The sequence below is a fragment of the Callithrix jacchus genome, chromosome 6, assembly GCF_049354715.1.
Source record: "Callithrix jacchus isolate 240 chromosome 6, calJac240_pri, whole genome shotgun sequence".
NCBI lineage: Eukaryota > Metazoa > Chordata > Mammalia > Primates > Cebidae > Callithrix > Callithrix jacchus.
The window spans coordinates 145,419,516-145,480,463 of record NC_133507.1 but is presented as its reverse complement, the minus strand read 5'-3'; the positions used below and the strand labels follow the sequence as shown (position 1 = coordinate 145,480,463).

General features: G+C 42.0%; 1 protein-coding gene and 1 pseudogene across 9 annotated transcripts; one reads left to right on the top strand and one right to left on the bottom strand.

Moving 5' to 3' along the window:
* The first annotated feature begins 14,824 nt into the window (after positions 1-14,824).
* On the top strand, positions 14,825-41,010 carry LOC128932429 (uncharacterized). Of its 9 annotated transcripts, none has more exons than XR_013519405.1 (8): positions 14,825-15,320; positions 17,728-17,832; positions 18,783-18,878; positions 33,908-33,979; positions 34,277-34,305; positions 34,933-35,065; positions 35,176-35,338; positions 40,158-41,010. XR_013519405.1 is itself a non-coding variant. In XM_078329185.1 (4 exons), the coding sequence occupies exons 1-3, from the start codon at positions 15,018-15,020 to the stop codon at positions 18,864-18,866; spliced, it is 492 nt and encodes a 163-aa protein (XP_078185311.1). In that variant the 5' UTR covers positions 14,825-15,017; the 3' UTR covers positions 18,867-18,878; positions 27,035-27,157. The 9 variants fall into 9 exon arrangements, 6 of the variants coding, with proteins under 6 accessions (XP_078185311.1, XP_078185309.1, XP_078185307.1 ...); XR_013519404.1 differs by having other exon boundaries at positions 18,763-18,878; XR_013519403.1 differs by having other exon boundaries at positions 18,759-18,878.
* LOC100385593 (max-like protein X pseudogene) lies at positions 35,191-35,905 on the bottom strand (annotated as a pseudogene).
* Positions 41,011-60,948: the final 19,938 nt, after the last annotated feature.

Genomic DNA, 60,948 nt, shown 5'->3' with positions numbered 1-60,948 from the left:
GAATTGACCAGGGGCAGTCAGGGGAGAGTCCAGCTGCTGAGCAGCCTGACTCCAGGGGAAGACCACCTTCCCACTCCATCCCCGCTTCCTGCTCCCCATCCACCTCACTGAGAGCCACCTCCACCACTCAATAAAGCCTTGCATTCATCCTTCAGGCCCATAGGTGATCCGATTTTTTCAGTACACTGGGCAAAAACTTGGGATACAGAAAGCTGTCACACTGCCCCTCTGCCCTTGTGATAAGGCCGAGTGTCTAATTGAGCTGATTAAAACAAGGTGTCTGCAGACAGCAAAGCTGAAAGAGCACACGGTAACCTACACCCACTTGGGTTTTGGGGACTGCAGGCACCCACTCCTAGACGCTGCTATGGGGCTGGAGCCCAAAAGTGGCCTCTGTACCTGCCTACCTGCATGCTCCCTCTAGGGGTTTGAGCAGCAGGGTAGCTGAAGGAGGCACCCACACCCCTGTCAAACGTCCTCTGAGGATAAGGGAACTCTCCGGTTTCAGCATGCTCCATAGATCTCATTGCATGTGACTTTTGTGGCTATTTCTGTATAAGTCTGGCTTCAGAGTCTTGGACAGGTATATAATCAGGGACACATCATGTTGTGTTGACAAACATCAGATGTAGTTTTCATCGTTTGCCCACTGCTTATTGTTTAAGTGTTTCCAGTGTAGAAGAATTTGAGAGGAATTTCCAAACCCAGGCCCAATGCCTAGCGATTTCTTTGGGAAGAAGCATAGTACAGCTAAGATAGAAATCAGATCTATCCCTGTGTTGCTATAAACCCTGCAACCGTCTCTGTTGCCCATGGAATAATGTGCACACTTTTTGCTGTGGAACCAGATAATTTTAAATTCCAAGATATATGTGCAGGACATGGAGGTTTGTTACACAGGTAAACATGTGCCATGGTGGTTTGCTGCACCTGTCAACCTATCACCTAGGTATTAAGCCCCACATGCATTAGGTATGTATCCTGATGCTCTCCCTCCCACCCTACCCACCCCTGCCACCACACACAGGTCCCAGTGGTGTTTTTTCTCTTTCTGTGTCCATGTGTTCTCCTTAGGTAGCAGTTTTTTTCATGCTTTCTCCTTCCTTCCTGATACAAGTACCAAACATCCAGCTGTATCCCCAACATGTGATGTGTTTTCTTCGTTCTGCATTTTTGCATGTTTGAGCTTCTACATCACCTCCTCAGAGAGCTGTTCCTTGATCATCCCAGTTAGTAGCAATCTGTCTCCCCACTGTCATTGTCTTGCTCATAACCCTGTTTTATTTTCTTTATAACACTTACTTTATTGGAAATTATTTCTTTGGTTTGTTTGTTTGCTTACCTGTTTGTGCATGTACTCATGCATTTACTGCATCTTTCTTCTTCCTCTTCTCCCTCACTATAATGTGCATTTTTTGAGGGCAGGAATTCTACACCTGTGGCAGCTAGAGCTCTGCTTAGCAGAGAATCCGGCATGTAGTAGATTCCCAAAAGGTCCTGATATGGTTTGGCTGTGTCCCCACCCAAATCTCAACTTGAATTGCATCTCCCAGAATTTGGAATGACTCTGGTATGGTGTCATTCCCAGTCCTGGCTGTCTAGGGTAAATGAAGGCACCCCTCCAGGTCTGTGGAGGGAAGCAAGTGCCCAGAAGTACCCCATTGCCAAGAGCCTGCCCCACACCCCACAGGACAGAATAGGAGTCACCCTCAAGGAAATGAGAGTGCTTTGGGGAAGGGAGATGGATTCTGGGAATGAAAATGCAGAATGAAAAGAATCTAGGGAAATTCCCCAGACTGCCTCAAAACACTAAATAGAAGGAAAAAATCAGAAACCTGTATGTAGTAGTCCATTTTCATTCTGCTGATAAAGACATACCTGAGACTAGGTGATTTACAAAGAAAAAGAGGTTTAATAAACTCACAGTTCCACGTGGCTGGGGAGTACTCACAATCATGGTGGAAGGTGAAAGGCATGTCTCACATGGTGGCAGACAAGAGAGAAAGAGAGCCAAGTAAAAGGGGAAACCTCTTAAAAAACCGTCAGCTCTCATGAGACTTACTGACTACCACCAGAAGAGTATGGGAAAAACCACCGCCATGATTCAATCAGTTCTCACTGGGCCCCTCCCACAATGCATGGGAATTATGGGAGTTACAATTCAAGATGGATTGGGGTGGAGTCATCCCAATCAGCCAATTCATATCACTTTAGTTGCAAATGTTTCTGAAAGAAAAATGTAATGCATGACCTTTTATCTGTGCATTAAATTTAGAAAAAATAAGCACAGGGATTAACGACTGTTATCATTTACAGATATAGACTAGTCTGTCACTGAAAGGGCTTTTGGTATGCATCTCATAATTCCATGCCTCTGTTTTGAGGGAGAAAGGAGCCCAGGGAGAGACTTTGCCACTGGAAAGCAAATTGTAAAATTGGAACTGGAACCCACATCTCCAGATTCCCAGTTCAGTATTGGAATTAGATTAGGATTTCTTATCTCACATCCTGTGTAAGGTTGTGCACTTGGATCTGGGTTAGAATCCCAGCTCAGGCAAGGTCTCTGTGAGAACTTGGGTTTTGCCCAACTCCACAGTTTTCTCATCAGTGAAACTGGAAATATAAGTTACCCTATTTCCTTTTAAGTTTGTTGTGGGGATGAGGGAATTAAATAAATTAAGTAAAGCATGTCAGAGCATTGTTCAATGCCTGACAATTACAGAGTGCTCGACACGTCAGCCAAATCCAGTTATGAGGATTCGACTTAGTGGAACAGAGCTGATGCAGTGATAGCAGGTGTTCTTCTAAAGCATACATGCAGCAGTCAGAGAAGAAAACTGGTTCAGGAGAGTGGTGAGTTGGTTGATGACAAATGCGTTGAGAAACTTTGCCAAAGAAACAGATGAGTAGAGGCCAAATTCCTGGCTCATGATATTTTTAAAAATTGATTTTTGCGTATTCTTAGATTGGCCAAGAATATGTTTAAAATGGAGGAATGGAAGTTTGAACACAAAGAGGAGGGCAGGACAGAGATGTGGCTGTGTCTTTTGGGAAATTCAAAGTCCTGGGTGTCCTTAGAGGTACTGAGGGTCCCACACAGGGCTCCTCTGTGAATATGTGACCTATAGCAAGAGATTAGAGCTTCGGGCCAAGTGGGGCTAACCCTACGAAATAGTGAGAAACAAGTCATTCATCTTTGGGGTCCTTCAATGGCCTCCTCTGAGCATTCCTGCCTGGACCCCACCTTCCCAAGCCTCTCCCTGGGGCCTCTACATGTTTGGTGCTCCAAAAGAGATACCTCTGGCACCAACCCGTTTCTGACCAGTTGGCAAGTCCATGCGAACATCCCAATTAACTAACAAGAATGTGCCTCTTTAGGCCCTGCCCCTAGCCCAGATAGAACATGCCAAGGATAGGAGGAAGAAAGCCACATTCACATGGTCACAATATTTGCTTTGAACTAAGTAAGGTTGATTTTCCTTCCTTTTTGCTGGCCTCTATTTAGACATCCTCTCCATTCTCCCTCTTCTCTTTTGTTGTTCTGTTTCTACCTTTGGGATTCTGGTTTTCCACCGCTGCTCGCTGGCCTCCAATGCCAGACTCCCTGCTTGCCTTCTTCTCTCAGTTCCATGTTGCTCAAGCATTTTTTCCCTGAAATTTGACCTCTAAGACTTGGCCTCAGATTCCACTCTTTTGAACTGCCTGTAATACACACCTGTAATCCCAATACTTTAGGGGGATGAGGCAGGTGGATCACTTGAGATCAAGAGTTCAAGACCAGCCTGGCCAACATGGTGAAACCCTGTCTCTGCTAAAAATACAAAAAATTAGCTGGGTGTGGTGGTGAGCGCCTGTAATTCCAGGTACTTAGGAGGCTGAGGCAAGAGAATAACTTGAACCCAGGAGGTGGAGATTGCAGTGAGCTTACATTGTGCTACTGCACTCCAACCTGGGTCACAGAGAAAGACCCTGTCTCAAAAAATAAATAAATAAATAAATAAATAAACAAAACCAGAAACAAAAAAACGACAAAAAACAAAGCCTTTATATCACTATTTTCCAAGATATGAAACATCCAAGTCATTGCAAGAGATATTTAAGAAAATAAGGGTCCTATGAAAATACTTGAGAAACATTTAGAAAATTTGCATACTCTCTTCTTTCTCATGGAGAATCACGGCACATCTTCAGCCCACTGCAAGTTCTGGAAATTCCTATTGTAAAGAGACCTTTGAACTTGGTATTTCATAATTGTACTTGATGCCAGAAACATTTTTCCAGCAAGTACCTATTAACAGCTCACAGAACTACTAATTCTTGGATATCACTGCCTTCATTCACATGATGATGGTATCCAGTGTGGGGGAGTGTAGGCATCCTGGTAGGTGCTTGTCTACAGAGTTTTCTTTTCTTTTTTTTTTTTTTTTGTTACCCAGGCTGGAGTGCAATGGCGCAATCTCGGCTCACCGCAACCTCCGCCTCCTGGGTTCAGGCAATTCTCCTGCCTCAGCCTCCTGAGTAGCTGGGATTACAGGCACGTGCCACCGTGCCCAGCTAATTTTTTTTTTTTTGTATTTTTAGTAGAGATGGGGTTTCACCATGTTGACCGGGACGGTCTCCATCTCTTGACCTCGTGATCCACCCGCCTCGCCCTCCCAAAGTGCTGGGATTACAGGCGTGAGCCACCACACCCAGCCTTGTCTATAGAGTTTTCTAACTTAGTCCTCACGACAGACCTGAGAAGTTGATTGTTTTACCCCTACTTTATTGTATTGTAGATTGTATTAGGAAGTTGGGACTGAATGAGGTGAAGCTTTGCAAAGCCCACACTGCTAGTAGCTGGGAGAGACTGGATTCAAGCCTGAGACTGCCAACCCTTGAACCTGCTCACATCTTTTTGGGTCTCACTGGCAGCCAGGGGTGAAGAATAGGCCATCTTGTATTGAATCTGCTGGTGACAGCTGTCAGAGTGGCAGAACAGGGCAACTTCTCCGAGCAACTTTCTTGGGAAATCTATTACATGTTGCTGCAAGGGTGCCTGGCAAGTCCAGCCTACAGAATCCACTTCTAGGACTGGATTATCCTCTCTTTTACTGACCCACCTGCAGTCCACCTCTAAGATCTGCTGGATGTATTTTCAAAATATTTTTTAAAATTTGACTATTTCTGGCTGGGCCCAGTGGCTCAAGCCTATAATCCCAGCACTTTGGGAAGCTAAGGTAGGTGGATCTCCTGGGGTCAGGAGTTCGAGACCAGCCTGACCAATATGGTGAAACCCCATCCCTACTAAAAATATAAAAATTAACCAGACATGGTGATGGGTGGGTGCCTGTAGTCCCAGCTACTTGGGATGTTGAGACAGAATTGCTTGAAGGCTGGGATGTGGAGGTTGCAGTGAGCCGAGATCATACCATTGCACTCCTGCCTGGGCGACAGAATGAGACTCCATATATTTAAAAAAATCTGGCTATTTCCATCACCTCTGCCTTCACTAGTCTGAGCCACCAACACTTATTGACAAAATATTGCCTTTATAGTAATAAAGGTCCCTTAGCTGGTCATTTCCACTTTTGACTCACTATGACCTATCCTGTAGTTACAAAGGTGATCTTTTTCAAACAATAATCACATCATGCCTCTTTCTTTCTCAAAAACCTCTAAAAGCTTCCCAGCACATCTTAACTCACATTCTAATTCTTTATCATCCCCTATGTTAATCTAGCTCCTGCCACCCTCTCTAGCCTCAAGTTGTTCTCCCCTGTGTCTGTTTTGCTCTGGCTGCATTGGTTTTCATCACTAACTTGTGAGTGAGCCCAGCCAAGATCAGCAGAGCCACCCAGCCAAGCTCTCTAAACATGCGGGAAGTAGAAGCTCAGTGTTGTGCCTCACAGAGGCTTCCCGATGGTTTGTTACAGACACCATTTGGCAACAAAGAGCTAATGGTTGGCCAGGCATGGTGGCTCATGCCTACAATCCTAGCACTTCAGGAGACTGAGGTGGGTAGATTGCTTCAGTCCAGTAGTTTGAGACCAGCCTGGGCAACATAGCAAGAGACCATTTCTAAAAATTAAAATAAAAAGAGCCAATGGCTGGCTTTCTTACTTGACTTCATTTTATGCTTGAATGCCTCCCACTCAAAATGACTGTTCCTGTTTTATCATTTTCTATTTCTTTAGTTTTAAACTTTTAAATAAAATGCACAGTGTTTTATTTTATGGCCTCTATCTTTCTTTACTTTCTTTGCTTTGCTCTAGCTGACTTTAGCCATTATAATTACCTAAAGCTGTGTTATGTAATTATTGTTTTCTTTTTTGTCAATATCTTTCAATAAGCCCTCCTAGGGCAGGGATTTTGTCTTATTTTTCACTCTCTCCTTAGGGTCTGTAACAGTGCTTATGCAGAGTAGGTGCTCAGGAAATATTTGTTGAATAAAAGGCTGACATAAAATTCTTTTTATCTTCAGGAGGCCTTCCCTGATTCTTGCTGATATGGCTTGGCTGTGTCCCTGTCCAAATCTCACCTTGAATTATAGCTCCCCTAATCTCTACATGCCATAGGAGGGACCAGGTGGGAGGTAACTGAGTCACAGAGCCCAGTCTTTCCTGTGCTGCTCTCACAATAGTGAATAAGTCTCACGAGATCTGATAGTTTTATAAAGGGCAGTTCTCCTGCACACCCTCCTGGCAAGCCTGCTGCCATGATGTGATTGAGGATGTGATTTTGCTCCTCATTTGCCTGCTGCCATTATTATGAAGCCTCCCCAGCCATGTGGAACTGTGAATCCATTAAACCTCTTTCCTTTAAAAGTTACCCAATCTTTGGTATGTCTTTTAGCAGCATGAGAACAGACTAACACACCTGCTTATCTGCACTTAATGTTTCTATGACCAGGTTTGGTGCTTCCCTACCATTCTAGTGCTTTCCTATTTCACATTGAATATTGACTGCTTATGTATCTGTATTCTCCTCTACACTATGATTTTCTTGCTATCAGGAGCTCTGTATTCATCATCATTGTATCTCTAGAGTGCGGCATAAAGGCCTGGTGTGTGGCACTGGTCACTAAATATTTTCTGAAGGTATGAGTACATAATCAGGATCTGGTCAGCCCATTCTGGGATGAAAAACTATTACTATGTGCTAAAGGAGGAAGCAAATATATATAGAGTGGCCCAAAAAGGAGAATAAGATGTCCTTATGGGCATTGGTTTTATTTGTACAGGAGCTATTTTATGAACATTTTAAATTTTAGTTGGCTGAACTGTCTACCCACAGATGATTTAAAATTGTCCCTGGAGAATGGGTGACGCAGAAAAATGAGAATGACTGGTACTGATGTGTGAATTATACCCTTCAAAGATACTCAGCAGCCTGTATGTCAGTTACATCAGACTCCTCCTCTTAGTTACTGTGTTTATGGCATGAACTTGAATTCAGGAGGCTAAATATAGTGTCGAGAGCCCCAGGCAATTATAGAAGACATAGCCAAAAGTTTGTCTCATATTTTCTACAAGCTTTCATTGTGCTGGGTTTTTTTGATCCGCTTTTATCTGGGTGAACCAGGAATAAGGAACATTTTATTAAAGATATCTTTACCTGAGATTAAAAAACACCTCCACTTGTGACTTCCAGTGCAGAACATATTTAAAGCTTTCTCTTTACTTTCTTTCTTCTTTTCTTTCCTCTTCTACTCCTTCTTCTTCTTTAAATGGGAGACTGAAGCCTCATTAAAAGAGTGGAAACATCTGAGACTAATCAGATCACCAGGCAGTGAGCTTCTCATCTGAGATCAGTGCTGAAGTCAGTCCCTATTCCAAAGGGCAAAGTAATAAAAGCAAGACTGTGCTGCCTTTGAGGAGTTTAAAGCTTTTGTCCAGTTTTGGGAAAAGGCCCAAACTCAGGTTGTTAAGATGTAATCTGTGCCATTGTTGTATAAAATACTCCTTGTTGGCTGGGTGAGGTGGCTCACGCCTGTAACCCCAGCACTTCGGGAGGCTGAGGCGGGCAGATTACTTGATATCTGGAGTTCTAGAGCAGCCTGACCAACATGGAGAAACCCCATCTCTACTAAAAATACAAAATTAGCCAGGGGTGGTGGTGCATGCCTGTAATCTCAGCTAATATGGAAGCTGAGGCGGGAGAATCACTTGCTTGATGAGGAGAGATTGCACCATTACACTCCAGCCTGGGCAAACCAAAACTCCGTCTCAAACAAACAAACAAACAAAAAATTCCTTGTCACTTAATTTTGTACTCAATTATGCCACTTAATGATTGTGTTGCAATTTATCTGTGTACATTTACTTCTACTCGTCAATCATGTCCATCAAAAAAAAAAATCACTCCTTGAGGGCAGCTTCTTTGTCTTATGATCTTTCCAGTTTTTACTCAATGCCCTATATATAGTAGATGCTCATAAGATAGAATTACTGTTTGATTTAAACACACACACACATCACACATAGTTTCAAGTATTTGCTCTAAGTCTTCCTCCAAGCCTTTTTCCAAATGTCCCTCAAGGTCCTTTAAGAAGACTTGTAAGATGCAAGAGTGGTAACATTTCACATATTCACATTTATTTTGACTGTTTGGCTTGTGCAAAAGAAAGCTAGATGTTAGAAAATGCCTATGGATTTTCATAAACTTAATCAGATGGTAAATCCAATTGTAGCAACTGTTCCAGGTATGGTACTTTTACTAATACAAATTTAGCAGCCCCTGGAACTGGGTATGAAGTGATTGACCCAGCGAATACTATTTCCTCTACACCAATTTGCAAAGACTGCCAGAAGGAGTTTGTTTTTTCCTCACAGGGCAAAGAGTATACTTTCTTAGTGTATGCACAGGGCCATGTCAACTCTCTTACTGTCTGCCATATTGTATCTGCAGGTATTTTGATTATTTTGACATTCCAAAGAACAGCACACTAGTCCACAGCATTGCTGACATTGTGCAGATTGTATTTAGATGAACAGGTAATATCACATACTTCAGATGCCACAGGAAGACATGTGAGCCAGAGGAAGGCAGAGAATTCCAATTCTTAATAACCATTACTGTATCAATTAGGATGCTGCCATAAAAACAGATATCAGTTATTTTAACAGACAGAATTTAATATAAAGAATTGGCTGAACAGGATAGATTAATTTTTTTTTTCAAAGATGAGATCTTGCTATGTTGACCAGGCTGGTGTTGAACTCCTAGCCTCAAGCAGTTCTCTAATCTCACCTCCCAAATTGCTGAGACTACAGGCGTGAGCCACCATGCCTGGCCCAAGATAGAGAACTTAAATAGTTAAACGGGAATCCTGATGTCAAAACCCACAGAGGTTTTGACAGCATAAGGCAATTGCCACTTTTAGGACAGAAAGGCAAGATGTCAGGATTATTGGAAACTAGAAACTTGGAGCAGGAATCTTCCAGGGGTGGCCTGGGCCTCTGAGGACTTTCAGGACTAAGAGGAGGGCCCTAAGGAGTTGCCATTCAGACCTCTGAGAAGAGAAGAATGGGAGAAAGCACAGTGAGAAGTACATTGGACGGATGGTGGGGCCAGAAAAGGAAAGTTCATTCAAGGTGGCAGGAGATCGGTTCATACACACTGTGTTGCAAAGTTTAGTTGAATTGATTTGTTTCAGGAACAGGATAAGAACGCAAATATACAAGAGGAGAAGACATTCAAGAAAATTGAGGATTCATTGCATGCAGTTAACTCTCACTTTTCTTATTTTACTTTAAAACCACTGTTGACAGAGATGAAAAACCTACTGAAAACAAAGAGCTAGTCCACGGAAATACATTTGCTGATTCTTGGAGTTGAGAGGCAGCAACACTTGGAACCAAGATAACAATGAGAAGTCCAGAGAAACTTCTGAGCCAGACTGAACTTAGTTCAAATCTCAGCTTCATCACAAGCTGTGATATTACTTATTTAGCCTCTCTGTACCTCAGTATTTTTGTAAGTGGGATCATTATTACTACCAGCACATGTTAGGTTCCACAGAGCTAAAATTGAAGTGCTATCATGCCTCCAACACGTACCCCATGCTTCATTTGGGGATTCTCTGCACCCAAATTATAATCCTGTATATTATAATAACAAGAACCATCTGCCTATTTTTGATCCACAATAATTATTTATAACACTGCCTTTTTTCCCCCCAGTAGATGCCTGGAGTTTGAATCTGTTTAGCATAATCTCCTAGAATCATCTCACTTTCTTTGGGAAAAGTGAGTCTCCAAATTTGGGAGACTCCAGTTTAAGTATCAGAAAGAGTTAAAGGACCATCAGACAAACGTTTGACTGAAATTTTCCCCAGGATAAAAGCAGGCAGAGTCTCACTAAGAGTGACAATAATAACAGGACAGGGAAGTCCCCCTAAGGACAAGGGGTAAATACAAGGAGATTTGAAATAAGATGAAAATATGGAATTCAGAAGACGTACAAGAAAAATCATTTATTGGCTCACTGTAAGCATTTCCCAAAACACTGGGATTCCAATTCTAAGTGAGCAAGGTTTTATCCTTCTAGAGAAGGAAAGGGCCATTCGTTTGCTTTCCATAGCTTTTTGGAAAATATCTCTGTGTAGCTCGTATCCAACAGTCATCAGGCATCTTCTCATTCTAATTTGCTTTCCTTAGCAGACTTTCATGCTAGAGGGAAATGCCCTCTGCTGGTGTGAGAGTTCATAGGCCAAATCCTTCTCGCATTCTAATTTGGTACCTTGTAATTGGTTTCTTGTTACTGAACAGTCCTGTGTGATATTGGGTGATAATGTTACACGGAGGCCTGAACTGGGGCGGGACTAGCGTTAAACTAGTTAGGGCCAGCATTCCACATCAATAGCATATACGTGGCTATATTCGGGGGTTCCAAAAGTCTTTCTAATCCCAAATGATCTTTGCTGCCCAACTGCTATAATGCCTGAAATGCTACCATAAATTTATCCCATTAGCCTACAGTTCCTGGAGTTACCAAAATGTAAGTTCAGTTTAACCTAATAAACTCTTACTGGGTGAACTTTTAGTGTAGAACATAGTGATGGGTACTCTGAGTGAGAAAACAAAAGTAAAAGTTGGGATGATGATTCAGTAAGTTTATCCATCACCCTCAACAGCCGAAAAACGAAGTGTAAGATGCAGTGAAAAGTTAATATATAAAAAAATGCCCAAAGGAGTGATAAGGACTCTTACACAATAAAAATTCAAAGAACTGAATGATTAGTAGGTGCTGGAGTAGCCAGACATATGACCTGCATCAGGACTTCAGAGCTAAGTACTCCCTTCGTGGTGGTCATAAATGATTTAGGTTTCACTGGTGAATTAGCTATCCAGACTCCTTGAAAAGAGAAAAATTTAGAATGAATTCAATGGCACTTCTCAGGGGCTTACTAGAGAATAGCTTACATGGGAGACCCCAGGACAAATACCTGGGGACTGAACTGTGTGGCAGCCAAAAAGTTTCCAAGGACAAATTTGTTTGACTATTTGCATAGGGATGTCAGAGCTTTGTTGGATGGTACCCTGCAGGTACCTTGACATACCCAAAGCTCTGTTTGAATAACTAATACAGTGAACAGTGAAATGGCCCTATGCATAATCTGGTAAAGTGCTTGAGAATCCTGATGTGAAAGGCAGACTGGAAAATGTCCTTGTTGAGATTTCCTTCCTTCCTTCCTTCCTTCCTTCCTTCCTTCCTTCCTTCCCTCCCTCCCTCCCTCCCTCCCTTCCTTCCTTCCCTCCCTCCCTCCCACCCTCTCACCTTTTCTTTCTTTTCTTCTTTTCTTTCTTCTTTCTTTCTTTCTTTTCTTTCTTCTTTCTTTCTTTCTTTCTTTTTCTTTCTTTCTTTTCTTTCTTTCTCTTTCTTTCTTTATTTCTTTCTTCTCTCTCTCTACCTGTCTTCTTTTCTTCTTTGTTTTTTTTTGAGGCAGAGTGTCACTATGTTGCCTGAGATAGTCTAAAACTCCTACGCTCAAGTAATCTTCCCACCTCGGCCTCCCAAAGTGCTGAGACTACAGGCATGAGCCACCATGCTCAGCCACTGTTGAAATGTTGTAAGCAATTGTTAAGGACTGCAACCCCAAATTCATATATTGAAACCCTAACCTCCACTCTGATGGTACATGGAGGTGGGGCCACTGGCTGGTAGTTAAGTTTAGATGAGATCATGAGGGCGGAGCCCCCAGGATGGGATTAGTGTATTCGTAAAAGGAGATTATCATGCTCTCCTTCCTCCCAACCCTTTCTCTGCCAAGTGAGGATACAACAAAAAGACAGCCACTGGCCAACCGGAAAGAGGGCTTTAACCAGACACTAAATCTGTCCGCAACTTGGTCTTGCACTTTCCAGCCTGCAGAGTTGCTGGGTCTGTCCCACAGACCCTGGCCAAGTGACAGATGAAAGGAGTACTCAGACACAGGTATACAGTGTAAGACCAGCTAGGGGGCTGCCAGCTCCAGTGGCCAAAGAGAGCAGCCTCGGACAGCTGGAGCTGCTTGCTTTTATTCAGTGCAGCCATAACAGCGAAAGCCTGGAGCAAACACAATCCGCCAGTAAGTAACATTGCTGTTCCCCCTTTCAGGGATCAGTCATGTGCATGGACGATCAAAGGTCGGTTTCTGGACAACATGAGTAGACAAGCCTATTTAGATAAATTCCCCTAGACTCTCTTGCACCTACTCCTTTCCCTCCGCCTCAGGGTAAGAGAACATCTGCCTTCAGCTTATTCTCCCCCAAAGTTTTGCAGAGCTTCTGACCTTTCAAAAGGCCTATTCCTTTCCCTATAGCTTCTCCCACCACTGATTGATCTTCTACACAGAATGATGAGAAATAAATGTTTGTTTTTGAAGCCACCCTGTCTATAGTATTCATTCTAGTGCAGACAGACTAATACGCAAATCAATATAAAACACCCCGTGGGAAAAAAAAGGAATGCTTTCAATATTTTCCAGTAAAAAAGAACTTATAATAAAAATTTGACATTGTTTGACAGGAAGGAAGGCTTCTGTTTCTAGTTTTTTAGTTAACTTGACAGTGAAGTTCAAGTTTCACAGTTTAAACTTTCTCTGGGTTGAAATCATCATTGCCAGGTGTGGGAAGAGGAAGCAGGACCCACACAGGACTCAGGAGGGCATTTAGGTCATTCTACTCAGGCCCTTGCCATTCTCTTCCTACTCCTCTTAAAGAAAGGGAGGCTTTGACGTCAGGTGTGGGTGAGTCATCTTTCCTCCCAGGGCCTCCGGCTGGGATTTGCAGGCAACTATTCTGTTAGTCATTCACAAAAAAGCATCCTGGAAAAGCTGAAGGGAAATGCTTGGATGGACAAGTGATTAAATGTCTATTTTCACGGCAGAGAACCTGCTGGCTTGCTCACAAAAGCAGCCGCATCCAGTACCAGGCACCCCAAGGGCACCCAGTAAATGCTTGTAGATTCACTGACAGAAAGATTTGCTGGGTTTTCTTAAATCTTGGTGTTGAAACTGAATTTTCAGATATGATTATGTGGCTGGTCGATACGATTTTGTGCCTATTTACTTCTCCATGCTCAAATGTCAACTCAAATTTATTGGATTTACAGAAATAGCTTAGTAACATTGCTGGCCCTACTCTCACGAACGTTGTGAGAGGACAATGAATAAGGCCCTTTCTGAAGCTTCATCTGCAGGGGTACATATGGGATTCAATGGAAAGAAAGGTGAACTGTGAGCTAAGAATTAATCTCTCTCTGCTCCAGTAAGCCCTCTGCAATCATTTGATCTCTTTTGAGAATCTGTTAGGGAAAGGAATAAAAATATCTTCTTATCTGCCAGAAATGCAGGGAAACAAGAATGAAGCAAATGGAAGAGTGTGAGTCCTACATTCTTCCAGCCTGAGACAGGATATAGCCTTATTGCTTTGCCTGCAGTGAACTGACAGGGAATCTGAGATGCAGAGAGGCGTGGTGAATTAGCCAGCGAAGTCTAGCAACTGTGGCCCGAGCCCTCTTCTCTTTTTCCTCTCTTAGGCGATCTCCACAGGTTTATAGATCAGCTACATCCATGGCTCGTAGCTTTCTATCTCCAGCCCTTCTTCACATATATAACTTGTGCTTTACACTTTAATGTGAAGGTCCAATAGGTATTTCAAACATAACATTCACATGGAAACTCATGACTTTCCCCTCAAACATGCTCCTTCCTGTCTCCCTTAGGAGGGACTACCGTTTAGTTATCTAAACCAAAAAGTCTAGGAGTCATCCTTGATTCCGCGGTTCTTTTCATCCCCCTTAGATACAATTCAGTATTAAGACATATTCTTTCTCTCTTTTCTTCTATCTATGTCCACAGCCAATACCCTAGAATAAAACATGCTCCTTTCTCACTGGGTGGACAGCAGTCGCTCTAGTCTCTCTTATTTTACTATTGACTCCTATTGATATAAGAGTTAAGAAGAAATTCCTTAGGCAGATAGTGAAGGTCCTTGGTAAGCTTTTGCCTTTTAATAAAAAGCAGCCCCAAATCATTTTCTAACAAACAGCAGCCTTGGTAAGCTTTTCCCTTAGCTTATAGGCTGGGCCCTATTTATGAGCTTCCTTTGCCCTCCTGTACCCACCACCACTACCACATCCAACCTCCTTGCCTGCCTGTTTCATTGGTGGGAATCCAACCATGGCCCTAATTGTGCCTGAGCTTGACTTTCAGTCAGGACCACAGTGAGCATTAAATTATTATTCCATTAAAAAAACAAAAAAAACAAACGTAGTGTGACGAAGTTACTAACTCAGTAGTCATTCTCAATCAGGTGCTCTTGGGGACCAGGGGCAGCACGTTCTCCACCCACCACGTGCTGAGAATGCCCTCCCATCTGCTGCGCCGGGGCGCCTGCTGCTTCCTCCCCGTCATGATGCTTCTCTGGCGACTGCCACTGCCGCCGCCGCCGCTGCCGGGCTGAGGACAGGGAGGGAGGGGCGGCGGGCCCGCGGGGGGGACGAGGCGGGCCTGCTCTCAGCCTCCCCCCCTCCGGAGAGCCGCCACCCGCAGGATGCTGCTGCGCCCAGGCTCTCTGCGTCCCCCCCGCGCCGCGCTCCGCCGCGAACCCCGAACGTGCGGAGGGAAGAAGGAGGGCGGGCGAGGGAGGCTCGCGGAGGTAGGAGCGCAGGGGGGAGGAGGAGGCAGAGAAGGAGGAGGAGGAGGAGGAGGAGGAGGAAGAGGAGGACCGCGCTGCCGGCGGAATGGGAAGTTTGACAAATCGCTCCAGAGGCCGGAGGAGGAGGGGGCGGGGAGGAGAGGCGGCCCTGCCCACCCCCCCCCCGCCCCCCCCCCCCGCGCCCCGTCCCCTGACGAGGTGCGCGGGGTTCGGGGCTGGGGGCCGGGGAGAGGGGGAGAGGGTGGGCAGAGGGGTGGGAGGAGGAGAGCTGGAGCGGCCCGGGCCGCTCTTCTTTTTTTTTTTTTATTCCTGATTTTATTATTCAATTTCTTTTTTTCACTTAAAGTAGTCTTCCGTGGCTGGGAAGCCTTGCCTCCCAAGACCAGAGTCAGCTGGAGCTGGTTGTTGTTGGAAGGGAGTGGCCTGGGGAACTGGGGAAATAGGGGTCCTTGGTAAGCTTTTCCCTTTTAATAAAAAGCAGCCCCAATTCATTTTCTAACAAACAGCAGTCTGTAAAATCAAGCTGCAGACATAGACAAGGAAGCTGGAAGTTTGCAGGGGTGAATGCCAGTAAGGAAGAGCTACCTGGGACTAGGCATGTTCAAAATGGCTGCTCCATCTTCCCTTCCCTTTGCCAGCCATGTCTACAGTAATGAGCAGACAAGATAGCACCAGTCAAGTGGAAAGTCTATTTGCATAATAAGATTGGTGGGGGGCGGGTAGAGGGGTTGTAGGGGGGTGTCCAGCCTTCTCCACATGCTACGTAAACATCACACCTGATCAAACCAATCGGTGAGCCTTATGTAAATCAGACACTGCCTTTTCAAGGCTGTCTGTAAAATCCAGTGAACTCTGCTGCCGGCCAGTCTTTGCTCTCTGAAGCCCTTCTCTCTCACTGGAGAGAGAACTGTTCTCCTTTCTCTTTCTTCTACTGATTAAGCCTCTGCTCCTAATCTCCTCATGGGTGTCTGTGTCCTAAACTTTCCTGGCCTGGTACAACAAATCCTGGCTATTTACCCAAGACAATGAAATCACTTCACTATGCTGTATGCATGCTGCAAAGGAAAGTTGGTATAAAATTCTTCTTAAAGAAAATTCAGGCAATTTATTAAATATAAAATATTATGTATCTGTATTTCACTTAAGGGAACAATGATTTATTGGTCTTCATAACAACTGATCCATGCAACAATACTAGTAGTCAACACTAAGTTTAACTCTATTTTCAGACCAACCGTGGAACTGTAGATTAGAGGACATGTGGGACCTTGCATCCTAATTCCTAAATTTACAGTCAAAATGTTTTCAGAGATAAGTATTATGAAATCCATAAGAAGCTAAAATAAGTTATTTATTTATTTATTTTTGAGATGGAGTCTCGCTTTTGTCACCCAGGCTGGAGTGCAATGTTGTGATCTCAGCTTACTGCAACCTCTGCCTCCTGTGTTCAAGTGATTCTTCCGCCTCGGCATCCCAAATAGCTGGGATTACAGGCGTGTGCCACTCCACTGAGCTACTTTTTGTATTTTTAATAGAGCTGAGGTTTCACTATGCTGGCCAGGCTGGTCTCAAACTCCTGACCTCAGGTAATCCACCTGCCTCGGCCTCCCAAAGTGCTGGGATTACAGGTGTGAGCCACCGCACCTGACTCTACCTCTTCTTGAATGTGTCTCTTTTCCATCTTTTAGATCTCAGCCCTAATGTCCCTTCCCTGAGAAACCATTTCTGGGTACCCTTTCTAAAGCAGCAGTCTCTCTGGCTCCCTCAGTCCCTGTGTATCATATCATTGGTTAATTCCTCTGTAGAATTAACCACATACTGAAATTATTCAGCTTATTTATTTACTCGTTTATTATATCTCCACTATCTCTTGCTTGTTTCCAAGTAAGTGACCTCCATGTGAATGAGGGCCTTGTCCTTACAAGGGGCAACTGTGGAGCAGTGATTAAGCTCTCATACTCCGGAAATAGACTTCTCGGATTCATAGCCCAGCTTTGCCATTTGCTAGGTATTTGACCTAAAATAATTGTTTGACCTCCCTGTTCCTCTTTGTTCTCATTAGTAAAAATGATAGCAGTAAAAGGACCTGCCTCATGAAATTATTGTAAAAAGAGCACTCCTTGTTAAGTCATCCCTCGCACAATGCACATACTCTGCAAATGTTAGCTGCTGCTGTTGATGACTGCACAGTACCTGCTTAACACGTATTAGTAGAGTGAACAGGGTGGGTGTGGTGGTTCACGCCTGTAATCCCAGCACTTCGGGAGGCCAAGGTGGGTGGATCACCTGAAGTCAGGGGTTTGAGACCAGCCTGACTAATGTAGTGAAACCCCATCTCTACTAAAATTATAAAAATTAGCTGGGCATGGTGGTGGGCACCTGTAATCCCAGCTACTCAGGAGGCTGAGGTGGGAGAATTGCTTGAACCCAGGAGGTGGACATTGCAGTGAGCCAAGATTGTGGCATTGCATTACAGCCTGGGCAACAAGAGTGAAACTCTGTCTCAAAAAAATAAAAAAACAAAGTAGAGTGAACAATAAATTAGTTTTATTCATTCAAGGAACACTTCTGCTATGTCATGGGGTGTTTTTGGGATTATGCATAGGAGCTGAGAGAACAGGCAAGCCGTCCTCGGAAACCCGTTTGGATGATGGCGGGCAGAACTGCAGCTCTGCAGAGAGAGACGCCAGCCAGCGTGCAGAAGTGGAAGGTGAGCATAATAGAAGGCAGAGTTTATATTCGGTACTGATTCTGTGCTAAGTGCTGTGACCCATTTTTCTATTTTGCCTTTCAAAAATTACTAATCCATTTATGTGAAGTTTATTATGAAACACTTCTTAGGGCTCCTGGTTACACCAACCTTCTTGATACTAGAGAAATGGCACATGACCCATTCCTGCTGGAATACGCCTTAGCTTCTACTCCACACCTGGTTAGGAACTGCCCATCTTCAGCTCCCAACTGAAATGGCATTGCCTTGGTGAAGCCTCACATGACCCTGGCAGGATGTTCCAGATCTCCCTGGAATATGTAGCTTTTCATGCCTTTTACCCTGTCTTTCTGGCATACATCACATCTTACATTAATTCAAATGAATAATGAATCTTTCTTTTTCATTAATTCAAATGAATAATGAATCTTTCTTTTTATTTTTTTCTTTCTCTTTTTTTTGAGGCAGAGTCTCATTTGCTCTGTCTACCCAGGCTGGAGTATAGTGGTGTGATCTCGGCTCACTGCAACCTCTGCCTCATGGGTTCAAGTGATTCTCCTGCATCAGCCTCCCCAGTAGCTGGGATTACAGGTTGCACCACCATGCCTGGCTAATTTCTTGTATTTTTAGTAGAGATGGGGTTTTACCATGTTGGCCAGGTTGGCCTCGAACTCCTGACCTCAAATGATCCACCAGCCTCTGCCTCCCAAAGTGCTGGGATTAACAATCATGAGCCAGGGCGTCCATCCCATTGGCTTTCTTAAGGGTCTGGTTCAACAACACCAACAAAAGCCAGGAAATTTGAGATAAAAGAAACATTAAACAAGAGTATTTTAATGATCACTTGATAAAAAACATCATTCAGCACTTTGTTGTTCTCAATAAAATGAGAATGTCTTTCATTTTATTTTATTTAATTTTTAAAGACAGAATCTTGCTCTATCACTCAGCTGGAATGCAGCGGCACCATTCCAGCTTACTGCAGCCTCAAACTCCTGGCTCAAGGGATCCTTCAGCCTCAGCCTCCTGATTAGCTAGGACTACAGGTGAGCACCATCATGCCCTGCTAATTTCTAATATTTTCATAGAGATGGAGTTTTGCTGTGTTGCCCAGGCTAAGAATAACTTTAATTCATCATGAGCTATACTACTGGTTTACAATTTTTGATTATTTATGCCAATGTTTTCCAGTAGGGCTTCATAGAAAATTAACTGAAAGTCTGATGACATTCAGAGAGTTAAAAAAAAAATCACACTGATGATGTCTTAGCAAAAGTAGGGAAATGATCAAAAGAAGCTATTGTTTTGCCACTATGAAAAGCAGAACTGCTTCTGAAACTGCCTTTGCAAAATTATGACTGAGTTGGTGAAAGAGATCTAACTTAATCGACTCCATCTTGCTTCTAACCTCCAAGCTGTTCTTGTTCATTCCTGGGTGTAGGCTAAACTAACTTTGGGAGAGACTCAGTTTATAGTTATAGTTTAAACAAAGATAATAACAGCTCTTTCCCAAAGCAAACCTCCTTCTTGCCTGGAGACTAGACTGCCTTTGTGGGACTAACAAATTAGCCACAAGATTAGAAATTAAGGTTTAGGAGTCATGCAGAATCTGGAGGCTACAAGATTCTGACTCCAGCTAAACTGCTCCTAAGATCAGTACTTGAGATATTTTGTAGAGCCTGGACTTGATGGATCATTTGGCATCACCCAGATCGATTAACTGGCTCATCTGATCTTGTGGCCCCCACCCAGGAACTGACTCAGTGCAGGAAGACAGCTCCGACTCCCTATGATTTCATCACTGACCTGACCAATCAGCACTCCTGGCTCACTGGCCTCCCCCATCCATCAGGTTGTCCTTCCCTGCTTCCCAAATGTTGGGGAGACTGATTTGAGTAACAGTAAAACTCCAAAGAAAAAAGCCTGAAAGACAAAAGCAAAGCAAAACAAACAAACCAACAAAATCCCTCCAGTCTCCCGCACAGCTGGCTCTATGTCAATTACTCTTTCTCTTCTGCAATCCCCCTGTCTTGATAAATCGGCTCTGTCTAGGCGGCAGGCAAGGTGAAACCTTTGGGCGGTTGCCCTTCTGATGGGAGATATCAGAATAATCAATGAGAAGTTTGAATTCAAAGACATATTGTAAGACACTTATTAAGTCCGATTGTGAAGAGACCTATTTCAAACAGAAGGTAAAGTCAAATCTCTCATCTGGAATTTGGAATTTTCCTACCCTTAACAAATGAATATTTCAACTAGGGATAAGATTTTTCATAAGGGTATATGAAAGGTATATTTGCCATTTGAGATTAGATGTAAGAAGAATAAACTGAAATTACATTATTGATAAAGTTACTGCAAGATCTTTTAACATGAATTGAGTCATAAAGAAAAGTTTGCAAAAGAAAATTCTTCTGAACCAATGCTCAACCTAAAAAATAAGAGCTTGTCTCAAGGGCTGAAAATGGAAGAGAGTAACAAATGAGAATAAAAATGAAACAAAAACAGAACTTTAGAATAGAATGGAAGTGTATTTTAACATCTCCGTCCTTACAATTTTTTTTTTGAGACTGAGTCTTGCTTTATTACCCAAGCTAGAGTGCACTGGAGTGATCTTGGCTCACTGCAACCTCTGCCTTCTAGGTTCAAGTGATTCTCATGCCACAGCCTCCAAGCAGCTGGGACTACAGGTGCCCTCCATGATGCCTGGCTAATTTTTGTATTTTTAGTAGAGATGAGGTTTCACCATGTTGGTCAGGCTCGTCTCGAACTCCTGACCTCAAGTGATCCACCTGCCTCAGTCTCCTGAAGTGTTGGGATTACAAACATGAGACATGGCATTCAGCCTCCATTCTTTAAAATTTTTTAAGTTTCCTCTTTTGTTCTTTTTATGTCTTTGACATTTTAATTTACAAACATAACTCAAGAACTTTATTTCTTTTACAGAAAAGCATCTTTCTGAACTCTTTATCTAAAGCAATCAGTTTCGGTAAACTGTATTCTCCTAGAAAATTGTCCATTTCACCTACTTTTTCAAATTATTTGTACAGAGGTCTAAAAAGTAGTTTCATTAAAATTTTTTTCTATTTGAATTATTATTTCTGTTATGTCATTAGTTTTGTGTATTTGTACTTGGGTTTTTTCTCCTCAGTTATGTTAGTTAGCTAGTGCTGTAACTGCCCAATGGATTCACCTTGCCCATAGGCAGCCAATTTATCAAGACAGGGGAATTGCAACAGATAAAGAGTAGTTCGTGCAGAGCCAACTGTGTGAGAGACTGAAGTTCTATTATTACTCAAATCAGTCTCCCTGAGCATTTGGAAATCAGAGTTTTTAAGGAAACTTGGTGGGTCAGGGGAAGCCAATGAGTCAGGAGTGCTGATTGGTTAGGTCAGAGATGAAATCATGGGAAGCTGAAGCTGTCCTCTTGTGCTGAGTGAGTTCCTGTGATAGGTCCTCAAGATCAGATGAGCTAGTTAATCAATCTGTGTGGTGCCAGCTGATCCATCAAGTTCAGGGTCTGCAAAATATCTTAAGTACTATCTTAGGAGCAGTTTAGAGGGGGTCATAGTCTTGTAACCTCCAGCTGCATGAGGCCTAAACCATAATTTATAATCTTTGGCTAATTTGTTAGTCCTATAAAGACAGTCTAGTCTCCAGACAAGAGGGAGGTTTGTTTTGGGAAAGGCTGTTACTGTCTTTGTTTTAAACTATAAACTGAGTTCCTCCCAAATTTAGTTCAGCCTACACCCAGGAAGGAACAAGGACAGCTGAGAGGTTAAAACCAAGATGGAGTTGGTTAAGTTCGATTTCTTTCACTGTCTCAGTCATAATTTTGCAAAGGCAGTTTTAATGCTTTGTCTATTTTGTTGATACTTGAAACAACCAATATTTTGTTTACCTAATTAGATCCACTGTTTTCTGTTCTCTTTCATTAATTTCTGTTTTCATATTTATTATTTTTATGAAAGAGGTTAAAAATTAAAATGAAGCCACTTATGTCAGACTCTGACAAAATGGAGCCAGGAAAGGCCATGAAGGGAAGGTTCTCATGCCTGTATGAAGAGTATTAGAAAAGACTGCAAAAACCACACTTTGCACAAAGCCCACTGAAACCTTCCATAAATATTTTTGTGAGAACATCTGCCCAACAACTGCTTGTCCAACCTTAGACCAATGCTACCCTTGTTATCAATCCCTATAGCCAAGGATACTTGCTTCAGAAACACAGATGTGCTTTTGATTTAAAAACCCTTCTTTTCCTTTACCTCTGTGAATACATTCACAGTTTACCATGGCATTGTGTTCCACGTTAAAATGCCTACTTCTGAACAAACTTATGCCTTTTAAAAATAAAATAAAAATAAAGACAAAGTCTCACTCTGTCACCCAGGCTGGAGTGCAGTGATGTGATCATGGCTCACTGCAGCCTTGATCTCCCAGGTTCAAGTGATCTTCCTACCTCAGCCTCCCAAAGTGCTGGGATTACAGGCATGAGCCACTGTGCCCAGCTAAACTTATCTTTGGAGAATCTCTGACTGTTATTTAGGTTGACATGTCTTTTTTTTTTTTTAATTGTACCTTAGGTTCTGGGGTACATGTGCCGATCATGCAGGATTGTTGCATAGTTACATACATGGCAATGTGGTTTGTTGCCACCATTCCCTTGTCACTTATATCTGGCATCTCTTCCCATGTTATCCCTCCCTAACCTCCCCATCACCCCCCGCTGTCCCTCTCCTGGCCTCTCCCAACAGACCCCAGTGTGTGATGCTCCCTTCCTTGTGTCCATGTGTTCTTCTTGTTCAACACTCACCTATGAGTAAGAATATGAGGTGTCTGATTTTCTGTTATTGTGTCAGTTTGCTGAGAATGATGGTTTCCAGATTCATCCATGTCCCTACAAAGGACACAAACTCATCATTTTTTATGGCAGCATAGTATTCCATGGTGTATATGTGCCACATTTTCCTTGTCCAGTCTATCGTTGATGGGCATTTGGGTTGGTTCCAGGTCTTTGCTATTGTAAACAGTGCCACAATGAACATACATGTACATGTGTCTTTATAATAAAAAGGTTTATAATCCTTGGGATATATACCCAGCAATGGGATTGCTGGGTCAAATGTAATTTCTATTTCTAGGTCCTTGAGGAAGTGCCACATTGTCTTCCACAATGGCTGAGCTAATTTAAACTCCCACCAACAGTGTAAAAGTGTTCCTATTTCTCTACATCCTCTCCAGCATCTGTTGTCTCCAGATTTTTGAATGATCGCCATTCGAACTGGTGTGAGGTGGTATCTCAATGTGGTTTTGATTTGCATTTCTCCAATAACCAGTCTTGCTCTGTCACCCATGCTGGAGGGCAGTGTTGTGATCTTGGCTCACTGCAACCTACGCCTTCTGGGTTCAAGGGATTTTCCTGCCCACTGCAACCTATGCCCTTCTGGGTTCAAGGGATTACTCAGTGATCTTGACTCACTGCAACCTATGCCCTTCTGGGTTCAAGGGATTACTCAGCCTCCTGAGTAGCTGGGACTACAGATGTATGCCACCATGCCTGGAGCCTGGCATTTTTGTATTTATTTTTATTTCTCCATATTGGCCAGGATGATCTTGAACTCTTCACCTCAGGTGATTCACCCACCTTGGCCTCCCAAAGTGCTGGGATTACAGGCATGAGCCGCCACACCTGGCCTAGACTGTGAGTTTTTAATGGTATTCTTTAATACCCACTTAACATTGAATATTAGCCAGGCGTGGTGGCTCATGCTTGTAATCCCAGCACTTTGGGAGGCAGGCGGATTACTTGAGCTCAGGTTTTTGAGACCAGCCTAGGCGACATGGTGGAACCCCGTCTCTACTAAAAGTACAAAAATTAGCCGGACATGTTGGTGGGTGCCTGTAATCCCAGCTACTTGGGAGGCCGAGGCAGGAGAATTGCTTGAATCACAAAGGTAGAGGTTGCAGTGAGCAGAGATTGTGCCACTACACTCCAGCCTGGCTGACAAAGTGAAACTGTCTCAAAACAACAAAGCAACAACAGCACAAAACATTGATTGTTAACTTCAGCATTAATCAGTGAAACTAATCTACTTTCCTTACTTCCCATATTTTATTGCATCATTTCTTTGTCAGGACGTATTTAAATATTACTCTTCATCTTGTTGTCACTTTTGTTTTAGTTTTAAATCTTCAATTAAATATATGAAGTGCTCACCATTCCTTCTTCCATTCCTTCTTTAATTGTCTCTTGTTTGGATGAACTCAGTCTCAGCAGATTCTTCCTAATTGTGTGACTATGGGTGAGCTACCTAAGTCTGAGCCTATTTCCTGATCCACAGGAGATAATAATATCACCAATCTCCTGAAAAAAATCAGGCGCTATGATGAAATGAGGTAATCCGCTTTGGAAGTTGTCCTACACATAGTAAGCACTACATATCAGCCATTGTTGTTGTTAGTAATAGTGAACCTCATGTTGGACTTTGCTTGCTTTTTCCTAAATGCTAATTGACATTGGAAGCCCCAAATCCGAAGTACAAGAACTTATTACCATGTTAAAGTTCAATCTAGAGATTAGTACATTTGGCTCAGTGTATCTGTGGGTTCTGCATCTGTAGATTCAACTAACCACGGACTGGCAATATTAAGAATAAAATAACAATACTACAATAAAAGTAATATGAATTAAAAAACAGTAGACAATAAATTGAAAAATACAGTATGACAACTATATGCATAGCATTTACATTGCATATTATAAGTAAACTAGAGATGATTTAAAGTATATGGAGGGATGTGTGTGAGTTATATGCAAATACTACTTTTTTTTTTTTTTTGAGATGGAGTTTCGCTCTTGTTGCCCAGTGCTCAGGCAACCTCCATCTCCCAGGTTCAAGTGATTCTCCTGTTTCAGTTTCCCAAGTGGCTGGGATTATAGGCATTCGCCACCACGCCCAGCTAATTTTGTATTTTTAGTAGAGACGGAGTTTCTCCATGCTGGTCGGGCTAGTCTCAAACTCTCAACCTCAGGTGATCCGCCCACCTCAGCCTCTCAAAGTGGTGGGATTATAGGTGTGAACCACTGCCCCCAGCCAAATACTACATTTTTTATATAAGGTACTTGAGCATCCATAGATTTTAGTATCCTTGGGGGTCCTGGAACCAATCTCCTCCCATACTGAGGAAGGAATGTACACAGAAAAAGTCAAGATGTGATATAGGGGATATAGGGGAGGAGGCAGTGGACTGAAATGTGAAATGTCAAGAACGGGTTAGAGCTTAGAAGAAAAACTGAAGAATAAGAAAAAGGCATATTTTCATGTTTGCAGAGCTCAATCAGGCCAGAAAAGACATTTGAATCAACATAGGATTAGTATAGATTGGAAGTTTACATGAAGAACTGTTTCAAGTTGTCCTTAAACAAGGCACTGGATTAGATTATATTGAGATTTATTTTAAGAGACTAAAATCTCTTAAAATCATCAAGGCCTTTGAGCTGTTGCTCTGCCCGCGCCCACACGGTGGAGTGTACTTTCGTTTTCAGAGGAAGAGGAACCGTAGCATGAAGCAGTGGGCATGGAAGGTTTTCATGGATTAGGACTGGAATTGGCACATACGTGTTTGGATTCTGTTAAATAAAACACAGCCCCATGGGCAGCCCTGACTGGGAAAAATGATCTATTTTTATGCCCTCATATGAAAAGGAGATGGATCTGGTGAGTGCTGGAAATCACCGCATCCAACTGGAGACTTAAAGTTGGCAGTTGAACTACGAGTCTAAAGCACAGAGAAGTCTGCACTGGAGATCTAAATATGGGAAATAAACAACATAAGATAGTATTTAAAAGTATGCAACAGGGAGAGATTCTAGATAGACAAAGCTGAGGATCAAGTGAGTACCAACATCTCTGAACAAGGTAAACTCATAAGAGACAAAAGTAGAATTGGATGTCGGCTGACTCGGCACCATCGGATAGAGACAAGTCAAATAAGAAGAGAAAGAAAACTTTTGGAAGACTGGAACGAAGAACTGATTTGTGGGCATATGGAGTATGACGTGCCCATGAAGTATCCAAATGGAGGTGCTGAGGAAGAAACAAGATAGATGAACGTGGGCTTCAGAAGATAAATCTGCCCCGAATATACACATTTAGAAGCTATTGACATATGTGTAATAAATAAAGGCAAGGAAGTGGATTAGAAGGTCAAGAAAGAGCATGGAGAATGAGAAGAAGAAGCCTTAGAACTGAGTCTGGAGAAACTCCAACTGTTCAATTAATGAGAGAAAGTAAAGCAGTGTGAGGGGGAAAGGCCAAAGGGTTAGGAGAAAAGCTAAGAGGATGTGATGTCAAGAAATCCAAAAGAAGACTGTTTAAAAGAGGCAGAAGTGGTCAACTATCTTGCTGCTAAAAAGGTTGAGACTCATGAGCCTGAAGGATTTGACAACATAGAGGCCATCAGCCTCCCAGAGGATGTTGTTGTGCCCTGCCCAGATGCCCTTTACCAGGCACTTACATCTCCGCTTCTGATACTTTGAATGTTGTTTGCTAAAGGCCCCAGTGTCTCCCTTTTCTAAAGAATTGTCATTGTCCAAATGGGGGAAGTTGCATCCCCTCCCCCGCTACCCACCTCCCCCGACCACCTGCACAGTGTGCTGGGAAATCTTTAGCAACCAGCTTTCTGGGAAAAAATTATTTTGTATCTATCTACTTATATCTTCCCTTACCCTTCCCTTTCCTCTTCCCCTGACTTCCCTTCTTTTTTTTTAAATTATAAATGTTACTGGTATAAAGGTTGCATAGTATACAATTTACCAATAATAATAATCAAATACTTTATCTAAATTCTATATGGCCAACGGATTTGCATAGAATGCTCTCCCCTTCCCCCCAAACTCTTGTATTCGTAGCCTACTGACATACTCAACTGGTGAACAAATGCAGTTCTTACACAAATGCTGGTGAATATTTTTGTTTATGTTAATGAGTAGTATAAAATGAAACAATAAGAAAAAAATAAATAAAATAAAACATTAAAATGTGTTGATTGCTTTATTTTATTTCATAAATCAAATTACAGATGTAGTATAGTACATGTATTTTATGTTTCAACTAAGGAAAAATCCTTAGGTAATTCACATATTCTGATGTGAATTTTGTTTCATTTTATCCCCACCCCCGCCTTTTTTTTTTTTCAGATGAAGTCTCACTCTGTCGCCCAGGCTGGAGTGCAGTGGCACAATCTTGGCCCACTGCAGCCTCCACCTCCCAGTTTCAAGCAATTCTCCTACCTCAGCCTCTCGAGTAGCTGGGATTACAGGCACGTGATACCATGCTCAAATAATGAGATTTCACCATGTTGGCCAGGCTGATCTTGAATTCCTGACCTTATGTGATCCACGCATCTTGGCCTCCCGAAATGCTGGCATTACAGGCGTGAGCCATCATGCCCGGCCTATTCACATATTCTGATGTGAATTTTATTTCACAAATGTGTTTTTATTTGTGAAATAAAATGATTGGATGGACTGAGCTCCACATCAGACTGTAATCTTTATTAACTCTACCTCTGATATTCTATGACATTAAAGAAAAAACCACTTTGTTTCCCTAAGAAAATGTCTATGGTAGAGTAGAAATAGTAACATAGCAATATCCTTCTGAATGGGCTTTCCTCAGTGGAAGATCACTTAGAGTTTAATGGGATTAATTTTGCTGACATATTCAAATTTTTTTTTTTTTTTGAGACAGAGTTTCACTCCATCACTAGGTGCCAGGTTGGAGTGCAGTGGCACGACCTTGGCTCACTGCAACCTCTGCCTCCCAGGTTCAAGCAATCCTTCTGCCTCAGCCTCCCAAGTAGCTGGGACTACAGGCATGTGTCACCACGCCCAACTAATTTTTGTACTTTTGGTAGAGACAGGGTTTCAACATGTTGCCTAGGCTGGTCTCAAAAACCTGAGCTCAAGTAATCCGCCTGCCTCAGCCTCCCAAAGTGCTGGGATTACAAGCATGAGCCACCACGCCTGGCTAATATTCAATGTTAAGTGGTGTTAAAGAATACCATTAAAAACTCACAGCCTAGGCCTGGTGTGGTGGCTCATGCCCGTAATCGTAGCACTTTGGGAGGCCGAGGCGGGCGGATCACGAGGTCAAGAGACTGAGACATACTCAATTTTAAAAGAAATTTTTGTGCTTGTGCCAGGCATCGTGGATCTTCACAGGCAGGAAAGCTCAACTCCTGCCGATTTCACATGGGAGTACAGCTCCTTAAGTCATGACTCTGGCTGAGAAGTTGTCCACAGATGCTGGTTGCTGAGCTGAAGAATCCATGGTGCAAATAGAGGTTCCTGGGCTCCCCTGTTGAGCAAATCCCATTTGTCCTTCAGGCTGCACCAGCCCTGACTCTGGGCTCCTCTTCCCAATCTATAATGAAAGGACAAACAGATTTAGGGGGCATCAATATTTCTCCACCTTGGAACTTACACAGAGAACAAGTTTTTTTTTGAGAGGGTTTACTCTGTCACCCACGCTAGAGTGCAGTGGTGTGATCTCGGTTCACCACAACCTCTGCCTCCCAGATTCAAGCGATTCTCCTGCTTCAGCCTCCCAAGTAGCTATCATGTGCCACCACACCCGGCTAATTTTTGTATGTTACAAAATTAGAGATGGGGTGTCGCCATGTTGGCCAGGCCTCGGGTGATCTGCCCACCTCGGCCTCCCAAAGTGCTGGGGTTACAGGCATGAGCCACTGCACCCGACCTGAAGACAGATTTTATACTAAATATGTTCATTCCAAAAGGCAAAGCAAAATCTTTCTATCACAGACGCAGCTTTGACAGCCGCGTGATGTCCCCCCCCTCTGACCCTTCCCTTCCTGCATCTTCAGGATTGAGCGGGATCAGCTTTCTGTCGGTGGTGCTGGTGTTCTCAGCAGCGACTGCTCTTTTATCTTCCCTCCTAAGCGGCAGGGCCATTCCTTTTTTAACTCCAGGAGCTTTTAAGCTTTTGCATTTTACTGCTCTTCCTATGAGCAAGGAATGGCCTTGAGGACTGAGGACAGGGAAACTAAAAATAATTAGGGTCAACCCCGTAGAAGCGGATCCCACTGGAATTCCAAATAGCTTTTGCCCTTACACTAGAAAATATCTCCAATTAGCTAGGTAGATTCCATTTTTATCTTTTCTCGAAAGCCATGGGTGAAGAACGGCATACCAGAATAGAACGCGTACTGATTCATGGAACACATTTCTGTAACTGCCATGTTTTGAACATTGAACTTAGTGGATTTGAAAAGGCCTTGGCAAGGAATAGAGGCGTGCTGATGGCATCAAACTACCTACCGGCCTGGAAGTAGATGGAACCTGGCTCTGGAAGGCAATACTGAAGTGGCTAAGACTTAGGCTTTAGACTCAGACTGCTTTTATCGAGGCCCTGCTTATTATACATATATATGTGTTACCTGGGACAGGTACTTAATCTCTTTATAGCTTAATCTTCCCATTGTATGTTCTCACTTATAACTGGGAGCTTAAAAGTGCATGCACATGAACACAGAGAGTGGAAAAACACACATTGGAGACTCAGAAGTGTGGGAGGCGGGGTGAGGGATAAGAAATTCTCTAACGGGTACAATGTACACTAGGCAGGTGATGTTTACACTAAAAGCTTCCACTTTACAACCATGCAATATATCCATGTATGAAAACTGCATTTGTGCCCCTGAAAAACATCAACAGCTGGGCATGGTGGCTCACGACTGTAATCCCAGCATTTTGGGAGGCCCAAGGCAGGCGGATCACGAGGCCAATATGGTAAAACCCAGTCTCTACTAAAAATGCAAACATTGGCTGAGTGTGGTGGCACATGCCTTTAATCCCAGCTACTCAGGAGGCTGAGGCAGGAGAATCACTTGAACTTGAGAGGCAGAGATTGCAGTGAGCTGAGATAGTGCCACTGCACTCCAGCGTGGTGACACAGCAGGACTCAGTCTCAAAAAAAAAAAACCACAGCAAAAATTCTATGTCCAATAGTATCTACTTCATAAATTTATAGTAAGGATTATTTATTTATTTATTTATTTTGAGATAGGGCCTCAGTCAGACACCCAGGCTGGAATGCAGTGGCAGACCTCTGTTCACTGCAGCCTTTGCCTCCTGGTTCAAGCAATTCTCCTGCTTCTGGCTAATATTTGTATTTTTAGTGGAGACAGGGGTGTCACCATATTGGCCAGGTGGGTCTCAAACTCCTGACCTCAAGTGGCCTGCCTGCCTTTGGCCTCCCTCCAAAGGGATTACAGGCATGAGCCACCACAACTGGCATATGAAGTAATTTAGATGTTCAATACACATCACTTATTATTAAGGACCAGACAAATCTTCCTTACCTCTGTATCTTATCCCCAAATCCAAGCTTCTTGGCTCCAAGTTAAATATTTTATAGCCTAAATTAGATTGGTGGAAGGGGTGAGGGAAAGAAAAAGTAAGCTCACAGAGACTTCACAAAGAAAAAATAGTCAGGGCAAGGTAAATCCTTTGATGAAGGGTGAGGGTGAAATGAAAGGTAATTTGTAGGTTTGGAACTTCAGAGACAAAGATGCTGGTCATACTATAGAGTGCACAGTGCAGAGAGAAAAATGCTGTGAGATAAACATAAGGAGTTTAATTGTGGATATATTGACACTGGTGCATATTGGAGTATCTAGCGCAAAACAACAAGCAGGTAAATGCAGAAACGGAGAAAGTACATTTTTTGTTTACTTCTAGAAATGACTAAAAGAACTGTAATATAACTTTAGTGACTTTATTTTTAGATACTTTTCTCTAGATTTGTAATAGCATACAATTTGTTTATTTTTGTCCACCAGCATTTGAAGGCATTTTAAACTAAACTTTTAAATTATGATTGTGGAGGATCTTTGCATTATAATTTTGGCAGGGGATACGTTTTGTTGTTTTCCCCTAAGAATTTTGCCATTATCTAAGTATGTTTTGATCTTTATTTTAACTTAAGTAGCAGAGTTTATATTTCATTGGAACCTGGGTGTTCTAACTACACAGCAATGTGTTCATTTCTTATTGCTTCATTGGTTAGCAACTCAGAAATCTCCCAAAATGGAAGTCCATCTTAAAAGAGATGTTCTGAGGATGATCCTATTAGGCTAGAAGGCTGCTAAACTTATCAACTCTAGATACATTTTTTTTTCTACAAAGGGGAGAAAAAAATCTGGAGTGAATGACAAATAAATGTTGATAGAAAATGTGTATTTAACTTTAGGAAATAATAATCGCATTCTATTCAAATGTCAGTTTTATGCTAGGAAATATTTGATGACCTTTTAAGATCTAATCTTGATACAGTTAGATAAAAAGTAAAGAAAAAAAAATCAGTCAACTTTAAATATTAGGATCAATGTGTTTTTTAAAATAGTCATATATATTTTTAAAAAGAGGAAAATCATCTTTTATACATTTGTGTATATTTGGTAACTGATGCTCTTTATTATTTCCTAAAGGTTTAGATTTTCATCTCATTTCAGCATTTTTGACAGTGAGGGTCTGTAGGTTATACAATATTTTCTCTTATCTGAAAGTTTATAGTTTCATCCAAAAGAGAAAAATTTTTCCCTTATCTGAAAATGTCTTTATTTGACCTTGATATATATATATTTTTTTGAGACAGAGTGTTGCTCTATTGAGCAGACTGGAGTGCAGTGGCGTGATCTCTACTCACTGCAACCTCTGCTTCTCAGGTTCAAGCTATTCTCCTGCCTCAGCCTCCCAAGTAGCTGGGATTACAGGTGCACACCACAATGCCTGGCTAATTTTTGTATTTTTAGTGGAAACGTGGTTTCACCATGTTGGTCAGGCTGGTCTCAAATTCTTGATCTCGTGATCCACCCACTTCAGCCTCCCAAAGTGCTGGGATTACAGGCCTGAGCTACCATGCCTGGCCTTGACCTTGATTTTTTAAGCTATTTTTGCTGAAGACAAAACTTTTTCATTGAGTTAAAAAAATTATTTCAGCATTTTAACCATACAGTGTCCCCTGACCTCCAGTGTTTCTGATGAGAAGTCAGTGTTTTGATTCTCTTTCCTTTGTATGCAGAGTGTGCTGTTTTCTTTGTCTGCTGTTATGATTTTCACTTTTTGGCTGGGTGTGGTGGCTCACGCCTGTAATCTCAGCACTTGGGTAGGCCGAGGTCGCCGATCATGTGAGATCAGCTGAGTGCAATGGTGTTCCACTTCATTTTTTTGCCTGCTTTTCTCTCCCTCCAGTGCTTTCGGTTGGTTGTTTTTTATACCGTGTCCAGAGTTTATAGTTGTTAATTACTGAAGGGTTGGTCTGATAGGAGCTAGTCAGTGATGCTGAAAGATGAACTTGAGCACTCTCAATCTTCTCTTGTCTAATATTCCCCCTTTTCCCCCCTGTTGCTTTCCTGAAGTAGAGCATGATTTTGTGTAAGTATAGGATGCAATGTTTGAGCAGATGACAAGAAGGTCTTCACTCCGATTCTTTGTTCTTTCCAGATTATTAAACTGCAGGGAATTTGCCCACATCCCTGGGCTCAACTCCACAAGAGGGAGTGGGTTGAGCGTATTATGTACATAGATGTGAAATACAGCTGGAGTTTGAATCGCAGAGATTATTTGAAATCTGCTGCTTCCCCTTATGTCAGGAAGACTAATATTAACTCTTTTATGGGACAATCGAAGGTGATGAGTGTAAGAAAATGAATTTATAAAAATCACATTAAATATGGTATATGAATAACTATTATCTTGTAGAGCATTTTCATTTTTTAAAATTTCAACTTTTGCTATAGAATAAAGAGTATATGTGAAAGTTTATTATAAGGATAAACTGTGTGATGCCGAGGCTTGGGGTTCCAACGATCCTGTCACCCAGGCAGTGAGCATAGTTAATTTGTGTTTAGATGACCATGTACTCCAAGAAATTTCTTAGAAAAAGGGCCATGTGGCTGGGTGTGGTGGTTCATCCCTGTAATTCTAGCACTTTGGAAGGCTGAGGCAGGAGAATCACTTGAGGCCAAGGGTTCAAGACCAGCCTGGTCAATATGGTGAAACCCCATCTCTACTAAAAATACAAAAATTAACTGGGTGTGGAGGTGCACACCTGTAATCCCAGCTATTTGGGAGGCTGAGGCATGAGAATCACTTGAACCCAGGAGGTAGAGGCTACAGTGAGCTGAGATTACGCCACCGCACTCCAGCCTGGGTGAGAGTGAGACTCTGTCTCAAAAAAAAAAAAAAAAAAAAGAAAAAGTATCATGTGGTTTAATAAATTTGAAAAGATGATTTGGGGAATAGAAATATAAATTATTGCTGCACACAAATTATAGATTACCAAGATTAGGAATACAATACAGTCCTACGAGCATTGGCAAACTATGCTGAAGATGCTTATTCTTCTTGAATGATGTCAGAAGGCACATTGAGATCCTTTCATGTCTTGCTTTCTCTTTCGACATTCTCTGCTTAGATATTTTCATCAATTTCCATTTTTAAATAGCATCTATAAACGGATGCCTTCCAAATTTATCTTTTTGGTGTAAACTTCTTCTCTGAGTGCAATGGCCTAGAAGGCAGTTCTACTTTTTTTTTTTTTTGAGATGGAGTCTCTGTTGCCCAGCCTGGAGTGCAGTGGCTTGATCTCGGCTCACTGCAACCTCCACCTCCCAGGTTCAAGTGATTCTCTTCCCTCGGCTTCCCTAGTAGCTGGGATTACAGGCATGCACCACCATGCTTGGCTAATTTTTGGAGATTAGGGTTTCACTATGTTGGCCAGGCTGGTCTCAAACTCTAAACATTTATATTTTAGAGATAGGGTTTTGCTATGTGGGCCAGGCTGGTCTCAAACTCCTGACCTCAGGCAATCTACCCACCTTGGCCTCCCAAAGTGCTGAGATTACAGGCATGAGCCACCATGCCCAGCCAGGCAGTTCTACTTTTAGGTTTCATAGACATTTCAAAAGTTAACATTTCAATCCAGAACTTTTAATTCTATCTTTCATCAAATGTATTTTTACTCAGTCTTTCTCATTGCAATAGGTGGCATCACCATTTTCTCATGCTGGACAACATGGAGTCAACACTGATTCTCCACTGACATCAAATCTATTAGTGAGTCCTGTTTGCTCTTGCTTCTCTTTCAAAATATATCTTGAACTCATCTGTCAGTCCAAGATATTCATATCAATTATAAATATGGAGGAAAAATGTTTATCACATTGTTCTCTGAGAAATTGGTCTTTAAAATTATTCTCGTGCCTTAAATTTGATGTTTTATATTGTTCACTCCTTCCTTATTACCTTCATTAGGAACTGGAAGATGCCCTGTGATAATTTAGATCTGAGGTCAGAAAACTAAGACCACAGTAAATAAAGTCTTAGAGCACAGCCAAGCCTATTCTCTTACAGGTTGTTTTCCGGTTACAACAGCCGAATTGGTGAGTAGTGACAGAGGCTATGTCATCCACCCTGCCTGAAATATGTACTATTTGATTTTTCATAGAAAACGCCAATTTGCCAATTCCTGATTTGAATAAATGTGATAATACTTTAAAAACATAAAGCCGTAGAGTAAAAATTAAATTAGTGAATGTTTGGGTCATTGTCATTTTTTTTTTCTACACCAGATAAGGTTACATTTCTCAGGGGATATCAAGGCATGAGAATCATAAACAGAAAATAAGACACGAGCATCCATTTTTTGTTGTTGGAATCTTGCTCTGTCGCCCAGGCTGGAGTGCAGTGGCACGATCTCTGCTCACTGCAACCTCTGCCTCAAGTGATTCTCCTACCTCAGCTTCCCAGGTAGGTGGAACTACAGGTGTACACTGTAATCACAGCCAGCTAATTTTTGTATTTTTAGTGGAGATGGAGTTTCACTATGTTGGTCAGGTTGATCTCGAACTCCTGACCTTAGGTGATCTGCCCACCTCAGCCTCCCGAAGTACTGGGATTACAGGTGTGAGCCACCACAACCAGCCATCTTTTCTTTTTTTAAAGGAAAGCATCTGGCAATATTATTGTAATTTGATTGGATATAAAAATATTTAATTTCCTCTGGATAGCCAATCCTCTCAGTTATGAAACCTGAGGAAGGCAGAAGTGAAGTTGGAGGACTCGGAAGGAGAGAGGTTATTATCCACCAGCATCTAGGGAGCCCAAGGCTTCCCCCAGGACTCTCCTGAGCCTGTGTACCTTGTGAGTATCTCTGTACCCTTTAATCCCACCCCTTTCACCCCAAAGTGAGAGGGTCCAGCCGCTCAATGGCCAAATAGAGACTGAAAAACCTCATACTTGCTCTTCTGCAGGTTTCCAAGAAATGGTCAGTAAAGATGGTTTTTCAATTGGTGCTGGACACCAATCACAATCTCCCGTGATCTGTGGCTTACAGTGCTCCTCGATCCAGCTGAAGACAGTCTGACAGCTCCTGGAAGTTGGTCACAGAGACGAAGGTGTTGAAGGAACAAAACAGTGAGTCCGGGATACCTCAAAACATGTTGATCTTGACTTGGTCAGAGGCCTGGTCCTCCCTCTCATGGGGATGTCCTGGTGTGCCTCCACCATCTGTTCATCGTTCATTTTCATGATTTTTAGGGCTGTGAGGTCCTAGCGTAGTGTGGACACTTCCTCCTGTGTTTTCTTCTCCTTGTGCAAACGAGTGTAGTCAATGGTCTTTTGTAGAACGATGGTTTTGCTGAGCTTTTGGGAACCAATACAGAAGTCCTGCTGCTGGCAGTGGGGGACGATGGTCTGAAGATCATCACAGTCTCTCTTGATGACGTCCTTCTTCTGCTCAGCCTCAGTGTGTGATCACCACTACCGGTCCTTGTAGGACTCCTGGTAGTAATCTCTGTCCTCATCTGTGTTGGGGACGGAAGAGGCACTGGTGAAACTGATGCTATTAGCTCTAGACACTACCCTTCCATTGTGGCACTGTGGGCACTTTCTATAAAAAAACGTGAGGTCTGAGCTTTTGTAGCTGTAGACGTATTCCGCCTTTACCCAGGGGTCCTTGGGACAGGCACCTGGCTTCATCATCTTGGACCCACCGGACCAGAAACAAGCTCTATTTTACTTTTTACCTGCCAAAAATAATGATATATTTTGCTAACACCTCTAGGTGATGATGGTTGATTAAATATTATAAACAAACATAATTCAATGTTTGATATTGCCTATTGAAGCTAATTCCTTTCTCTTTTTCTAATTATACTTTGGACCACACATGACAATAGTTGATGGTAAAAAGCATGAGTGACCTGGGTCAAACGATCTGCGTAGCAGGTTCAAATACATCTCTCATTAACTTTATGACCTTAATCAAGTTGCTTAAAATCTCGGATCCTCAATTTCTCTATCAGTGGGATTGAGACTAAAAACATTGAATCATATTTTGTACAAAAAAAATGCTTTCCTTCCTTCCTGCCTCTCTCTCCTTTTCTTTCTTTCTTTTTTCTTTCTTCTTTCTTTTTCTTTCTTTCTCTTCTTTCTTTCTTCTTCTTCCTTTCTTTCCTCTTTCTTTCTTTCCTTCCTTCCTTCTTTCTATTTCTTTCTTTCTTTCTTTCTTTCTTTCTTTCTTTCTTTCTTTCTTCCTTTCTTTCTTTCTTTCTTTCTTTCTTTCTTTCTTTCTTCCTTTCTTTCTTTCTTTCTTTCTTCCTTTCTCTTGCCTTTCTGCCTTTCTGACCTGTCCACCCTGCCTTCCCTTCCCTTCCCTTTCCTTCCCCTTCCCTTCTCCTTCCCCCTCCCCTTCTCTTCCCCTCCGCTTCCCCTGCCTTTCCTTTCTCTCTCTCTCTCTCTCTCTCTCTCTCTCTCTCTCTCTCTCTCTCTCTCTCTCTCGGCAGAGTCTTACTCTATCCCCCTAGAGTGCAGTGGTGCGATCTCAGCTCACTGCAACTTCTGCCACCCGAATTCAAGTGATTTTCATGCCTCGGCCTCTCCAGTAGCTGGGACTACAGGTGCCTGCCACCATGCCTGGCTAATTTTTGTATCTTTTTTCTTTTTTTTTAGAATTGTACTTTAGATTTTGGGGTACATGTGCAGATCATGCAAGATTGTTGCCTAGGTACATTCATGGCAAGGTGGTTTGTTGCCACTGTAATTTTTGTATTTTTAGTAGAGACGAGGTTTCATCATGTTGGCCAGGTTGGTCTTGAACTCCTGACCTCAAGTGATCTGCCCGCCTTGGCCTCCCACAGTGCTGAGATAACAGGTGTGAGCCATTGTGCCTGGTCTGTTTGTAGAATCTTATACAGATTTTGCCTCCTAGTATTATTTCTGGGATTACATATAACATTTTTTATTGTAATAAAAGGAAGAACTCTAACATTTGACCAGTGTTCTAGTACAAATGGAGAGCCACAAAATTAAAAACCCAGAGCTTTATCTCACAAGCACATACACATATACTCCAGATATATTAAACAACTCTATTAGTATGCTAAATAATAAAACAATAGGGAAATGTTTTTATAAATATTGCAATGGGGAAGACCTTCCTAGGAAAAGCCCCAAATACAGAAATCATAAAAGGAAATGTGGTGTATTTGAATACATAAAATTTTAGAGTCAGAAAATATATTCCACGAACAAAGTTAAAAGACTTCGAGAGAACCGGAGAAAATATTTGCAGTTGGAGACAGAGAGTAAACACCCATGAAACAGAAGGTGCTGTTACAAATCAGTGAGAAAAGGAAAACAACCCAATACAGAAAATGAAGGAAGGACCTGAACGGATCTCACTGCATCAAACGTCTAATAATAATGATCATAAAAAGATGCCTAATTCACTCACAAACAGAATGCAAATTAAACTGAATTATCAGGTTTCACCCAAACTAGTGAAAACATAAACGTTGACAGTATTTAGTATTTGGATGTGGGCAAAGCTCTTCTTTTACTATGTGAGAATGTAAATTGGTATCAGTGTTTTGAGGGAACTTTGTCAGTTACTGGTAAAATTTAAAATGTGTGTATTCTTTAAGGAACAATTTTACTTGAGAAATCTTCCCTTCACAAATACTTACATGAAATAAAAATAGTAATCACTACCTTAATAAGAGCTTCCATTTATTGACCGTTGGATGATGCCAGTCCCTGTTCTGCATACTTTGAGTGTTATCTCATTCAAATTTCATGACAATCTTGAGAGATACTGAGAGGGAGACAAAAGGCAAACCAAAGCATAAGCATGGTGATAGAATAAGTATTTTTTGTGTGTACATAGTTTTTCTTAAATTGCTAATTTAATACTTATTTCTTAAATTGCTATCAAGAATGCATATTGTTATTAGCCAGGGGTGGTGGTGGGCACCTGTCATCCCAGTTACTTAGAGGCCGAGGCAGGAGGATCCTTGAACCTGGGAGACGGAGGTTGCAGTGAGCCAAGATCGTGACACTGCACTCCAGACTGGGAGACAGAGCAAGACTCTGTCTCAGAAAAGAATGCATATTGCTTTTCTGATTATATACGCTAATTGTTGTATAAGAAAAGAATGGCTGGGTGTGGTGGCTCACGTGTGTAATCCCAGCACTTCGGGAGGCCAGGGAGGGCGGATCACAAGGTCAAGAGATCGAGACCAGTCTGGCCAACAAAGTGAAACCCATTCTCTACTAAAAATACAAAAAATTAGCTGGGTATGGTGGCGGGCACCTGTATTCCCAGCTACTCAGGAGGATGAGGCAAGAGAATCGAATCTCATGAACCTGGGAGGCGGAGGCTGCAGGTTGCGGTGAGCCAAGATCGCGCCATTGCACTCCAGCCTGGGTGACAGAGAGATACTCTGTCTCAAAAAAAAAAAAAAAGATGGAAAACCAAATTCATAAACAACAAATGTGTTAAATGCCAGTTTTGATTTTAACAATGGAGGGAATATGAGGGGAGATATCCAAGGACAATACAAGTTCAGCCTTCAGGTAAGTTACTATGTCATTGGGAAGATAAGATGAAATATTTTGAACAACCTGAGACAATTTATACTAATTGCCAAATCATCTGGTGTAGATAGCTTGTTGCTGTAGCAATCCAGAGTTGGGAGCCTAGTACAGACTTGTTTCTGTGACAGGCAGTCTCTAATTCTTGCTGCTCTGAATTTCTCCAGTTAATATATCTGATGCTGCCCATATAGTCTCATTTCACTGCTGTAGCTCTCCATTCCTCTGCTTGAGCAGCTGACTCGTCAGTTTATTCTGGTTTAAATTTAAGTCTGTATTGTTCCTTTCCAATTAAGATCACCACCTAGAGTAACTGCTGACTAAAGGGAGATTATAGAAAAAGGTAGTGCAAGGTTTTCTGACACCATTTCTAGAATTACGCTTCATCAATAAGTAGAATGTTCCTTGATAGTCTATAAATGGCAGTACAATATACTGGTTAAGAGCACAGACTCTGAACTAGACTTTAAATACTGGCAGCGCCACTTACCAGCTGTGTGACATTGGCAATTTACTTAACCTCTGAGTTTTAATCTCTTCATTCTTAATATGGAAATAATAATAAAGATATCCTCAGGCTGAGCACAGTGACTATGCCTGTAATCTCAGCACTTTGGGAGGGGGTGGTGGGAGGATCACCCGAGGTCGGGAGTTCGAGACCAGCCTGGCCGACATGGTGAAACCCATCTCCACTAACAACACAAAAATTAGCCTGACATGGTGGCACACACCCAGTTACTTGGGAGGCTGAGGCAGGAGAATTGCTTGAACCTGGGAGGTGGAGGTTGCAGTGAGCCAAGATGGTGCCTCTGCACTCCAGCCTGGGTGACAGAGTGAGACTCTGTCTCAAAAATAAATAAATAGATAAGTAAAATAAAATAATAATGGTACCCTCATCATGTGGTTGAAGATTGAGTCAAAATATGTAAGGTGCCTTAAATGACAATGTATCTGGCACATGGTAAATGTTCTGTAACTACTTGCTACTAGAAATAGGCACCTTTATTAAATATTTCTACCTTTTTTTTTTTGAGACAGAGTCTTGCTATGTTGACCAGGCTGGAGTGCAACCTCTGCCTCCTGGGTTCAAAATATTCTCTTGCCTCAGCCTCCCAAGTAGTTGGGACTATAGGCGTGCACTACTGCACCCTGCTAATTTCTATACTTTTAGTAGAGATGGGGTTTTGCCATGTTGGCCAGGCTTGTCTTGAACTCCTGATCTCAGGTGATCCACCCACCTCGGCCCCCCAACGTGCTGGTATTACAGGTGTGAGCCACTGGGCCTGGCCAACTTTGGGGTTGCTTCCTCATGATGGAATTCAATACTTGCTTATGGATGGTGTCTCCTCTTTATAAATAGTATCCCTCACCTGAAGCTCCATTCTGAAAAATCCCGACAGATAATTCAGCAGACTAAACTACCAAATCACCCTGGAACATTCGTCTCAGCTGGACCCTGCGGGGCACTGATGTTCCCGGCTTTAGTCATCCGGAGGCTGTGCAGCCACAGCTTTGTCCATACACCAGGTGGACTAACTTGGGATGAAAATCAAGTTAAACCTCGTAGAATATGTCAACCTATGTTCTGATGGTAAAAGAAGCAAATGAACAAATGAACAGAGGCTGCTAAACAGTTGTTTCACAAACTATTACGACTAGCTAACAAGTTTCGCTGGGTCATACCTAGTTGTAAAAGAATACCATAAGAACTCAGAAAGTGGACATATTTCTATTATTTGCTCGTCATGTAGATAAATAGATGAAAAGAGCCATTAAAAAAAAACAAAGAAAAAAGAATAGTAAAATTAGAGAACCTGTTATTATCTCTTGGGCTCACTTGGCTTTAGAAAGATGCATTTATCCATCATGAATATGAATCCAAGAATCTGGATAGATATAAGAGAACCAAATGTAACAGAAATTTAATATCGTTTTTCCTCTAAGATGAAACGTCTTCCGTTTTCCATTTTATTAGATAAAATTACTAACTATGTTCTAAACCCTCGGTTGTGTATTTTATGATGTTGGTTGCTGTGGAGTGGCCGTGATTGCTTTTTCAAATTGTTAATTTGATTTCTTTTTAATACATATGGATTACATGACCCACGGCAAGAGACTGTAGATTATTACATTTTATTTATGAGTTTCCTGTAATTTTAATAAGTTTCATTGTCAATGCAGATGTTTACTCAAAAAAATAATAAAATCTAAAACCAAGAAAATCTCTTTGCTTTTGAGAATGAATTTCACTGGAAGTTTGAATCCAACGTCATGGGTCGAGAAACGTATTTTATGTTGGAGAATAAAGATCTTAATCATAGAAATAGCATTCACTAACTTCACTTCTCGATTTTCAACAAACAGTGTCAGATTGGCTGAGTGTGGTGCTGTAGCTCAGACAGCCAAAAATGACTCATTTCCTTCAGTTAGTCAGAGTCATAACTCATCTTTGTTCATTCAGCTCCACACAAAAGCTCTCAATAAACTCCAAAGTACCTGATGTTTTCTGCAACTAGGTAGGGAGGTATCTAATGACATTCCCATTTTATTTTAAACATGTATTAAGTAACTTTGATGGGCAGCCCATAAAATAATCATTAAACATTGACTCGATGGTTTGGGTGGTAACAACTTCTCTTTCTTCTTACTTTCCTTTCTTATAAACTTCCTTTTGCAAACTCTTTCTAGCCTTCGAATTAACTTTTCTGCCTCCAATATAACCCAAGTAAACAAATCTTCTTGGTTGGAACCAGTTTGAAGATTGCCCATGCCTGAGATCAAGTTTCAAAATGGAGTTGAAAATCTACTGCCTCTCAGTGCTTACTTTCCTTCCAGCTACCTGACAGTTACCTCGCCCTCTTCCAAAATTCAGTGTCCGAATCAGAATAATAATTTCCTCCTCTGTGCTTGCGCTTGTTCGTCATGAGCAAAAACTGCCCCCTTCGACAGAATGAATGCCAAGTGGAGGTAAGAAATAACCTCTGGGAAAGGACAAGACTTCGGGGCCGAAAGAGCTTCAGCCTTGGCTTGTTTCAAGAGTTTATACAAAGTCATTTTGGGGAATACATCTCAAAGTTTCTCCTTCTTTAGAACAGGGAAGACATTATTTTGTGAACCTATAAATTCCTTGAATGACAATCAGAAGCGTAGCCAGGGGAAGATGAGGATACACAGTTGTTCTCCTTAGCATATTCTGCAAATGTGATTCTTTCTCCACGTCACATTTCTGAAGAGTAACATGTGAATAGGTAAGGCCATGAGAACATGTTAGAAAAAACAAGACTGTGAGATGGAGAGAAGGTGGTCGTGGGGGTGGGGGATATACTTACGTTGTCCTACCAACTGCAGACACAGATTCCTTGCCCCCCAGCCCCACCTAGCCCCAAGAATGGCTCCCCCTGAAATTAGAATCTAACTGTGCTTTAAATGACAACATGGGTGTACAGGGTCATAGATGATCTACTGCTCGTATCAAACCAGTGGAAATCTCTGCTCCCAAGTGCAGGTGGTGAACTGCCCCTGGAAGCTGATAAATTGAAGAGAATGAATGACAAACCAGGTCCCAGACCCAATTGGATGCCCTGCCTTGTTCTTTGTCAGACAACTCCCAGAGTCTTCCTGTGACTATTTTCTTTGCCTTTGTAAAATGCAGTATATGTATGTGTGTGTGTGTGTGTGTGTGTGTGTGTGTGTGCGCGTAATGGATAAATCAAGCCTCCCAGCTCCTCCTGAATAATCCCCACATTGATGAGAAAGTGGTTTATTTCCAAACCCCAGAAGTCAGATCATAGTGTTCTCTAGACTGAGTCACAAAATCAATGTTAGATGCATTACCTGTTCCTTAATGAAAAGCTCAGATATGAGACCTCCCAGTAGTTCATATGATTCATGAGAAATAAATGAAAAGGACAGCCTTATGGAACAGTATCAATTCAAATGATCTTTCCTTCTCTTGGTAATTACAAGGCCTCAATCTCATTAGGGCCAACATATTCAATGAAGGAAGATCAGTTTCTTTGGAGAGCCATTTCCGTTAAATAGATGAGCTCATAACTGGGACTAATGGCAAACATCCTTTAGCTATGGAAATGATACTTTTCATTTAGTAGTTTTCTTCCAATGTGCTACACTCTAACGTATTCAGTGTCTCAAAGAGCTTGTGAGGTTCGCAGCCATGTGGATAATCACCCTTGTTTTAGACAGCAGGAGTCTGAGGAAGAGAAATGTTGGAAAACATAGTCAAGGGATGACATACATGGGCTGGAAAGTGAAAAAATACCAGGTCTGTGACTTCATAACTAAAATTCACTGAATTCTTTCATCAGAGCCTTTAAAAATAACACATTCTCTCCATTTGACACATTGCTATCACCTCATGATGGCATTCACCGATAATTTCATCTTGCATCTGGAGATCCTAAGAATAGTTCTAAAAAGTAAAGGTGTTTTGTTAATAATTAAATTTCATAATAAAAACAGACTAAGGTATTTATTTCTTTCTCTTCTGGAAACAGATCAGCTTACAATGCTAAGTAAAATGTCCAAAGACACAATCAGAACCACATTGCATTATCATGGTATCTCTATGTTTGTCAAGTTCTGAAAATGTTTGAATGTGTCTGAAAAATTTCAATCTCTCTAAGAAGTATTTGTTCGTTGTAAAGATTCAGTATGACTGTCAGCCAGGGTCATTTATCAGCAGTAATGTTTGAATAAAGTAATATGATTGGCTACAGAAACACTAAAAGACTAGGCCATGCTTGCCTTGTGCTAATGTATTTATGTGAGCTAGAAAGATTTCGGGGAATCAAGGAAGGAATCCACATTTTCTGTCAAGTTGCAAGTTTCTTTTGATTAGGTGAAATGAAACCTCAGTGAACAGAGGACTGAGGACTACCTTAGTCATGGTTTGATTGACTTTAAGTGGAGAGGAGAGGACAAGATTTCCTTGTTTTATTGAGAGTTGCTATTGACAATGGAGATCGTTTTCGCAGCTGTTCTCTACTGCCTGGGGTTATCAGCCTGGGCTGCTCATCAATCATCTGGGAAGCTTTTAAAAACAGATGTCTGAGTCTCACCTAGATCTATTGAATCAGAATTTCTGGCGTCTGTAATTCGGAAGGCTCCAATGTTATTAGGAAGGGCAGCCTGGCTTGAGAACGGATGTGCTAAAGTTTTGTGGATGAGCATGGGCAGCGGCCAACTGCTCTCTCCCCTCAACCTTCAGTCCTAGAACATCTGAGTCTATGTGTTCTGAAACACCGGGTTTTCTCTGTGAACAGTCAAGAATTCTTCATGTTCCCAGCACTTTGGGAGGCCGAGGTGAGTGGATCACCTGAGGTTGGGAGTTCAAGACCAGCCTGACCAACACAGAGAAACCCCATCTCTACTAAAAAATACAAAAATTAGCCAGACATGGTGGCACATGTCTGTAATCCCAGCTACTCTGGGGGTTGAGGCAGGAGAATCGCTTGAACCCAGGAGACAGAGGTTGCGGTGAGCTGACATCGTGCCATTGCACTCTAGCCTGGGTGACAAGAGTGAAACTCTGTCTCAAAAAAAAAAAAAAATCCCTCATGTTAAGGGTCCACAGCTTTCCCACTCCCCTATTCTCTGCTTAACTTCCTCCTGTTTCATTCTCTGTCTTAAGAGAGAATGGGGAGGGTGCGTTCTCTCTGGAGAGAAGGGAAAGCACTGGGGAGAGGAAAGAAGAACTCGAGGAACCTAGGTGATAGAGCAGGAGGACCTGGGTGAGACAGTTCTTTCTGGGCTGGGGGCCGGGGGATGCAGAATGTGGGAAGTGGAATGCAAGGCTTCCAGGATTAGACAGAGTGAAGTGGAGGTGGAGGTAGAGACTTGGGTACAAGAGTTCGTATGTTAGGCTTTGTAGACTAATCCTTGGACAATATTAAGTGTTTGAAAAGGAAGAAAAATGGAAACTTCAGAGTCATGCTTCTTTAAATGTGATTTCTCTCTGGAATGGGTAATGAGGAAGGTGGGATGCTTTATCAGTTAGAAATGCTGAAAGCACGTGTGGGCTTCTTAATGATGTCAAAGATCCAGGAGTTTTCACTCTTCTACTCCATCAGCCTTAGAGTGTTGGCCTTTTGTCTCTATCCTCACCCTTACACGATCAGAAGAAGGGATCACAGCCAGTTTTAAGGCAGGAAGAAGAAGGAAGGAAAGGGTAGCCGGGAACATGGAGCTTGCGAAGTCATTTTATGAAGAAACAAGGGATTTTCAGACCCATTGGCAGACTACCCCTTTGAAGACCAGCCAGATTGGGTCCTATTGGCCTAACAGCTGTGAGGGAGCCTGCAAAAGGGAGTGTTGAGCTTTGCCAACAGCTATAGAGGAGGAAGGGAGGGAAAGAATGAAGGAAGGATGGACGGAAGGACGGAAGGAAGGAAGGACTAGAATTGCCTTTTGGGTAATCTAAACAACAATGCGTGCTATCAAGGGTTGGGCTGGCATGTCACTTGCCCTGGAGTGACAGAAAGTGAGCTCCATCAAAAGAAATGTGGAAATTGCTGTTTTAAAACAGTGATTTTTTTGGGCTGAGCATGGTGGCTCATGCATGTAATCCCGGTGCTTTGGGAAGCTGAGGCAGGTGGATCACTGAAGGCCAGGAAGGTCTGGACAACATGGCAAAAACCTGTGTCTACTAAAAATACAAAAATTAGCTGGACTTGTAGCACACACCTGTAATCCCAGCCACTTGGGGGGCTGGGGCACAAGAATTGCTTGAACCCGGGAGGTAGAGATTGCAGTGAGCTGTGTTCATGCCACTACGGTCTGGGTGACAGAGTGAGACTCTCCCTCCAAAAACAAAAACAAAAAACCAAAACTGTGATTTTTAAGTTTTCAGAATCAATTGGAATATATGGAAAGATATCTGGGTCTCTGTCCCACAGATTCTGATTTGGTAGGTTTGGAATAACACTTGGAAGGTTTACACTGATTGACTGATTGATAGAGATAGGATCTTGCTCTGTTGCCCAGGCTGGAGTGCAGTGGAGTAATCACAGCTCACTGTAGCCTCCAACTCCTGGGCTCAAGCGGTCCTCCCATCTAAGCCTCCCAAGTAGCTGAAACTATAGGTACATGCCACCACACCTCGCTGATTTTTTTTGTAGAGATGGGGTTCTCCCTATGTTTCACAGGCTGGTTGTGAACTCCTGGGTTCAAGTGATCCTCCCATTTCTGCCTCTGCCTCCCAAAGTATTGAGATTACAAGGGTGAGCCACCATGGCCAGGCATTTTGCCTTTTTAATAATACTCTTAGATGATTCTGATGTGGCAGGTCTGTGGCCCACACATTCATAAACACTGGGAACACATTAGTTAAGTGGTTCTCAAACTTGCTGAATATTAGAATCACCAGGAAATTAAAAAAATGCCAACGAGCCCTTTTCCTAACTAATTAAGTTAGAAAATCTGAGTTGGAGAGATCAGCATCATTTAAGGTCTCCCAAGGTGATTCTAATGTGCAGTCAGAGATGAGAATCAGTGATTGACAGGTTCTATTGACTAACAAGCTTCTTGCACAAACAGAGAAGCCAGGGACAGCTGGGGTAGCAGGAAGAAGGTACCAGATTCTCCAGGCTGGCTCTTGGACACCTTTGAGAAGAGCAGATAGAGGGGAGAGAGTCAAGCACACTGGCAAACTTGGATAAGGTACATAGTAACTGATGTGTGAGAAATAAATGGCAAAAGGTGAGTCATCTCAATGTGGCTCAGTCTTTCATCTTTAAACGCTAATTTTTGCAGGGCGTGGTGGCTCATGCCTGTAATCCTAGGGAGTCCTAGGTGGGTGGATCATCTGAGGTCAGGAGTTCAAGAACAGCCTGGCCAACATGGCCAAATCCTGTCTCTACAAAAATTGCAAAAATTATCTGGGCATGGTGGCGGGCGCCTGTAAGCCCAGTTACTTGGGAGGCTAAGGCAGGAGAACAGCTTGAACCTGGGGTGGGCGGAGGTTGCTGTGAGCCGAGATTGTGCCACTTTACTCCAGTCTGGGCAAAAGAATGAAATTCTGTCTCAAAAACCAACAACAATAACAACAACAACAAAACAAAAACCCAATTTTTAAATTTATTAAAATATTTTTATTTTCATTCTAAAATAATTTCAAACTTACAGAAAAGTTGCAAGAATAGTACAAAAAACCCATGTACCCTTTACCTAGATCATCAATACTAAATGTTTTATCACATCAACTTTATCATGTCCTTCATCCCTTTCTATGTATCTTTTCCATATACATATTTTTTTCTGAACCATTTGAGAGTAGATGGTGTATTTCAGACCCCTTTGTTCCCTGTGTCTTCAGGTTGTGTTTATCTGAACTACAGTCCTCATTCCAGTTTTGCTTACTGTCTCAATACCCTTGGTACCAATGTGCTGTTCCTGGCACGGCTTCAGTCCAGGATCGTGTGCTGTATTTAGTCATGTTGGGCTTGTAGTTACTTCCCTTTAATATGCAACAGTGCCTAAGCCTTTCTTTATCAAGACATTTGCATTTTTAAAAAAAGAATAAGGGCCATTTATTTTATAGATGTAATCACTTTGGATGCATGTGGTGCTTCCTCCTAATTTGCTTCACGTTATGCGTATTTTGGGCAGGAATGCAATGTGAGAGCTGTTGTGTTCTTCTCCTGTATCACAATAGGAGATGTACAGGTCTGTCTGCCTCTTACAGGAAACTACAAAGGATACCTTTCCTTGCAAGGAACTATTCTGCCTGCTCTTAGGTCTGTGTTTCCTCGCATTTTGATTACTTGATTAAGGTGTTGCCCAGCTTCTTTTCTGTATAGACTTTTCATTTTAAAATATGTTTTATTTTGTTTTTAGTTGACACATAGTAATTGTGACTGGGGTACGGTGTGATGTTTTGATACAGATGCAGATTGTGTTGGTAGACATGCTGATTATCCTCATTTCAATAATAATTTTGAGGCCGGGCGCGGTGGCTCATGCCTGTAATCCCAGCACTTTGGGAGGCCGAGGCAGGTGGATCATTTGAGGTTAGGAGTTTGAAACCAGCCTGGCCAACATGTGAAACCCTGTCTCTACTAAAAATACACACAAAAAATAAAATGAGCCAGGTGTGGTGGTGTATGCCTGTAATCCCAGCTACTCGAGGGGCTGAGGTTTGAACCCTGGAGGTGGAGATTGCAGTGAGCAAGATTGTGCCACTACACTCCAGCCTGGGTGACAGAGTGAGACTCCATCTCAAAATAATAATAATTTTAAAAATCACTAATCATTTGAAAAATCCTAGTTTTAGCAGGCATTTGCATACTGCTTTCAAGGTATTATACCGTGTCCTGTCATTTGTTCATAGAGCACACATTTGTTAATAGTTATGGATATGTGGTGATTAAGTAAGTGCTTATTTTGCTCAGGAATACTGAAATATCGTTAAAAGTGAGAGTCTCTGGAATCCTCTGCAGTTCCCATTTCTAGGAAGAAACTTCCCAGTTGGCTGTGATGCCACCTAGCGCAGGCTGGATTATGCTGCCTGACACTGGCTTCTAGGGACGTGAAGAGCCTCCTGTCTTCAGGGGCAGGTTTGGCAGATTAGAGAGGACAATGTCAAATTCTCAACAGTAAATCTAGTGTCCTTCTGCTGGCAGATTGAGAATTTAAAAATATATGTGTAACTGTCTATATAAGACACCTGCCTGGTATTCTGGAACAAGTGGCTTTTTGTGTGTGTGAGATAAATGTCTGCACGGATATGCTGAAGCTTCCAAAATGTCAGCCTAAGTGTTCAGGAATGAACTAGCTCCTGCCGGCTAAGTTTCTGTGTTCAGGAAGGCATTCGTTTATGCCTGCTCCTGGCCCCGCTCCGTGGGGATGCACACTGTCAGGGCCAGAACACACTTCGGGGTATTGCAGGTTGCAGCTTATTGGCAAGAAAACAAAGCAGGAAAAAGCGACTATGCAGGAAGAAACTAAAAGAAGTGATTACAATTCTATTCCACAAACACAGTGAAGGCGCCAACTGTGTGCAAGGTAACGATCCTTGAGGAGAATGTGAAGCTGAATAAGAAATACATCCACCTTCAGTAGAAAAACACTCGGCGAATAATTAGGGAAAACTGAAGTGTTTTATATATCAGAAGGTATTTGAAAGTCATTCTATGTGAATGACTCTTGCAAATTCAGAGGAGAAAAGTTCATATTTCATCTTGGAATTTGGAGACAATTTTATTTTTTCACTCATTTTTGAGACAGAGTCTTACTCTGTCACCCAGGCTGGAGTGCAGTGGTGAGATCTCGGCTCACTGCAATCTCCACCTCCTGATTCAAGTGATTCTCATGCCTCAGCCTCCTGAGTAGCTGGGATTACAGGCGCACACTACCATGTCCAGGTATTTTTAGTAGAGACGGGGTTTCACCTCATTGATCAGGCTGGTTTTGAACCCCTGACCTCAAGTGATCTGCCCACCTTAGTCTCCCAAAATGCTGGAATTACAGGCGTGAACCACCACACTCCACCAAGAATTTGGAAGTCATTTAAAATGAAGTAGTAGTCTTGGATGTGAGAACCGAGGCATGAAGTTATGGGCTGAATTGTGTCCCAGCTCCCAACACATATACTGAAGCCATGACCCTCAGTATCTCAAAATGTGAACCTATTTGGAAACAGGGTAGTTGCAGATATAATTGGTCAGGAAGTCCTATTGTAGCAGAGTGGGTTCCTAATCCAATAGCATTGATGTTTTATGAAAAAGGATAATTTAGGCCAGGCATGGTGGCTCGTGCCTGTAACCCCAGCACTTTGGGAGGCCAAGGCGGGCAGATCACGAGGTCAAGAGATCAAGCCCATCCTGGCCAACATGGTGAAATGTCATCTCTACTAAAAATACAAAAATTAGCTGGGTGTGGTGGCATGCGCTTGTAGTTCCAGCTACTTGGGAGGCTGAGGCAGGAGAATTACTTGAACTAGGGAGGCGAAGGTTGCAGTGAGCTGAGATCACTCCACCGCACTCCAGCCTGGAGACAGAGCAAGACTCTGTCTCAAAAAAAACCAAAGAAACCCAAAAAACAAAACATACAAAATAAATAAATAAATAAAAAGCCAGTGGTGGTGGCCAGCACCTATAATCCCAGCTATTAGGGAGGCTGAGGCAAGAGAATCACTTGAACCCAGGAGGTGGAGGTTGCAGTGAGCCAAGATCACACCATTGCACTCCAGCCTGGGTGACAAGAGCAAAACTCTGTCCCAAAAAAAGAGAAAGGGAAATTTGGAGAGACAAACACTTGGAGAATTTCATGTGAACATGAAGGCAAAAATCAGGGATATATCTATAAGCAGAAGAATGCCAAAGGTTACCAGCAAACCACCAGAAGCTGAGTCCTTCCCTCAATCCTGCTTATATCTTGATCTAGGACGTCCAGCCTCCAGAACTGTGGGAAAATGAGTTTCTGTTGTTTATGCCATCTGGTGTGTGGCACTTCATTACAGCAGCCACAGGGAATCAATACATGTGGGTAATGTTGGACAGACAACAATGAGCAGAAAAGATGCACCTATAGAGAGAACAGCATGAGCAAAGACAGTAAAGGTGTGCTCTGGTAACAGGTGTGAGATAGCGTGACAGAGGGTTAACATATGTTCAAGTGGGGAAGGTAAAGAGTGGCCAGAAAAGTAGGTTTGGGGAAGATTGTGAGAAGCCTTTAATGTCTTGTTAAAGGTTATGGATCTTTATCTTTGGATGTTGAGGAACTGTGGAAGGACTCCAGTAGTGGGTGGGGTGGGATATTTAGACTCATCTAAGTTACTATTTTTTTTTTTTTGAGATGGACTCTTGCTTTCAATGAGCTGAATTGTGTCCCATCTCTCAACTCATATGCTGAAGCTGTGACCCTTCGTATCTCAAAATGTGAACCTATTTGGAAACAGGGTAGCTGCAGATGTAACTGATCAGGAAGTCATATTGTAGCAGTGTGGGTTCCTAATCCAATAGCACTGGTGTTTTATGCGAAAGGAAAATATGGGCCAGGAGTAGAGGTTCATGCCTATTATCCCAGCACTTTGGGAGGCTGAGGTGGGTGGATCATCTGAGGTCGAGAGTTCAAGACCAGCTTGACCAACATGGTGAAACTCCATCTCTACTCTCTAAATAATAATAATAATAATAATCATCATCATCATCATCTTTTTTTTTTGAGATGGACTCTTGCTCCTTACCCAGGCTGGAGTGCAGAGGCACAATCTTGGCTCACTGCATCCTCTGCCTCCCAGGTTCAAGAAATTCTTCTGCCTCAGACTCTTGAGTAGATGGGATTACGGAGACCTGCTACCATGCCCAGCTAATTTTTTTTTTTTTTTTGGTATTTTTAGTAGAGACAAGGTTTCACCATGTTGGTCAGTCTGATCTCAAACTCCTGATCTCAAGGGATCCACCTGCCTTGGCCTCCCAACATGCTGGGATTATAGGTGTCAGCCACCATGCCAGGTCACATCTAAGTTACTTTTATTTACACAAAGAAATTTTGGAGGAAAATATCTGAGAAAATGTTCATGTAATCCAGTGAGGAAACTGACAAATTCACTTTGGCCTCTAAATGAGGAAGCCTTCTTTCTGTCCAGTCCTGTGCAATTGCATAGAAAACTCTTGTCTTACATCTCACCTTTAGCAAATGTCACTGTGCTGCTTTGTAGGTGTTTTCCAGCAGACCCACTGTCCCTTTATTGTACATTAATTGATCACTCAAACATTTCAGACTCCTAGCTTCCTGCATGTAGTTGGCAGATATTTAGAAGGTTTGGCCATCATAAGAATTTAAAAGGAGAGTTATCATTTGAAGGATTGAAAAAAAATTTTTGTCTGTGGTACATCTCATTGTTTTTCAGTTCTCCTGATCTATAAAACCAGGGTAATGATATAGTGAGACATAGATTTATTAGTCAGTGTTCTCCAGAGAAACAGAGCAAATGCATATACTCATATACATAGATGAAGAGATTTCGTATGAGGAATTGGCTTATGTGATTATGGAGGCTGAGAAGAACCACAGTCTGAAGCTGGAGACCCAGGAAAGCCAGTGGTAGAAATCCCAGTCTAAACCCAAACGTCCAAGAACCAAGGGGGCCAATGGTGGGAATCTAGTCAAAGGGCAGGAAAAGACCAATATTCTGGCTTAGGCAGGCTGGTGGGACAAACAAGGGGCACATTCCTTTTTCCTCTGCTTTTTTGTTCTATTTAGGCCCTCAACACATTGGATGATGCCCCCTTATGTTGGAGAGGGTAATTTCTTTTACTGAGTCCCCTGATTCGAATGCTTATCTCTTCTGGAAGCACTGTCCAAGATACACCCAGAAACACTGTTTAATAGGACAACCCTGACACATCGAATTAACCATCACACTATCTCATATGTTTGTTGTGAAGAGTTAATGAGATGATATATGATAGGTGCTTACAACGTGCTCAGTAAATGTCAGGTATTATTATCACTGGTAGAACAAGTGCAGCTGGGATCCAAATTCTTGTTTCTTATACTCTAAATGTTGTGTTTTTTCTACTCCTCTTTCTACACCTCTGTAAGTGGTGATGATCTGTAACAATGACGGGCTTTTGGCTTCTCTCATTATCATTATTCTTCTCTCCTGACACATGCTTAGCAGCAGCTTTCCATGCAAACCCGTCATTTGTGACAGACATTGACAACACTCAGGGGATCCTCCAGTCCTCAGAGAGGAGTGGTGGAGAGCTTCCAGCGCAGTAAACAAGCAGGAGTTGGGCCGAGGGGGCAGGCAGCTGGTATCTCACACAATTGCAACAGTGAAGGGTCTGAGCTGGGCAGACTGCTGTCTAGAGAGGCTGAACTCCCTGGGAAGTGACTAATGCTTGCACGCAGTTAGGGGTCTGCACATCCCAACAGACAGCCTATCTTTGAAAGTGGTAGGTGTGCTGGCTTTCGCCTGTAATCCCAGCACTTTGGGATGCCAAGGAGGGCAGATCACTTGAGGTCAGGAATTTGAGACCACCCTGACCAACATGGAGAAATCCATCTCTACTAAAAATATAAAATTAGCCGGGCATGGTGGTGCATACCTGTAATCCCAGCTACTCGGGAGGCTGAAGCAAGAGAATCATTTGAATCCAGGAGGCGGAGGTTGTGGTGAGTGGAGATCGTGCCATTGCACTCCAGCATGGGCAACAAGAGTGAAACTCCATCTTGAAAAAGGAAAGAAAGAAAGAAAGAATGAATGAAAGAAAGGAAGGAAGGAAGGAAGGAAGGAGAGAGAGAAAGAAAGAAGGAAAGAAAGAAAGAGGCTGAGAAAGGCTTTCTCTTACGGTGTCTCAAGAACACCTCATCCTCAACAGAAATTGTGGCTAGAAAATAAAGCAACAGAATATCTGGTTAAATATGAGACTTAACACCTAGCAGGAAGTGTATGCCTGACAGAGGCATTTCATCTTGGCCTCTGCAAGTGACATTTCTAAGTAGGAGGATCTGTGCTTGGCATCCTTGCAGATGGCTGATTGCTTAAAGAGTTTGATATCCACTGTGACCAAAGTTCACAGTAGAGAAAGCTGTACCTGGTAGTTCCATTATTTAAAAACAAAATATCATCAGTTGAAATCTTTATTAGTCAGGAAAAGTCAGGTTATACAGCAGTAACAAGCATTCCTATAAAAACAGTGGCATCTACATTGTTGTTTTGTTTTTGTTTGTTTTTTTGAGATAGAGTTTTGCTTTTTGCCCAGGTTGGAGTGAAATGGCTTGATCTCAGCTCACTGCAACCTCCACCCGCCCACCCCTGCTGCCACCCAGTTCCAGTGATTCTCCTGCCTCAGCCTCTCAAGTAGCTGGGATTATAGGTGCCCACCACCACGCCTGGCTAATTTTTTGTGTTTTTAGTAGACATGGTGTTTTGTCATGTTGGCAGACTGGTGTTGAACTCCTGACCTCAGGTAATCCATCTGCATTGGCCTACCAAAATGCTGGGATTACAGGTGTGAGCCACAGCACCTGGCCACATCATTTTATTTATCACTTTCAGTTGGCATAAATCCAGTAAATGTATCGCTCTTTCATTCTTAGTAATATCTACTTTTTATTGAACATCTGCAATGTAGTAATCATAAGACAAATCTTTTACACATACTATCTCCTTTAACCTAACTTTGTGCAGTAGGTATTAATCTCTTTTTTGCAGATACAAAAATTGAGACTCAAGTTTAGTGAGCAGGTGGCAGTAGGTTTCTAGATCCAGGTTTTGCTAATGCTAACCTGTTATTTCACTACCACATTACACTGTTCTCTTAAACTCTGAGGTTTTTACTTTTAAACATATAGTCACTAATGTTGTCTCTTTAATATTTCTAAGAGAGAAGGCGACACAAATATCATTATTACACCACAGAGACTCACAAACCAAGCTGTCAGAGATTATATACTTTATCTTGGCTGACCCAGGAAAAAGAAAATAGAATCTTCATCAGTGCTTTTATATCAGAATCATCTTGTGGAAATGCAGATTCCAAGGCTCCCCCAAGTGGGTCTGAGGGATTCTCATTCTGCTGTTAAAAGAAGGGCACTTTGGGAATAATGACCTGGGTCTTCAACTTGTATCTTAGGACTATTGCCACTAGGCCATGCTGTCAGCTGAAAACCCCTTGGGGTGGGCAAGGTTGAAACTCCGCAACATTGCTGATGCTTTTGCCCAGAGAGAATGCCTGAACTTGAAGGTTGAATTTGAAGGCAGCATGAAATTGCTGATTAAACTCCAATTGCAGCATCAGCTCTGTGGGAATAAACTGTCAACATCTATAGCATATTCAAATCTACATATCTGATAAGGCAATTCGCCTAATTAGCTTAGTGATGAATAATATTAACCTTTAAGATGTCATTATAGAGTCCACAATACCAGTTTACTTCTGTTTCCTAAGTTAGTATGTCATTTGATATTAAGAAAGTGGGGTCTTTAGAATAACTCAAAACAACAGCTCAGGTGGGTTAGGGGACTGAAAGAATGCTGAACTAGTTATTTGAGATTTTTCCTCCACCACGGGAACAGGTCTTAGGTCTGAACAACATTGATCTAAACCCTGAAGATAAGGGCTCATTAAAAAAAATTATCTATGGACTAAAAAATAACTATGTCCAAGATCTTCTTTGTCCAGCAATCCCACAGTAACTGCCAGGGATTGCCTGCTGCCATGACTTCGCTTATCCTTTGTCTCCCACCGTGATTGTGAGGCCTCCCCAGCCACGTGGAACTGTGAGTCCATTAAACCTCTTTCCTTTACGAATTACCCAGTCTTGGGCACGTCTTTATTAGCAGCATGAGAACTCATACATTCTTATTGGCTTATAAAGGTGCTTTATATATGGAAGAAATTAACACTACATTAAGGCTAATTATACAGTTTATTCCTCCACCATGTCAAAAATATTTTACTTTTTAAATGATGACTTTTGCCTTTCTGAAGTTATGTTTCTCCAGGGATAATCTCCAGTACATTTTTAACAATAGCTTTATTGGGTTATAATTTACATTCCATTTCAGTCATTTTTGGTATATTTCAGTGGTTTTTGGTATATTCACAGATTGTGCCACCATTACTACTATCTAGTTTTAGAACTTTTCATCACACCAAAATGAAACTCCTCTGCTTAAGCAGTCACTCTGTTTCTCCTTCCATGTATCCTCTGGAAGCATTAATCTACTTTCTGTCTTTATGGATTTGCCTATTCTGGACATTTTATATAAAAGGAATCCTACAATATGTGGCCTTTTGTGACTGGCATCTTTCACTTAGCATAGTGTTTTCAAGTTTCACTCGTGTTACAACATGTATATGTACTTTAGTCTTTATTGCCAAATAATATTCTACAGTATAGATGTATATTTTGCTTATGCATTCGTCGGTAAATGGATGTGTGGATTTTTTCTACCTTACGGCTTTTGTGAATAATGCTATGAATTTTTTTTTTTTTTCTGAGAGGGAGTCTCACTCTGTTGCCCAGGTTAGAGCACCAGTGGCACAATCTTGGCTCATTGCAGCCTCCACCTCCGAAGTTCAAGTGATTCTCCTGCTTTAGCCTCCCAAGTAGCTGGGATTACAGGTGCGTACCACCACGCTTAGCTAATGTTGTGTACTTTCAGTAGAGATGGGGCTTCGCCATGTTGAGCACGCTGGTCTTGAACTCCTGACCTCAGGTGATCCACCTGCCTTGGCCTCCCAAAGTGCTGGAACCATGGGCATGAGCCACCATGCCTGGCCTACCATAAATGTTTTCATAAAGGTTTTTGTTTGGACATATGATTTCAGTTCTCTTGGGGATATAACTAGGAGTAGAATTGCTGGGTCGTATGGTAACTCTGTTTTAACATTTTGCAAATTTCCAAACTGTTTTCTAAAGTGGCTGTTCTATTTTACAATTCCACCAGCATTGACAGGGGTTCCAATTTCTCTGTATTTTTTCCAACATTTGTTATTACTTGGCTTTTTAATTTTAGCTATGCTATACCTTATTTGGATTAATGTCTATTCAAGCCCTTTGCCCCTTTTAAAGTGGTTTGTCTTTTTATTGTCAATTTGTAAGAGTTCTTTATATATTCTGGATACTAGACTCTTATCAAACTTATAATTTGCAAATGCTTTCTCCCACTGTGTTGGTTGTCTTTTTTACTGTCTTCGTGGTACCTTCTGAAGCACAAAGCTGGTAATTTTGATAAGGCCCAATTTTTCTTTTTTCCACATGTGCTTTTGGTGTCACATTTAAAAAACCATTTTATAACTCAAGTTCACAAAGGTTCACTGTGATTTTCTCCTTCCCCTACCCATTTTTTTCTTGAGATGGGGTCTTGTTCTGCTGCCCAGGTTGGAGTGCAATGATGCAAACACAGCTCACTGCTAGAACTGCCTAGAACTCCTGGGCTCAGGTGATCCTCCCACATCAGCCTCCCAAGTAGCTGGGATCACAGGCACCCACCACCACACCCAGCTAATTTATATATTTTTTGTAGAGACAGAATCTTGCCATGTTGCCTAGGCTGGTCTGAAATTCCTGGGCTCAAGTCATCCTCCTGTCTTGGCCTCCCAAAGTGCTGAGATTACAGGCATGAGCTACCATGCCCAGTCTATTTTCTCTCTTTCTTTTTTCTTTTTTGTGGCAACTTCAGTACTTTTATAAAATGTTTTCCCTTTGTCATCACATTGAGAAAATTTCTCCTCATCCTAAAATTGCATAAATTTTCTCCTGTATATCTTTCTAGTAATTTTTGGTTGTATTTTTTACATTAATATTTTAATCCCTCTGGGATTTATTTGGGTATGAGACGTGAAGTAGAAAACTCTTTTTCCATTGTATACTTTGAGCACTTTCACATAAATTAAGTCATTTTATATTTGTAGGTGAGACAGAGATATAATTTCTTGCATTTTATACATATGAACACAGTAATTCAGAGATTTCAAATGATTTGCCTGTGGTAACACATTTAGGGACTGGAAGAATCACACCTGGAATCTAGGTCTTTGTTCATCTGCCTGGAGTCTATCCATCTCCCATCATCTGGTCTCTTCATTTTAATGTTAACTCTGTTTTAACATTTTGAGCTACCACGCCGGGCCTACCATGGACAGCTCTCTTCTCTGTGGTACTTATATTATTCACTGAAAGGGAATTTGATCACCTAGTCTGTCAAGTCATTACTAAATGCAGCTTATTACATTATTGTGGAGAATTTCAACTTTTTGATGTCCCTAGTTTGTCACTAACAGTGTGGCCTCAGGCAGGTTATTTCATCTCGAATAACTATGACAACAATAGCTAACATATGTTGACACTGTCCATGTGCCAGAGGCCATGCTGAGCTTTTCACATGCATTATCTCATTTAATCTTCACACACACAAAAACCCTATGACCAGATGCTATGATGGAAAGACATAGTATATAAGACTAGCAGCCTTTGAAAACTCCTGGGTTTCTGATCAGTCAGTTTAAAACTTATTGAAAACTCAAAGAGTTTTTGTTTGTTTGTTTTTGAGAGGGAGTCTCGCTCTGTGACCCAGTCTGGAGCGCAGTGGTGTGATTGCAATCTCAGTTCACTGCAACTTCTGTCTCCTAGGTTCAAGCAACTCTGCTGCCTCAGCCTCCCGAGTAGCTGGGATTACAGGCATGCACCAACATGCCTAGCTAATTTTTGTATTTTTAGTAGAGATGAAGTTTCACCATGTTGGTTACGGTGGTCTCGAACTCCTGACCTCAGATGATCCACCCACTTAGACCTTCCAAAGTGCTGGGATTACACGTGTGAGCCAAGGTGCCCTGCCAAAATGCTTGGTTTTGAATTCCATCTTCACTATTTGCTTGCAGTGTGATCTTGGGCAAGTTATTTTGTACTTTTTACCATACATTCCTTTATCTATAAAGTGGGAGTTATAGTAATGAGGATTAAATCAGTTAAAATATCCAAAACATATCAAACGGGGCCTGGAAAAATGTAGGCATATTATTATTATTATTAATAATGAACCCCTTCCTACATTGAGAAATCGAGGCTTAGTGAATGAATTTCTAAGGCTAAAATTTGGGTCCTATTTCTGTCAGTTTTTAACTATAAAACGTTGGATAAACTTCTTAACCTTGGAAGCCTGAGCGTCCTCATTTGGGACATAAGAAGAACAAAAGCAGCTACCAGAAGAGTTGTAATAAGTGTTAAAGGCGACGACACATGTGAAATATTTAGCACAGTGACTGCCATTTAGAGGAAATTCACAACATGTCTGCGGTTACTATGGACATAATTATTACTACTATTAAAGATAGCGTTTTACACATGTGTATCTATGTGCTTGTCCACATGCACACAATGTTATGGACTGAAGGTCTGTGTTCCCCAAAATTCATAGTTGACAGCTAATCCTCAGTGTGATGGAATGTGGAGGTGGGGCCTTTGGGAGGTAATTAGGTCATCAGTGTAGAACCCTTGCAAATGAGATTAGTGCCCTTATAAAAAGGACCCCAGAGATTTCTTTCCCTCTTTTTCTGCCATATGAAGATGCAACAAGAAATAGGCCCCCTGCAAACTGGAAGAAGGTCATCAGCAGAACCTACCCATGCTGGCTCCCAATCTAGGATTTCCAGCCTCCAGCACTGTGAGAAGTACATTTCTGTTGTTGATAAGCTACTCAGTACTTTGTTAGGGCAGCACAAACTGTTAATATCATGTATTGACCTACAGGGACAAGCAAGTAAATCATGGCATGACCAAGCCAGTGAGGATGGTCCATTAAATTAGATATGTGGCCTACCAGTTTGTCAGTAGCTGGGATGCTGTGAAGTCAACAAAGAACCTTTCCTTTTGTTAATATTCAGAGGCAGCAACCTATGGACACTTTTATCTCCTGGTGGGGCATGGTGTAATCCCAGCATTTTTGGAAGCCTGTAATCCCAGCTTTAATCACACCTGTAATCCCAGCACTTTTGGAAGCTGAGATGTGTGGATCACCTGAGGTCAAGAGTTTGAGACCAGCCTGGCCAACATGCTAAAACCCCATCTCTACTAATAATACAAAAAAATTAGCTGGGCGTGGTGGCGCATGCCTGTATCCCAGCTACTACGGAAGCCAAGGTAGGAGAATTGCTTGAACCTGGGAGGCGGAGGTTGCAGTGAGTCGAGATTGCACCACTGCACTCCAGCCTGGGTGACAAGAGTGAAATTCCATCTCAAAAAAGCAAAAAACAAAAAACAAAAAAGATCAATCTCCTAACCATCACAAGTGTTTAAATCCTGGTAGATCTCCATAGAAAGCTCTTCTTCCACTTCTTATTAGGAAGCTCTGAACTATTGACTACTGACAATTAAACCAGAAACATCCAGCTCTAACGCGGCTGAATGGTTGATTGGTCTTCTGAAGTGATAATTTTTGGATTAATTAGAAATTAAAGCAGCCCATCGTTTCATTAAAGCTAAAGTTCCTCCTCTGCTAATTAAGATGTGCTGTGCAATGATCTCAGTTGATTGATTTGTTTGTTTTGTCATAGAGTTACCTCAGGAAATTTTCTTTGGTGCGAATTTTTATTTATTTATTTATTTATTTGAGACAGGCTCTTGCTTTGTCACACAAGCTGGAGTGCAGTGGCACCATCACCACTCATGCAGCCTTGACCTCCGGGTGCAGGTGATCCTTTTACCTCAGCCTCTGAGTAGCGGGGACTACAGATGCGCACCATCATGCCTGGCTAAGTTTTGTATTTTTTGTAGAGACAGTTTTGCTCTGTTGTCCAGGCTGTTCTCAAACTCCTAAGCTCAAATGATCCACCTACCTTAGCCTCCCAAAGTGCTAAGATTACAGGCATAAGCCACTGTGCCTGGCCTAGTGTCAATTATTATTATTTATACATTTTAACCTTTATGTAATAGCTTTTTAACAAGGAAATAAACCGTAATATCTCTGTTTCATGGATAAAACAAAATCTCTTTAAAAACATTAAGAACTGTATGGGTGGTTCCTTGACTTTAAAACATCAGGTTAATAGAGAAACTCTTCTGTAAACATCTAAAGTTTGTGGATAAAGTAAAAATAAGTGACTTAAAAAAACAAAAAACCACATGGCCGTATTAGGATTGTCAAGAGAAACAGAACCAATAAGTTCTGTGTGTGTGTGTATAAAAATATATATCTGTGTGTGTGTGTGTGTAATACACACACACACACACACTTTTTTTGGAAAAGATATCAGGAGACTGTGGAGGCTGGCAAGCCCAAAATTATCAAGGTGTGCTGACCTGGGGAAGAGTCCATGTGAGTTTACAGGCAGAATTCCCTCTTCCACAGGGACGGTGTGCCTTTTTCTATTAAGCCCTTCAGCTGATTGCATGAGGCCCACTCACATACGGAGGTTAATCTGCTTTACTCAACTGATTAAAATGTTAATCTCATCTGAAAATACTTTCTCAGCAACATCCAGACTGGTATTTGAACAAATATCTGGGTACCATAGCCCAGACAATTTGACATGTAACTTTAGCCATGACAATGGCTAATTTCACAAAGAAAAAAAGAGAGAGAGAGAGAGATAGAATGTACATGCACTAGAATTGTAGAAAATGCTGATAACCCCATCCCAGGAGCCACCTACTGGGCATTGCTGGACCTGGTCATGGCA

Coding starts and splice junctions, on each gene's coding strand:
- LOC128932429 (XM_078329183.1), top strand. CDS start 15,018: ATGCTGCTGCGCCCAGGCTCTCTGCGTCCCCCCCGCGCCGCGCTCCGC. Junction 15,321..17,727: donor GCGCCCCGTCCCCTGACGAG/GTGCGCGGGGTT, acceptor GATTATGCATAG/GAGCTGAGAGAACAGGCAAG. Junction 17,833..18,762: donor CCAGCGTGCAGAAGTGGAAG/GTGAGCATAATA, acceptor TTTTAAAGACAG/AATCTTGCTCTATCACTCAG.